Consider the following 72,089-nt stretch of genomic DNA (forward strand, 5'->3'; position numbering starts at 1 on the left):
CTTTTCGCCCATAGGTTTTCTGGCTCTATATAAACCCATAATCGAGCTTCTTTTTGTTCAATGAATTTTCCTCCTCCTCTCTCTCCCTATTGTCTTTCTGTTTAGCAGTAAATACAACCTAATTGCACATGAAGTAAATTTTTTGCACTGGTTGCTATCTTAAAGATTGGGACTAATTGATTTTGGGTGTGAAGATACATTTAAAACCCATGTTGCACAAATTGGGTGTTTAAATGCCTTAAATAAAGTACTATTAGTATGTTTTAGCTTCATCAAGTTTGTGATTAATTATAGCAGTCTTACAAGCATTCGTGCAAAGTCTTCCTCAACAAGTTCTTAACATAGCATCCTCATTAAGAGTTGTTAGTCATTGTCAATTGAACAATTCTTTGACGGTAAAAAAACATCAGTAGCATTCTACAATTGAACCACATATATGGAATCTATTGTGTTAACCTCTTAAAGAGAATTCCTTGTGTGTGGTTCTTAAAGTACCCTTATGTTCTTGTATAGCAAAGCTATCAGAAGTTCACATCTTCTGTTTCTTCATTTTGTATTTCTTATGAAAAGAAAGTGAGATGAGCCAACACATATCCTAGAGGATACGTTTACATGCTTATTCATATAGTCAAATTTTCAATTAATGCCCTCCAATTTCAACTGTAGAATAGATGCGACAACACATGAACTGATAGCTACTGCTCACCTTGAGCAATCTGTGAGTGTTTGTATCACATTCATGACTTATGAATCATGCTGAAAAGCATTTCTCTTTTCTTGCGTAGCAATTTCTATGATGAAAGAGAATCACATGATTATTTGACCCACGGAGTTGAATGACTTGGAGTACCATTTTGGGTCTTCAAGAAATAAGTATGGATGCTAATGATGAGATTTGTCTGTAGTTCACCCTAAATTGTTGAGAGCTTAGGTTTTTATTGTAGGGAATTGTAAGGTAGATGATTGTGCTTCTCTCATATTTTTTTTCCACACGTCACCCTCAGGGTTTGGTTGACACATAGCCTGCCTCCATGGTACACAGACTGCCCAACTCAGAGGGTGGAAGGATGAGGGGATGAGCTGCCCAGTTGGAAAGGATTTGGACTATCTAAATGTGGCTCCTGTACATTTTTGTACGCCAAAATAGGATCTTGTACATTCAAAAATACATTGGTGGAATTCGCAAAATTGGCCTACATAATAGATTGCATATATGCATCTTTGGGGCATATGAGAAATAGATCCCACCTTACAAGCGCGTCTATGTGTCTCATTTCTTTTCAATCCTCAATAGAAAAAAATATGTCATTTCGTAAGAGAAAAGAAAGAGATATGAAGGCGTTAATGATGTAAACACAAAACCCCGATAGAGAGGAGGATTGTTTTGATATGATAAATTGATAACCCAAATTAAAATAGAGAAGAATTAATTTCTTTTGCATTTTCTCTTCTTTTAATCATTAGAGAAAATGAGAGGAGAAAATGAAAGAAGTCAGATTGAAAAATGAAGAGGATTCTTTTATTATTATTATTCTTTTAAATTTTTTAAAATTTTTTTTTTTATCTTTACAGAAGACTGCAGGTTTGTATCTTTTTCTGGGAAAGGATTAGATTTCAATCAATTTAGGCTATGAACATGGAATTTTGAATTTATTGTTCAATGTTAGTTTTGATTATTTGCATGAGAAAAATAAATAAAATAAAGAAGAAATAAAACTGAAAACACTTGAATCAAAGCACCTAAATCTAGGAAACATGCAATCGAAGTGCCAAAACTCCTTGCACTGAAACACCCCTAGCATCTCCCAAATACATAAGAAATCTGAAATCTGCTTGCATTACCTAATTCTAAATGACTACAGATCCCTAATAAAAATGATTCTAAAACCAAATTAAAACAAAACCCACCATTAATTTCCTTAACCAAGAAGAGAAATCTGGTTAATTCCCATGCAGAGAAGAAGTGGCGATGGCAGCAAGCTTTTGCAGGTTCAACTTGACAACAGTGTCCGCAAACATCTTTGTATCCTCAGCTGTATTCCCTTGGGGAATTTCAACCACATAAGACTCCAACACAACGGTATAAACTTTTCCTCCCTTGAGATGAAACTCATTAACAGAAGTAACTGATCTATAATTCTGGAGCCTATGCTCACCACCCATCACACTAAAACTCAATATATGCTTCTCATCATCTAGAATCTCTAGTTTCTCAGTGCTGGTAGATGCTGGAAGTCCTGAAATCACAGTAACTTCTCTGATACTCCCAACACCTCCATCACCTTTCATCATGTTGCAGCTTTTGATGAAGTGTTTGTACCTTTGAGGGTTATCAAAACGACGAACCAGAGGCCAAACCACGCTTAATGGAGCATCAATACGTTGGATAATCAAAGAGGTACACATGTTGTTGGAGCTGTGGAAGGTGTGACAAGCTTGAATGAGGGGTTCTAGCTCTGAAAACTCATCTGGGTTCAGACCATATGGGTTGGTTTCCTTCTGGTTTGAGTAGTCCATGGCTTCTCCTTGTGGCAGTGGTGGGTCTTTGTCTGCGGAGATGAAGAACCATGAATGGACCAGGAGACTCTAGAGGGATTCTCTTCTTATATAATGGAGAAAGATAGGTTTTGGACCTTGGTGTTCGTGAGTTCCCTGTGTGTTCATGTGAGAGAGAGATAGAGATGAAGCAACTTGTCATTATTTATTCGTCCTTGAAGTCTCTGCTTTTCAAGTTTGCTAAAAGAAGAAAATGACATGGAAGTGAGTCTAACACCACTAAATGTGGAAGTGATTTACGCCAAATAGAATGGAAAAAGGGAAGACTATCAACTTATCCTTTACGAAAATGGAAATGGTATCTCATAATGGAAAATGGACTTCTATCATTTGTTATGTATTAAATTTAACGGTCGTGGTTTTACTTTTATCATTGTTTATGTATTTCTATAAATCTACTTTTCTTTTAGCTTTTATCAATAAAGTACGGAAAATTTATTATAGCCCACATGAGTAATGACTTAGGCTTGGAGAAAAGTACTCCTTGTGGACCTCACATTTCATTACTTAAAAATGCATATACTAGAATCTACACTTTGACATCTTCACTTTCTTTCTCTTCTCAAATTCAAATTCATATATATATATATATATATATATAATTTATAATAATGAATCGAAAATTTTTATTTTATAATATTAAATTTAATTATACATTTAGGAGGAAAATCTAGTTTGACAATGTGAATCCCTCCTTCTAAATAATTGATAGTAAGGTATCAAGGTAATATTATCCTTTAACTTTAGCTAGACATTTATATAAGTGTCTCTCTTTCTTTCTTATAATAAAATGATAGATGAAGAAGATAGAAATATATTTTCTACATAAGAATGATGGAGAAAGACTCATGAGAGCACTAATGCATGTCACACTCATATGGAAAAACTTTTTCATTTTTTTCTTTGCAATAAAAGATATAATTACAATAGGCATACATTGGGCAACATGATTTAATTGGGTATGAGATTGAGATTGACATGCTATGGTTTGGGGATGAAATCTCTCAAGATAACGTGTCAATGAGAAGCGACGATATACTGTTTGTATCAAAGAAACCCATTCGGCAACAACAAGAGAGAATGTTGAAAGGCACAACAATTATAAATTATCGTTGTTTATATTTTAAAAAATAAACATTTACTTCGTAAATATTTTATAACAAGTTGTAGGTTAAAATATTATCTAGTTAAATGGTCCACATACAGTGATAGTTATCTTTAAAATTTTCATGATACAATTAGTAGACGATATTGTTTAATCTTACATCCCTTACATTAGCATGTGGTCATTGAGGATATAGGCGTACGAATGCATCAATTAGAGACCTTTAAAAATATAAATATATAATCTAAATGATAGGCTGATAGCGTGTTTGACACTCATCTCTTAATCTCCCATCCGGCCTACCATTTTTTTCGCTTGAAATATTTGACACACTTCTGTGCATGACTTGATATCAACCATATTTTTTTCCTTTCCTACATGACTCCTTCTTTAAGTATACCAAGTTTAAACGAAATGCACACTTTTATATTGGCTCTATAATAATATACTATTTATCCTTTGTGGGACAACATCATTTCTTTTTATTTGTTTGAATTAATTAATATTAGCCAATGAGACAAGCTATTGCATGCGCATGTATATCTTATTCATTGCTTTGTTTTTTTTTTTTTTTTTTTTTTTAATTATATAAGAATAAATTTTTAAATATAATACAAGACATATACATCTTACTTTGTGTCTTCCCTAAAATATCTTGCAAACAGAGAAGGAGATGGTCAGAACAGCATCACTATAGTACAATAATCCTTCAATCAAAGAGGATATGTTTCTTATCCTGATAAACAAATACTGATATGCCTTGAAAGAAATAAACAATTTCATGATTCTTCAAAGATTTATAGAGATGGAATTAATTAAGTTGATGAAATAATGTCTGTTAAAACCAACTTCCATTGGCTGTTTTTGATCTCAAACCAATGTTTTCAGTATTTTATTTCTCTATACAACCATATTGGTCAAGACCACTTTGGAGAACCAACCAAATTTATCTTAGTTTTAAAACAAAAAATCCCCACAGGTTCCAAGGCTTAATTAGATCTTCATTTATTTTTTTAATTTATCTGGTGCAACTAGGCAAAAATTAAAGTATAAACCATATTGGATTCCCATTTGCTTCATGAAGGTTCAGTTGGTTTCCCAAGGATATATATTCAACTATTTATGCTGGAATAAAAAAAAAAAAATTATTTATGTTCGAAGATATTTTAAATAAAAAAATGATGTCTCTGTAAAAAAAATAGTTATGTAAATACTATTAGAATTTGATTAGATCTCTTGAAAATGGATAGGAATCTATCTAAGGCTCTTTTTTGTATTAATTCTTATTCTCTATTATGTTTATTTAAATAAAATACGGACAATAATTCATTATTGGTCAATAATGAAAAATAGTTTGGTGAATTTTTATCCAAAATAAATTATAGAATGAAAAATAAGTTTGGTGTCCAAAAAAATTGTTAGAAAATAATAGTAAGCAAGTGAAAAAAAAAGGGGAAAAATTATGATTTTTATAAAAGAATGTGTATTGAATATTTTTCCCTCATCTTAACTATAAAAATTTAAGTAAATTTGTGCATAAAAATGAAAGAAAATGAAATTCTCACCATAATCCATAGACAAAAAGTTTATTATGAATTTTGTATTTTTATTATTTTAAATAAAAATATAAATGATAATAAATGCCACACAATTTAAAATAATGAAAAATTCTCATAATTGAGAATGATAATTGATACAAAAAAGAGCTTTAGATCATTCATTAAAATCTAATCTGAATTTAATATGTTATAAATGAACTGTTTAAATGCCAAAAATAGTTTGCTCAATATATGATTAGCCTATAACACTTAGGGGGTTAGGGTGGCCGCCGATAAGAGTAGCGGAACAATGTCACAAGGTACCCTGGTAAAATTCTACGATTTTCTCTCAAATTTTATGTACAAAAATATTATTAATTATGGGATTGAAATCTACAGGGAAGCATGAGATTTATAGTTGGTCTCCTTATACTCTTGGGACTATTTACATAGAGTTTCAATGGTAATTGACTAATTTTCATTCAACCTAGCATGATTGGGTTTATGCAATTGTGAGATTAATATAGAATTTCAATGGAAATAAAATGATATTCATTCAACCTAGAATGATTGGGTTTATGCAATTATGAGATTAACATAGAGCCGCAAAAGTAATCAGATAAAATATGAACACCGATGTTAACCTGCAAAAAAGAAAGTGTCCCATTGTAGATCTACTTCTAACACAATGGTGCTAGTCTCCTTTGTGGAGGTAATAAGTTTAAGAAAGTCACGGGTTTGAACCTTTATTCTGACCACATCTTTCATTTTTCCTTTCCCCCTACACTTTGGGTTTGATGGCCAAAAGGAAAAAAAAAAAAAAAAAGTCCCACCATAGTTGTAACCACAAACATGAAAAACACATAGAAAATACTAAGAAGACAATATAATCAAATTTGAAAATTTTAGAAGATCTAAACCCTTAGGAAGCTATCGGCATTGAGTCAAGCCAAACAGACCCTCCGGGAGAAGCAATAATAAGATACTTTTGCTCTTTGTTCCAGGATTCCCTAACCCGGCATGGGGCTGGGGGGTGGGGCCGTGGGGGCATACGTGCTGGAATCTTCCTCCTCGCGCGTGAAAAGGTACACACGTACGAACTTGCTGTGGTGATTCACGTGGTAGATTCCACTTTATTTTTACCCTTTGGATTGGCAAGCGTGTCAGATTCCAAAAATGAACATGAGCGGTACATTGAATCAAGGTTGCTTGCTTGGATTCAAAAAATGAATGTAAGCGTGTAAGATTGGTATGATTCAACTTCAAGGTGAAGACCCTGTTATAGCTAGTTTTGGACAGTCCTTTTTTTGTTTTTTTGGTAATCTTGGACAGTCTATTCAAGGTACAGTATGTCGGTGATATATCGCCGACACACGACAATATGTCGCCGTGTCGTTGGGGGGGGGGGCGGGAACACGACACCCCTCAACGACTTGATAGAAAAAAAGTCAACGATATATCGCCGATTCTCGACGATATATTGTCAACAGTCGACATGTCGGACCTTGCTTTCAAGTTTCAACCATGTGCAGTGCAATTGACGGTAAAGATCGACGACATCCTCCCCGGCGCCGACGGACTATAACCTTTGGGTCCATCAACCAAGATTAAATCCCAAGACACCTCGTACAAGTGATTGGGAAGATCATTGATCCAAGTTTGCAGTCGGAGAATAGCAGATTCTGTACAGGTCGATACTCCTTCCTAATCTGCTCCCTTGCAGAGATGATCTGTTCCTTCATCTAGCTAACCTTGGTTGTGTAAGACATTAGACAAGTCATAAGCTTCCATGTTGGTGTGCTTTTGCTCAAACTTGGCGATTTTGTCCTCGTTCTCGTCAAAGAAAATAGTGCGACCATTTTGATAAAGGGCTTTCCAGAGGAGGGTTTTCGGGGGTGAGCCCAAATACCATGAAATTGCAGGGGTTGTAAGGGTAGTTGCGGAGGGCTTCAACGATGGATCTCAGCTCGGCGATGGACATTTTATCAGCGACACTGGAGATGGTGGTGTAGTGGAGGAGGGCATCGCCGATGTTGGTGGAGAACTGGTTTGTCCATTAATCATCAAACCCCTCAAAAAATTGCCCGACATATTGGCTGGTGTTGCCATGTCGCCAGCCACTGACACGGCGACACCAATCGACATGTCGGACCTTAAGTCTATTAAATGAAAATGTACTATTCTAATATGAGATCTCTTGTTTAATGGAATCTCTTTTCTCGTTCAAAAATGCTTTTCCTTTTGCCTTGTTATGTTTTTTTTTCTACCGAAACTTCTAATCACCTTTCACTCATGATTGGTGTATGATAAATCTTATGAACTAACATTTTTTTCAGTAAAATTAAATTGACCAATAAGCTGGCTGTTTGGAAGCATTCCCTGACTTAAAAGATTGTCTTCTTTCTCTTTAAAAATTTAATTAAATATTAACAAGCATATGCCCCCACTTATCAAGGCAGCTCCCTAGGTTAGATAAACCATTGAACAAAATGCATAGAAAATGGGAAGACAAAACCAAACAAATGTTCTTTTTAAAAATCTTTGGAGTTATTTTTTTTGTCATTTCTAATCTCTTTGGTCCCCTCTTTCCTCTTCTCTGCTCTATAGCTTTTTTTTTCTCTGCTCTATAGCTTTTACTAATTGGTTTTTGGGCTAAAGGGTAACCGGCCTATAATCTATTAGCCCATGTCAAGCAATTGTTTTTTGATAGAAACAGACATAGGAAACGTCAGTGCTTACAATTACAAAAATCCTGCTAGGTCAGAGTAACCCAGTCAGATGGTTTTTGAGAAAAATAAATGTTTTGAGTCAGGTTAAGGAGCCATGAATGAGTGGTGAGGCTCTTAAACCTTGTTATTTGGATATTGTCAATTTGTGTGGCAAGGTTGATTAATTCGTTAGCGGTTGAGACTGACTAAGCCTTCCTAGTTAATGGGATTCAATCTTCTAGCAGGGAGCAGTTACTCCAGATGGTTGTAACCTTCACGCCTTTATTTTGGACCGATCTTAGTCCCTAGATTAGTCTTGCTAGGATTTCTCTAATTACATCCTCTTCCAACATCTCGTTTGTCGTTGTTCGAGATTAAAAGATCCTGCACACATTAACAGAGTGTCATTACTAAATGGCAGCTCATTGGATACCCTGCAAATACATGGATGGTTAGAGCATGGGCGAGCTCAGAAGTTGGGCTTCCTCTACATTGTGGGGGGTAAATGTTCAAATCTTTTATCCAGTTATATATTAAGGTAATTAATGGCAGCAAGAGGGTTAGGCTGTGTGTTTTGAAATACTACCTCATTTCTGACCTTCTAAATATTGTAGCAAGTGATTATGAAAACAGACATAAACCAGTTTAACAAAGGTTTATCCAACTGTGATTGAAAATAAAGACAAAGATTAATAAACGTAATTTGGGGGATCTTTTCCATTGTAACCCTAAAGGTCCTGCAGCCCAAGCTCACCGAGACCAAGGGCAAACAACAAAACGATGCCAAGTTGATCCGCTGCCGTTGCCAAACAGTACACATATAGTACTAGCCCGGATCCACTTAGCCAATTGCTCCTTAACTAGTATCCCTGCATTAACAAGTCGTCAAAAGAACATTTTAAATTTTAGGTGTAATTTGAGCTTCCAAAAGAATTTTCACCAAGCATCTAACAAAATATTTGAAGGGGGTAGAGGTTCTTCTAGTTATCTCCTTGTAGGCTAGTTTAGTATTAAACTGATCAGATGTAGATAATCTAGAAACCCAAACATCCTGACTTTCGTGAAGTTGCAAAGTTTGAAGCCCATGTCAAGCATTTTAATAACACAACATGAGTTGTTGCTAGCAAAAAAAATTCAGAGGGAATTGGGGTAGAAGAGGATAGATAATCAAATGGTAAGAAAATGTGCATAGTTATTAAGGCGTCGCCTAAACGTCTAGGTGCTTTGTTGGTACTTAGACGCCAAGGTGCCATCTTGTCACCTTGGCACCTTGTTTGGTCTTTTCTTGATGTTCTTTTCTTTCTTGGATGTTTTGTCACCCACACAATGACAACGATGGTTTTGTATAAAAGTAGTACTGCTAAAAAAATTTGCAGATGAAATGCCAGAGAAACAAATAATCCTTCATGGAATCAGAGCCATATTTCATGAGAAGGTAGACAATAGATGAGTTCATACATATTACATTTTGCATGACTCAAACAGTGGATAAGTTGCCTGATTGGATTTGTCAATTTGATTGGCAAAATTCCAAATTTTGAGCCATTGCACTTGGCTCACCTTCAAGCAGAAAGATTTTGACTGAAGGTCTTAACTAGAAACATACCACCAGACCAGTGATCAGGGTCTTAGGGAAGATTAAAATGTATGCAGCCTTACACCTATTTTCACAAAGAGTTTGTTTCCACACTTGAACCCATGACCCCTTTCTCATGATGGAGCAAGTTATGATGTTTCCTTGACATAGGAGGGTGGCATTCCTTGATAAACCTGCTGCAACTCCAAAAGTCCAACCAATTTCCTTTCCTAAAATCATTGACATTTAAAATCAAATTTACAGAAAAACTCTCAACAGAAGCTGAAGATGAAACTTCATGGATCTTAAAAGAATGTAGAGAGCATCAGCAAGATGCAAAATCAGACACTTGATTGTATCTGTGCCCAATCAGTTGAACCATTTCTTTTCCCCCTCAAAAAAGAAAGATAAGTCTCCACATAGTCAATCAACCAAACCCAGAATCTCTTTGATAAGACTATAAAGACAGCAAGACGTATGCAGGTGCCCCTTCTTTGGGGCTGCAACCTGGGCTGAATTTCAGTTTTTCAATGCACCCATAGACAACAACATATGCACAGATTTAAATGAAAATTGCAAACTAGCAGTAGCTGGTAAACTATACTCATATTGCACCTCATAGTTGCAACTTTACTTATGGTTTGTATTAACTGAAGTTGTACAAATATCCTTTACTGATTCTCCCTTTCACTGCTAGTTGCCGAGGCTTTGAGCAGAGTTCCCCTGGCGGCTGGACCAGTATTCAGCCACAAGTTTAGAGAAGTAGGAGTTGACTTCCATTAGTTTCGAAGGTTCATCAAATTCCACTTGTTCCCCCTGATACAAAAAGATCCAGATTCCATAGTCAGATTCATGCAACTAAAATAACAAGAAGACCAAATCATCATGCTCAAACATCATCAAGTGATGATCAGTTTTTCATAAAATCCTGTGTTCCAGTTTCAGAATGTGTTATTAGGCAGAAATGGTCTCTGGCTGGTATTCTGGAGCACCTATGCAAAAATATACTTAATCTTACTCCTTACTGTATCCTTAGAAGAGGGACTCATACCATCAGAAAGGACCATGACTATGTCACTGTCAATGACAGTGGGAACTCTGTGGGCCACAGTGACCACAGTGCATTTCAAGAATTTCTGCCTGATGACTCTCTGTAGAACAGCATCTGTTGCAGAATCAATTGATGCAGTTGCTTCATCCAAAACTAGTATTCTGTTTCTTTTAATGAGGACTCAACAATGACGGAAAATCTGGCATTGCCCAGCACTCCAATTTTCGCCTTCATCACTCACTGTTGGATCAAGCAATATCAATAGTAAAATATTTACATTGCATTAGAACTGTGTATAACTGATTTCTTTCTAGTTGCTGAAATTCAAATCACCTGATGAATCTAAGAGATTTGGAAGATCAAGACTGTATTCTTCAATTGACACTTCTCTATAGCCTGCAAAAGGCAACATGATGAGCTCCTTTAGTAATTAAAACATGGGCATTAAATTATTCATTGGCAGTATGGCTTGGTGAACCTAGCCCAAAGGTCTCGAAAAAAATTGTAAAAATGATAGACAAGGCCGAGAGGAAAAAAAAGGGGGTAAAAAAAAAAAGAATAAAAAATTACCCCTCACTTATTTATAGAACTTAAGACTACACAAGAGTAATGAAATCTCATCATAACAAAGGCAAGCAAGGTTTGAGGTTTCTTATTTAAAAAAAAAAGATGGAAACAAAAAAGAAAATAGCAAGTATTGCAAAAGAAAAAGAAACCCCCACCCCCCTCAAAGTCGAATAGAGGCCTAGAGGTCCAAGACTTCACCCTATAAAAAGAGCTGGTTCTTGTGGAATGATGCTGAGTTTCAATCTCAGATCCTTCAGTCCAATAGAGCAAATGTCTAATCCTTAGTAAAACATTGACACTTCTCTACAGCCTGCAAAAGGCAACATGATGAGCTCCTTAGTAATTAAAACATGGACATCAAATTATTCATTAGGTTTACCTCCCAAATCTCATTGTCAGAATAGAGGCCTAGAGGATCCAAGTTAGTTCGAATACTACCCTTAAAAAGAGCTGGTTCTTGTGGAATGATGCTGAGCTTCAATCTCAGATCCTTCAGTCCGATAGAGCAAATGTCCAATCCATCTATGAGAATTGTTCCGCTCTCAGGTTCTACAAGGCAGAACAGAGCACATAACCATGTAGTCTTCCCACTGCCAGTTCTTCCAACAACTTCAACTCTAGTTGCTTCTCTGAAAGTACAAGTGATTCCCTTGAGAACAAGTGGAGCATTTGGGTAATATTTTAGATTTTTATCTGAAATCAACCGAGAAATTTCATGAAGAACAATTGGGGATGCAACTGAGAACTCTGTACTCAGATATCCAAGACCTCAGGGCACACATTCACTTTAACATGTTTGAGTTCTCCAAAAGTGAATTACTTACCATAGGAAAAATAATAAAGACATATATCCCATAGTCCAGTATGAATAAATGATTTGGTAGATCACCTTTAAATCACGGAGTTCTATTCTTCCCAGGGAAGGCCATGAGGAAGGTGGTCTTTGTCTTCCACAATTGTACATGAATTGTTTTATCCGTTCAACAGACACAATATAGTTGGCTAACTTGCAGTAATGTTTAGAAGCAAACACTTGGGTAATGGTCAAGTTGAGAGAATATGAAAGAGAGAGCCCAACTAATCCTGCGAAAGAGCTATGCAAATTAGAATTTGAGCATTCCTTGACAGTCAAATAATTCTCGTAATCAGAAGTACCAGGAGTAAGAGCACCCCGTGGAAGAAAAACTAGGAAAATGGCAACAGTGAGTAGGATCAAATTCTGAGTGCCTCTATTCTTATGACAAACCATTCCACGGCAGCATTAGAATGAAAGAAATGTTTTGCATCCATGTCAATAAGACTCAGGTAATCCTGGAAGAACCTGTCCATCATGTCAAAAGCTCTTATTGAAACCACTCCAAGTGATGTCTCTGCTGCATAGTTCACAACTGGTGCTCTAGTTGTTCCATTAATTCTTGTCAGCTCCCTTGCAGAGGCTAGATAGTACCTCTTTCTGTAAACATCAAAAACAAAGTAATTGTCTTTAGACTTCTCTGATCTAAATACAAGACACAGACCAAAAGGAGAGTTCATATGAGTGCTACCTGAACATAAGTTGTAGCTATCATACAAAGAATGGCTACAAAGATAATTTCCCATGTGACTGAGGCAGCTACTACTATGGTTGCTAATAATTCAAAGTAACCCGCAATCATGAAGGTCAGGGAGAAAGGGATTTCAAAATCCACAACACATAAATCTGATGATGCCTGCAAGAAAAGAATCCAACATCACCCAGCCTGAGTTTTCATTGTAGCTACCCAGGATCATAAGGAGCATAAGTAACTCTCATCTAACATCCACAAGACAATGGAGAAACCACTACTGTAATTCCAGAATGTTTAGTCAAACACACTCACTACATGATTGCCTATTCAAGTAAATTAGCCATGAATCAACAGTTGGAAATTATAGGCAAATGGTCAAATGATAAAAAGATTATCTTACCCGTGTTATGGTCCTACCAACAGGGGTTGAATCAAAGAAGAGCATGGGAAACTTGAATACTGAATCAGTGAAATCCGAAAAGAAGGTTTTTGAAGCCTTCAATCCTAGGCGGGCTGCAAGCAGGGACCTTAGAAGTGCAAACACTGTACTTATGGCTGAAATTCCTGCATAAGTTCCAATTAACACACCACTTCCGATTTGAGTAATGTGTAAAGCTACACCAAGCCAATAGGTTGCAGGCTTGCAGCAAGCTGGAGAGCACCAAATATAAACTGACAAAATGTAAGTAAACCAAAAGGAACTGATCCTTTTGAGATACATAGGTAATCTAAGTATGGCTTAAAGCCAGCATCACCAATCTCCCTTGCTTCCTCCTCTGTTAGCTGGATCCTAGCCTGAGGCTTTGCCAAATTCCCGATCTCGCTATTCTGTTTTGTGGGGTAGGATCCTGTACCCCCTTCAGATCCAATTACATCAGATTCATCCCCATGTCTATTAATTTCAGGATCCAATACTGTCATTGAATCTTTATGTGCATTAACAAGCTGTTCAAAGGCTGTGCCAGCAATGAAGAAGTCCTTGTAACTTCCCATTTGAATGATTTCTCCACATTTCATAACCTGGAAATCGAGAGGTAAATGGATCAAATATGTAGTTGAGAATGCAGAGACAAATGAGGAGGGATAATTAAAGTAAGGCATAATCACCAGAATCCTGTCTACTTCAGTGAGAAATTCGACTTGATGAGTTACGAGAATGACAGTTTTCGTTTCCAGAGCACCCATGACACAGTCCTGCAATTAAATCAGTGCAGTCAGAAACTAAGAAAAAGACTTGTGTATTCGTATGTATGAGAAATGTTTTAAAGCATCAATGTACCCAACCTTTTTAAAATACTCTAGCTTATTTTTTTACATTGAATAGAACAGAAGCTGTGTGAGCATCTACTGCACTAAAAGGGTCATCAAGAAGATAGATATCTGCATCATTGTAGACTGCTCTAGCTAGTTGAATCATTTGTTTCTGTCCTCCACTCATGTTGAGCCCTCTCTGCCCAATTTCTCTGAGGTCGCCATGGTCGAAACTCTCAATATCCTTATCAAGTGCGCATGCTTTAATAGCCTTACTATATCTCGTCTTGTCCATTGGCTTCCCGAAGAGAATATTGTCACGAACTGTACCACTCTGAATCCAAGAAGTTTGAGAAACATATGCAACAGACCCAAATACATCAACCTAGACAAGCAACACGTAACATAAGTGCAATTGAATTACATGTAGGCTTGAACAACATTTAAGAAATAAAGTGACATTCTAGCTCTTACAGTTCCTGAGATTCTGGGTATTTCCCCTAGTAGAGCACATAAGAGGGATGATTTCCCAGCACCAACAGTTCCACAAACTGCAATTTTTTCTCCACTTCTTACTTCAAAGTTTAACTGCCTCAGAGTAGTGACAGTTGTTTTGGGATCCCAACTGAAGTCACCAGCATGAATTCTAATTTTTGCATCCGAATATTGTGGTTGGCTCCTCTGCACACAGTCATCACTGAGCTCATCTTCCAGCAAAAACACATTAAGGCGGTTCAAAGATACCTTAACCTGAATCAATATTGTCAGGGCATCTGGAATTGTCCTCACAGGCTCTGCTACCATTCTTAGTGCTTCAAGAATTGTGAAAAACTTGCTGGCATTCAATGGGGAACCTCTCCAGAAAGTATCCAATGAAGGTCACAGAAGAAACTATTGTAGGAGACATCCATTATAATGCACTGCAATAGGCCTTCTTAACCTGCAACTGAGTTAGCCATTTGAGTTCCTCCGAACGGAGGGATTCAATTGAGTTCTTGAATTTCTCTTCCCATGACTGTAATTTGATTATTTTCATATTGTTTAGGGCCTCAGAAGTTGCTCTGAGTCTTTCACCTTGGGCTACCATGAATTGTGACTGACATTTCTGAAGAAACTTTGCAAATGGGATATTTAGAAGAGAACAGAAGAGTAGGGTAACCAAACCAGGAAGAACCCCGACACCCGCAGTTGTATAAAGTACATCAACGCCAAGGAACAGCTGCACTATAAGACTCCATCCTGTGTGAAACCACCATGGTAATTCACCCATGCGATAAGCATCAACTGCAATGTAGTTCACAATCTCCCCTGCTGTGTGTCTTTTCCTACCTGGAGTAGATGAGTTTAAGCTGCTTTTGGTAAACTCATCCGCATGCCACTCCTCCTGGAATTAAAATTCATATGTTCTTGTGACAAAGACTCTGTGACCTTGATGACCACCAAGTAACCAACTAGGACACCATCAATTGGATTTTTCTCCTTTTGTGTTCAATACTGCACAAAGGCATAGAGTAATAATGGAAGAACCACTACCGAGACTGTTCTAAGAAGGGCATAGAGTCCTTCAATTATCATCTCTTTCATGTAAACTCTAGCCAAGGCCCAAACTACTAAGTATTTAGTATTTTTTGAGCTGCTGTCTCTCCTAAGACAATCCCATGCATTATCAAATTCTTGGTATGCTACAGAGGTTTCATCTTTAGAAGTTAAATCTGGGACATCATCAAATTCCAATGGTTTTGAGTAACCCAAACATAGAAGAGGATTAAGCCAAGAAAATGTCAAACGACTGACGAAACCAGCTTGGCTTAACTTTGTTCTGTTTGTCTCAGATTTTCCAACTGAAAGTTCACTCAAACTCTGTTCTGGCTTGTTCCCAGAAACAGTCTGACTCAAGTGTTTCCAAGCACAAAGAAGAAGCATTGGCTGGGCTGGCCATGACACTATGTCAACTACATGAACTGCATGCATTTTTAACAGCACTTCCACATTCAATGCAGAAGACAGTAATGAGAAGGAGACCCACCAGAGTAAAACTATAATTCTAACCCATTTGATCCTGTGAACGATCAATGAAACTGAAAGGGATATCCAAACCAGTGCCCTTATAAAATCAACTAACCTTGTCGAACTCCTAGATTCGGCATTTCTGTACAATGCATCCCACACGCTTGAAATTATATATGTAAAACTAATGACAACACAGTAGATTGAAACAAAGATAAAAATCCAGTGTTTTCTTGTATCCCCATAACTAGAACTCTTTCTGAAAGAACCAAGAATCAAAAGCATACAGAAAAGAAAGAGAAACAGAGCATTTAGACCATCTAGAATAAATCTCTGAATGCAAAGCGATCCGGAATCAAACTATCCTTCACAAAGCCAAGACTTCCAAAATGCACGCAAATCAATTCATACATGAGATTACACCTTAAAAATAACCAATATCTTAATCAATTTGAATAGTTCATTTTCCCAAAGAATTTTGCAAGAGGCTAGAAAAACGAAGAACTATATTTGTAACAGAAACCCAGATTCTAATGGATGAAATGGGTACCTGACGATGCCTTGAAGGAAGCCATGCTTTGAGTTATTTTCTCAAATTTCCTGCGTCACCATCAAACTAGTCTCTCTCCTTGGAAAGCATTCAAGTAGTCACAAAACTGCGTCATCCATGGATCAGAGCAATGAGGAGACCTCTCCTCAAATGGTAATATATATTCTCCAATTCCTCTTGAGTTCAAGCGTATTAGGCTATTACCAACAAAAACATGACACCCGGCTACTCAAAATCTAACGGCTTATATTAATCCCTAATAATTTTCAAATCAAGTTTCCTAAATTTGATTTGTGCCTAAATTTTGTCCTGTCTCTCACGGTCTCACCATTTAACGACTGTACTATATTCCTCTCTCTCTCTCTCTCTCTCTCTCTCTCTCTCTCTCTCTCACCCTTACTTTACTCGGGTTTGTATTCAAACACAGTTTGCCACTAAGGGAAACCTCCATAGTTCTACCCGCAAAAGGTAAACCTCTATAGCAGAAACATGGGATGTGAACGGATTCTGAGTCATGGGTTTAGAGAAAGAGTATTATCTTTCTTAGTTTAACTCTGTATTTATCACACACACAGAGAAAGATAAAAATTCTGCGCATGAAGAGTTAGCAAATGAGGAAAGTTTGGAAACCGCTCAGCATATATCTTTCTCAGCAACGTGAAGCAAAATGGCAACTATGGCGGTTTTGAGCACCTGGAGCTAGCAGGGGCGATTCTAATTAATGAACTTTGGCTTCAGTTACATTCTAATTTTTTTTTTTCGTTTTTCAAACAGGAAATATTCAATAATATGGCTGACCTGCAAGGCTGCAAGTCTAGATCCTCTAACCCCAGTACGCGTACCCCCAAATTTCCCTCTCACAGTCCACGGTGACATAGGTGAGCCCATGTGGTTTAGGGACTTCGGAGTATGGGGATATTTTTTTTTGGGTCAAAAGTTCAAACATTTCATTTATAAACTTGAAAAAAAATACAGACAAAAACACCAAACAAAAGAAAAAAAAAAAAAAAACTAAGGGATGGGTTGAGCCCAATAAACCCTTAGAATATTGGTTGTGACAACCACAAAACCAGAAAAGCATAACGGGTGCGATATACACCACAACCATTGTCTTGCGGAAACACACCACAAAGGCGGACACCGACATAAACATAAACACGCCAACAAGGGAATACTTACTGTTAGGGGTAATCTGGGTATTTCCTTTGATTAGTTGGTTTGTTATTGAGCTGATCGGTTCACTTGATTGTATATCATGTTATTGGGCCGGTTCACTCTCATTCGATTGTATGCAAAACACGAGATTTGAGTTCTGCGTTTTTGGGGTTTCTGAGTTCTATCTCTCTGTTTGTTCATGGCTGCTTCGGTTTCTCTTCTTCCTACTTCGGTGCTTTGTTCTTGAAGGATCTTGAAGGAGATATCATAGGGCTTTTGATCGGCACGGTGAGAGGGAGACTCGATGGTGATTTGAGCCCATTTGGTTGCCATATACGGTGACTTTTGTACCTTTCTTATTTCCCCTAAATTCTGTAATTTCTACAATTATAGTGGATTGGACTCTATCCAGAGTCCCGGAGACATAGGTTTGCAAGAACCGAACTCCGTAATCAATCGTGTCTCATCTGTGTTTCAATTTTTTGAAAATCTCTAACAAACGAATAGATTAGGTTGCGTTTTCTTGTTTCAATTTGGTAAACCGTATATGTTAATCACCATTTGCGATCATGAATTAGAACTGAGAATATCAAATTGGTATCAGAGCCTTGTGGTTAGGTGATTCGATGAAATTGACTTAGGGATTGTGTAGGTCTGTACATCTAAGTGAATTGCTAGATCTCATATGGTAAATAGGTTAACTATTGTTTCAATTTTGGTCATATGCTTGCTTCTACTGTCTCTGTAATCTTGTATTAGTTTTTTTTTTGATGTTTCTGTAACCTAGTATTAGGTATTTGAAATGTTTGTAACTTGATATTAGGCATTCAGTTATTGTTATATGACTTGTTTTTTGATTCGGTAGTGGGTACAACCTATGTATGAGATTAATTTTGACTAATTAATTGTTTACTTGATCACTGGTTACAATTTTGCTATAATTTTATACAAGACTGCATTATTGGTTCTTCATTTGCTAACTTAGGCACTTTATTTGGTTTGTATTGGCTGATTGAGTTAACAAATGTCTAGTTTAATGCTGTTGACATATGTATATATGTAGCTAATAAATAATGATTGATTTAATTTCAATTTATTATATTTTTCAGAATTGTTTATATCAATATTGTAATTTAATTCTTGTATATACTGATTGGGTGTGATTTACCAGCTCCAAAGTAGAGTTAAGCAAGAGATATAGTCTACCAGGGGAGGGTTTACCTCCCAGTGTGGTCACCGCTGGCTCTAGTAGAGCTGTAGGTCTAGGGGAGAATCCTAGATACCTAAGTTTGGATACTCTTATGGGGGGTTTCAAGGTAGACATAGAGAAGTTTGATGGGACTGGGAACTTTGGGATATGGAAAAGAAAAGTCAGGGTTCTCATGGCACAGCATAAACTCCTTAGGTCTATAGATGATCTTGATGCTTTCTTTGAAAGCATTGACCCTGTGTTGAAGACCGAGGTGATGGAGGATGCAATTGGTTGCATGCTCTGGAACATCACTAATAGTGTCTTTAGGTGTCTAGATGAAGAGGATAACACCCCTATCAAAGTCTGGACTAAACTTGAAAAGATTTATCAGAAAAAGAATCTAGGTAATAGGATCTATCTAAAAGAAAGATTGTATGGGTTTAAAATGGACCTTACAATCAGTCTTGATAAGAACCTAGATGTGTTTAAGAAATTGGTTCAAGACTTAGCCAGTACTGGGGAGAAGAGAAAATTGGATGACCAAGACCTGTCTATTATCCTGTTAAATTCCCTTCATAATGACTATCTTGTTGTTAAGAATTCAATTAAGTATGCTTGTCAAAACATTACCCTGGAGCAATGTATTGATGCTCTAAAGAATAGGGAGTCAGAGTTGTTGGCTTCTGGAAAGACTTCAGGGAGTGGGGAAAATTTGTTTGTTAAGGGCAAGGGCTCTCACAAACAAGGAAAGCCCAAAGGAAAGGGTAAAGTGTATGACAATCATGAAAATAATAACAAGAACAATAATGAGAATAATAATAAGTCTGATTCTAGCACAAAGAGATGTTATCCTCGTAATAAAACGGGTCACATTAAAAAACATTATTTTGCATACAAAAGAAAATTAAAAGAAAATGAGATGTCTAATAATGATATACCTTATTCTAGTGATGGTCAAGCAAATGTGTTTGAGGTCCTTTGATGACCTATATGCTTTCTTTAATAGCATAGATCTTGTTTTGAAGATCTAGTTATTTGGGTTTCCATTGGGTGCACACTTTAGTTTATCCTATTTTGTTCCTTTGTTAAAGGGAGGTGGTTTATTTATCTTTAAGGTATTATGCTTCTGTAAGGAAGTAGTTTATTTAATAAATATGAGACAACATGTTTTGTGCCTTGGTTTTCTATTAATATTGGTTAAGATATGCCTTATTATGTGAGAATTCTTGACCAATTATGATAGTGTTGGCATGTTAAATATTTGTTGTTGTTTTGTACTCTCATGGATGCTCTTATTTGCATTGGTATACATGTTTGATTGAGTTTTGAAATGCTAGAGTGGTAATAGGTGGTGTTAACATGTGTGAGACTGTTTAGTACAGTTGGATTGCACATGAGGGTTCCTATTTCACTTGGTATAGCATTAGGTGTATCCCTGGTGTTTGGAGAGTTTGGTCTCCATGTTCAGCCTTGTTAGTGCTGGTTTTGACATAGGAGTTGTCAAGTCTTTGGAGAGTTTAATCTCCATGTTCAGCCTTGTTAGTGTTGGTTTTGATACAGGTGTTGTCAAGTGTTGGGAGAGGTTTGTTCTCCAGTTCAGCCTAGATAGTGCTGGTCTTGACACAGGAGTTGTCAAGAGGGTGTGTCCTCACATGTTGTTGGGGTTCACATGAGATTCAGGGGATATGATCTGTCAGCTTGTATGGTTTGAGTGGGAGTAGTTATTTTAAATTGTCAGATTTATGTAGTTGTCTGGTAAGATGACTTGCATCAATTTTGTTTGCTTGAATATGTCATGTTATCAGTTGGATTTTTATGGCTAGTGTGCTTTGTGATTAGACATCTTCACATTTAGTTGGAGTCTTATTCATTATTTTCTTTTGTGAGTTTGATCTTGTATGATCAGAGTTGTTGAGTCTTATTGAGTTTACTTATTTCTTATCTCTGGTTGATATCTACTCTAGGTGATCTGGATATGTTTAGTTGTTGACTTGTGCCCGTCCTTGTGGTGAGTGGGTGGAGAGGTCCTGGATGAATAGTGATAATAGACCAGTGATGGATTAGGAGTGGGATTGCCTTTTGGGTTTGTCTAGATTATTTTCATCTTGTTGTTAAATGAGATACTTGCTGTCTTTCTTTACATTAATATAGAAGAAAAAATGATTTGCAACTTTTTTAGGCATTTTAACAACTGAATTTGAAATTATGACTTGTTAATGAATCCTGTTGTGGTTTCATTTGTATTCCCTTGGCATTGATAAATTAAGACTTGATGTTTGAGTTTTTGCATTGTATTTTTGCATTTAGGTTAACAATTGCCTCTAGTTTCTCATTTCATTTTCTGTGTCCTATATCTGCCTTTATGTAGTTTACATATTGATTGCATGATTGTATTCCTTGGGGAAAGTTTTTAAAATCAGATTTTTTGAAATGGTAGTACTTGGATCTGTTAGGAATTTTTCCTAAGTTTTGGGATCTACCTGGTTGAGGGGGAGAGATTTATGTTTACTTGTCTCAGTTTTATTATTTGATAAGGATCATTAGAATTTTAACCTGTTGGAATTTATTCAGTTAAAATTTCTTTAGCTGTCATGTGTTAAACATTCTTTGATCATTGTCATGTTTTATATATTTGAATTGTTCAAATCTCTCTTCTCTAGTTGTTAAGTTCTCTTATGTATCATGTGATATGTTTTAGACTTGACTTGACTTATATTGTAAGCATTTGTGTAGATTCATGGGCTGTTTTGGCATTATCAATTTTATCTGGATCCATGTTGTTCATCTGTTGAGGTTTGTGAGGTTTTGTTAATCTAGGTTGGCTTTGAGTATCACCATGGATTTCTTCGAAGTTTATACTTGTCTCTTGTTTAAAATCTTACTTGTTTAAGTTATATATTTATTATGCTTTGGTTGGCATGAGTAAGTCTATGTGGTGGGTTATTACCTCTTGTGGAGATTGTATACTTTGTTTTTCATTTATCTATGGTGTGGTGATGTCTAGGTATGTTTGTGTATGTTTTATCAGGTTTCCATATGTTGCAGTTTTAGGGAGAGATGCTGCCCAATTTTTATGACTCTTGTTATGTTTATCTCTTTTGTGAGATATATGCCTGGTGTGTGTATATGTACTCTCCATGTTTATGTGGTTGAGTTGTGAACCATGAGTTGTTGTTTATGGGTTTCTCTACCTAGTGCATTTGTTGCATGGTGTACCTGCATTGAGTCCTTTAGTGTTGCATGGTTAGTGCATGTCTAGATATTTTGCATATTTTGTTTGCTTTGTAATGTGGTCTCTTTTCTTTTGTTTTTGCAGGTACACTTGGACGATGACGGTTGAAGCCCGGTCTACTATGATGTTGTTTAGATTTACAGATTAAGGGGGAGATTTGTTAGGGGTAATCTAGGTATTTCCTTTGTTTAGTTGGTTTGTTATTGAGCCGATCAGTTCACTTGATTGTATATCATGCTATTGGGTCGGTTCACTCTCATTCGATTGTATGCAAAACACGAGATTTGAGTTCTGCGTTTTTGGGGTTTCTGAGTTCTATCTCTCTGTTCGTTCATGGCTGCTTCGGTTTCTCTTCTTCTTGCTTCGGTGCTTTGTTCTTGAAGGATCTTGAAGGAGATATCATAGGGCTTTTGATCGGCACGGTGAGAGGGAGACTCGATGGTGATTTGAGCTCATTTGGTTGCCATATACGGTGACTTCTGTATCTCTCTTGTTTCCCCTAAATTTTGTAATTTCTACAATTATAGTGAATCGGACTCTATCCGAGTCCTGGAGTCGTAGGTTCGCAAGAACCAAACTCCGTAATCAATCGTGTCTCATCTGTGTTTCAATTTCTTGAAAATCTCTAACAACCGAATAGATTAGGTTGCGTTTTCTTGTTTCAATTTGGTGAACCGTATATGTTAATCACCATTTGCGATCATGAATTAGAACTGGGAATATCACTTACCACTCACCTCAAGGGTGAAAACAGAGCACGCCACACGGGCGGATACAGAACATGCCTCATGGGCGAGGACATAACACACCACAAGGGCATACAAACCACATGCCACAAGGGTGCCAACTCAGTATGGGGATACTAGGGGTAGAGGATCTGAATTACTGACCTGTGTGTCCTTTTCAACAAAGAGGGAAAGTTATGTTGATAAGTTAGCCGGTTCAAGGAAAAGCACACCAGGGCTGTGTTTGTACCCTACTGAGTAGTCTGTGCAATGCTTAGCCTTCCTGTAATGGTGGCAAAATAAAAAAGCCGAAAAGAAACCCACACACCCTTGATATCCTTGTGCAACCCATGAACTTGCCATGAGGTTTGCAAAGACCCAGTTAGGATCCAAATGGCAAGTTGAAAGTCTAACCAAACCACCAAGTTGACATCTTTGATACCTCACAACTGACATAAGAGTCCAAATCTTCTCCACACTCATGTGAGTGGGTGTATGGCTTATATGGGCAGGCTGGGTGGAGAGGATTCAAATTCCCCTTATGAATTGCTATTAATTCCATCTCCATATTCAATAAGTAGGGGCAGGCCAGGATTCAACAATCGGAAGGCACAATGATCTTTCCACTTGTTGTATTTATCTTTAAAATTTTTCTCCAATAAGGGGAGTGGACAAATGCAGATATTTCACATTGGAAAGAGGGCTAGATGACCAAAAAAAAAAAAAAAAGTGGGGGTCAAAAGGTCTTTTTATTTTGTGGAACATACACCCACACATGCATGCACCCACTCACCCACCCACACCTAGACGCAAATGCATGCACACATACATACATACACACCACACTCATAACCACACCAAAAAAAAAAAAATTACCCATAACTACACGCACATACACATACACACCTTTGTACAAGCTTTTTTTTTCGTAAGCAGTTGGAAATGGGACAAAAACATTACCATAAAACCCTTAAGTTAACTTTCAGTTTTTATTTTTCTATTTGTTCCAAGAATACCAATTCAATAGTGGATTCTTTATCTACATTGGTCCTATTGGTGGACCTATTGATGGATTCGCCATAAACAAACCCCTGATTTTTGCAGCTATGCAATGTAGATGCCTCCGCTTGTATTAGCTGATCTATTTCTTGAAAATTTTATTACGAAAGAAAGAGTTATGTAAAGGTATTTTTTCAATAGTTATTTTGGGCATGAAGATAAATTAGTGGGAAGTGGGAAAAGAGAGGTTGATCAGTAACCATATGTTATTTATTAGAATTTTTTACATGTAAACCTCTAACTTTATATCAAAACACGTATAAACTCCCCTTTTGCAAACCTTACAAAAAGGTCCAGCAAACTTAATACCATCCCTTGGTTGTTAATAGGTGAGAGGAAATTTCCATTTCATCTTCAATTAAAAAGTGAAATTTAAAAGGTAATGTGAAATTGCTATTTTACTCTCAACATCTTTTTCTTTTCACTAAAGGTCATTTGTATTAAGCAAAAAGAGAGAGAGAAAAAAAAAAAAACTTATTAACTTACAATGAACAAAAAAAATTGTGATTTCACTTCTTTACCTTCCACAATGCCATCAATAGAAAAGAGGTCACCCAACACATAGAGTATCACTCATAAAGGCTAACGAGCCTCCTAAACAGACATCTACCCATTACATCATTACTCATCCCTTGTAAAATAAGAGCAGACCACCTAATGACTTGTGGTGAAGAATGTGACTTTGTAGTCGATGAAGCAATATAACCTGCAATCAAATTAGTGTCTATAAACAATGGAGGAGACCAGGCAAAGATAATCTTGCAGATGCTACCATTTTTGTTTTACAAACCAAGGAATCTCCCCACATTGATTAAAAAAAATGAAAGCGGCGGATATTAATATGCCTTAGCAAGAGTCAAACCCACGACGGCAAGACCTCTTCTCTAAGAGGTGTTGGTTTCACCACTAGAATAGCTCTGTCTTGGCGGCCAAATCACTTTCTACCCATGTACACCTTTTGTAACTACATATTTCTTGCATTTCTAACCCCTTCATCAACGCCTAGAATTCCTCCTAAAAATTCATTCTACTTCCTAAGAATGAACTGAAATGCCCTAACATTTGAGCGTCATCATTCCTAAAGGTTCCACCTGCACTTGATGGATCTGGATACCACAAGGAGCTGCCATCAATGTTAAGTTTCACCCAGTTTTTATATGGTTTCACATGGGCACCTTGTTTGGTGTCATCTTGATTTTTTTCTTCCTCTAAGATGCTTTGTCAACTACACACCATGACAACTACGGTAATGCATTAAAATAATACTATTAAAAGAAGTTCCAGTTGAAATGCCAGAGAGACAAATAACTCACTTGCTTTCTAGGGTGATTTTGGGGGTTCCTTGCACTTCAACAACACTCAATAACGCATTCTTGATCATCAAATCACAAGTATATAACCAGTTCACCATAGCTCAACTTAGATTCATGTGTACTTTATTTCAAACCATGGAATAGGCTAGGGTTTGTGTTGAAATTATGTATAAGAATGCTTTTCTTCACTTCCCAACTAATTTGCACCACCAACGTTGTCCCTTTAACAATTTCATACATTCTTTGGTGGATTTTTCACTATTCATCTTAGATTGAACACTTTCTTGGTTTTTTTTTCCTTCTAGACAAAAATGCAATTGGATTTTCAGTTATAATTGTTTCTTTTTTCATCTAACTTACATCAAAACATGACCCAAATCATCCAGAATACACCTTACACCAAATTTGTTATTTTTTTCCTCCAAAAATTACTATTTTTTCTCTTTTCCAAAATACGGCATTTTGCTGAATTTTTCTTCTCTATTGATCTTCTTCTTCTTTCCTACTAGGTCCACTTCCATGGCACACAGAGAAGGACACCATGGACCTATGCATGGTAGGGGGTATGCACCGGTTCTAGGGCAAGGTGTCGTGTGTCCTGACCACTTCGATTCACCACATGCAGATGACTTATACCACACTTTCTTTGAGAATTCTTCTATTGAGTACAGGAGATTAGTCATTGTCGAGGACAAGAAAACCTTAAGGATAGAGGAGAGGTTCCAGGCTCTAGGTTGGGAGAGTCTGTCGTACATTGACGAGTCGGTCTATCCCAAGTTAGTTAAGTATTTCTTTAGCAACATGACCTACGAGATGGGGAGGATGGATAGGGCGGATGGCGTCTAGTGGTATCCACGAGAGTAAGAGAGACTCCCATCCACTTGACTACTAAAATTCTTGCACATATTCTCTGCATGCCACACATACTGGACCAACGTTGATGGGTCCCTTTTGCTACATAGGAGAGTGATTATCTCATGCCTTTTGAGTTCCGTACTATTTACTCAGTACTATGGGATGATGGGAGCTGTGGTCGCATTCAGAGTGCTACACGTATGACCCCATCCACATGTGTACTTGCTTGCATTGTGGGCAGGAACATAGTGCCCAAGGGAGCACATCACAATAGGATTACAACGATGCAAGCTCTTAAGGCTTTCTCCTTCTACGTGGGCCACCGCGTAGACTTGGCCTATAATTTTAGAGAGCCATAATCTACTGAGTAGTGGAGCCAGGGTTTATGAACCTTGCAATCGGGCAACTTCTCACTCGCATCCTCCGTCACTTCAATGTTAGCTTGGAGAACACTGAGGTACCACATTGTGGTTTGGGTGAGGTCATCAGGAGGCCTTTGATTTCCATGATGGGCCTTCATGGACACGTAATGTCACCGGAGTGCATAAATGCAGTGGATCAAGGTGAGGAGGATGATCAAGGTGCTCGTGCCAATGATGAGGTTCAGGCAGATGAGCAGGAGGATGAGGATGATCATGAGATTTTGGAGGAGGATGATGATGATGATGTCCCAATTGGACAGGTAGAGGTAAGTGGTCCATCACATTAGGCATTTCTAAATTAGCCCACATATTCCACATAGTGGTCTAGACTCTTCACTATATTGGAGATGATTTAGTCTCAACAGGTTGAAATGGGGACCCGCTTGACTCAAATGGATGCTCACCTAGCTTAAGTTGAGGAGGAGGTCCGAGCTACACACACACAAACAGATTAGTATAATGCATGATTCCAGGAGCATCTGCCATGATTGATTACTAGATAGAGAATTTTGACTTAGATTGACATCAGATGTAAATTTTTTTGTTTAGCTTATGGCAATATGTAAAGATTTTCTAGGATGATTAATGGAAGTCATTATTATACTTGTCACGCTTCATTTATTATGTGTTATGAATTCCTTTTCATGTAATGTGCACATTTGTTTCACCATAATTATTGTATATTAACAGGTTAAATGTTTTATGCCTTAGTTTGGTTTGATATATCTAATTCTTAGTTGTACCTATAATTCACTCTAGTGTAGTTGAGTCACTTCCGAATCTATGACTCAAGGATGCTCCACCATTGTGTTTTTCGGGTAGGATTTACATGAAATCTTGCTCTGATACCACTTTGTCACATCCACTCAGCCTATAAACATCTACCCAAATACCTGAGGGAGTGATCCACATCCCAATGATCAGGTTTCAGGCAAATTGATAAACCATTCCCCACAACAGTATGTTGTTCCATTGGCTAAAAATGAAGGTGTTGTCATTGTTGGCAACTTAAGTGAGAATATTGAGATATTTGAGTGGTTCATTAGTTGGGGTCAAATCAAGTTGGTTCAGCCAAGTATTGGAGCTGATTCAACCAATGATTATTTGATATGAGCTTTTGATATGTTACAACAACACACAATGGGCTTTGATATGGTACAGCAACACACAAAAAGGTAGGCTTCTTTAGCAATTATTTTTAGATTAAAAATAAATAGGGCTTTATTGTGAGAAACAGAGAGTGTGGGAGAAGAAGATTTGAGAGAAAAAAGAAGATGTTGCTGAAACTGTTTTGAATCTTTCTTCCTCTATATCTTCTATTGCTGAAATTTTGAAAGAAGAAGCTGCTGCTATTGGAAGGTTTGTATTTTGAACAAGAGGAAAAGCTGCTGTTGGAAGGTCTGCATTTTGAACAAGAAGAAGAAGTTGTACTGGGTATTTTGTTTAATCGGTTATTCTTTTACTGAACATGAGAGAAAATGTAAAGAGAAGGAAGATGAAGATGCAACCAGGTATTCGGAAATTTTTTTTCCCCAGAAAACAAGTGGTTTATGGTTGAGTTCTATTTCTGGAAAAAATTAAAAAAAAAAAAAAAAAAAAAAAAAAAAAGAAGAAAGAAGAAGAAGAAGATGTTCCTGCCTGACTTTTAAGAAAAAGAAAAGAGGGGAAAATGGTTGTTGTTACCAACATTCAAGAAAGATATTTTTTCTGAAATTGAAAAAGAGAAAGAAAAGAGAACTGCTGTTGTATACCTCAAGAAGAAAAATTAAGAGAAGATGTTGTTGCTGCTTGATTTTTAAGAAGAAGAAAAGAGGGGAAATGGTTGTTGTTATGTGCATTCAAGAAAGAAAAAGGGCTGTTGTTATCCTCTATGTATGAAAAAAAAAATATAGCAAGATTGTGTTTAAAATAGAGAACAGAGGTGCGTGCGCACAAGTTTGTTTTTTTAAAAAGAGGAAAACTGAGAAGATTGAAAAGAGAAAGAAGAATTGGAGACACTAAAGAAAACAAACAAAAAAAACAAAAAAACAAGTCTTGTTACCATGCATCTTACACAAGTTGAGGTAACCCGTATTCACAATTCTTGTCTATTATTTTCTAGGCTATGTTTACTGATGAAAAACCTAGATTATGAATGTAATTTGGGGAACTTGAATTATTGTTTTACATTGTAACCTAGCAAGTTGGAGCTTGTCTAAGGGGTTGGGGTTGGTGCCCTTGTCTGAATTGCATTTTAGACTAAAGCAGGGATTGGTGTTCCTGGACTGTTGTAGCAGTCAAAATATCTAGGAGTGTTTTGAGTAATATACAAAAACCTAGGTAGGGTATTACTCCGTGGACGTAGGCAGTTTGGCCGAACCATGTAAACTCTGGTGCATTGTGTCTTTGGTTTATTTTTTTGGTTGCACATATGGGAATGCCTTGATTGCAAAGTGATGGTATACTGTCCTGGTAGATCCACCACATTGTGGTGTGTGGTGGACGTATCCTTGTGTAGTTGATAGCTATGAGATTGTTCTAATCAATCTTGTTTTGAGATTAAAGAAGCTTTACATCAAAGCGAATTTTTTGAAAACACTTGATTCATCCCCCCTCTTAGTGTCAACCGGCGAATAACACAGTATAATCATGAGCAATAGTAAATCAAAGTCAAACATTCATTTAAGAAATACATCATATAATAACGGATTTCAGAAGTATCTTAAAACCAAAACCAATGCAGAAGTGAAGTTAAGTTGTAATAATCAAACTAGAAAAAAGGTCTTAAGGTTACATCAAATATCTTTCCTTAATCAAATGATAAATGAATATTTCAAAGGTCTCTGTGTCATGAAAGGTTTCAATCTTCTTATGTGTCGGACTAATTTTGGTAAGCATAGTTGTGACACGCGCACTCGTCACTGTGTAAGTTGTTATCCCTGTAATCCTGTGTATCGTACGGATCAGACATCTGCATGTTGTGACCTTGATACACGGCATCAGGGATTCAAGATCTGCAATAAGATCTAAAGAAAAACAACATCCATGAGGAATGAGTACAAAAGAACTCAACAAGTAGTTCCCATACATCTATCCGTCATTGAATTCACATATCCATATATAATTATCATGCTATGGTATGAAATGCAATGCAGAGATGCTCCTACACTCTAATTGATGCAAGTCTTGATAAGGTGGACATGCATTAAGATAAGACACCAGCCTCCTCTAGGTAGGTCTCGTCACTCTGATCTCTCATGGGTTGGGTAATGGTTTTGAGATCCCGAGTAAGGGGTAAAGTCATCCCTCTCGGATCATCTCCATGATCGGGGTTTAGGTCACCATTCTCTCACCACTCCATTGGTTTGAAGACTGCCACGTGTTAGGGTATTACCTAACCCAATGCATAGTCATCTACTTTAACATATTACTCAAGGTCTAGATATAATGGGAGAGCCACAACCTTGAGTAATATGTTAAAGTAGATGACTATGCATTGGGTTAGGTAATACCCTAAGATTGATTTTTTTCTTCTTCTCAGTTTTCCTTTTTTTAAAAAACAAACTTGCTGCACATTTGTTCTCTGTTTCAAACATAGCCTTTCTACATTTTTTTTTTTCCAGACACAGGATAATAGCAGCCCTTTTTCTTTCTTGAATGCAGGTAACAACAACCATTTCCCCTCTTTTCTTCTTCTTAAAAATTAGGTAGCAACAACATCTTCTATTAATTTTTCTTCTTGAGGTATACAACAACAATTTTCTTTTCTTTCTCTTTTTCAATTTTAGAAAAATATCTTTCTTGAATGCAGGTAACAACAACCATTTCCCCCTCTTTTCTTCTTAAAAATCAGGCGGCAACAACATCTTCTCTTAATGTTTCTTCTTTTTCTCTCATTCTTTGTTTTTCTTTCACTTCTTTCTTTCTCATGTTCTGTTTTTGTTTTTTTTTGGTCCTTCCAGAAATAGAACTCAACCATAAACCACTTGTTTTCTGAAGAAAAAAGAAGATATTTTGAATACCTGGCTGCATCTTCATCTTTCTTCTCTTTTGATTTTCTCTCCTGTTCAGTAAAAGAATAACCGATTAAACAAAATGCTTAGCACAACATCTTCTTCTTCTTGTTCAAAATGCAGACCTTCCAACAACAACTTTTCTTCTTGTTCAAAATGCAAACCTTCCAACAACAACAGCTTCTTCTTTCAAAATTTCAGCAATAGAAGATATAGAGGAAGAAAGATTCAAAATCGTTTCAACAATATCTTCTTTCTCCCACTCTCTAATTTTTGGCTCTGTAGAAGATGATTTTTTCTGTTTCTCACAAAAAGCCCTCTTTATTTTTAATCTAAAAACGATTGCAAAAGAAGCCTACCTTTTTGTGTGTTGCTGTACCATATCAAAGCCCATTGTGTGTTGTTGTACCATATCAAAAGCCCATATCAAAGAATCATTGGTTGAACCAACTCCAATACTTGGCTGACCCAACTTGATTTGACACCAACTAATGAACCACTCAAATATCTCAATATTCTCACTTAAGTTGCCAACAATGACAACACTTTCATTTTTAGCCAATGAAACAACATACTGTTGTGGGGGAATGGTTTATTAATTTTCTTGAAACTTGATCATTGGGATGTGGATCACTCCCTCAGGTGTTCGGGTAGATGGATATAGGCTGGGTGGATGTGACAAAGTGGTATCAGAGCAAGATTTCATGTAAATCCTACCCGAAAAACACAATAGTGGAGCATCCTTGAATCATAGATTCGGAAGTGACTCAACTACACTAGAGTGAATTATAGGTAATACTAAGAATTAGATATATCAAACCAAACTAAGGCATAAAACATTTAACCTGTTAATATACAATAATTATGGTGAAAAAAAATGTGTACATTACATGAAAAGGGAGGAAAATTTATTCAATTGTAGAGTCATTCAAGGCTTGGAAACACCAGGCTTCACAGTCTCCTTTACGGACTGCTTGGATTAATGGATGTTGTTTACTTTTATACTTTCTTTGGATGGTCCACAATCAAATCCGGTTTGAAAATTTATATTTTAGGATTGATGAGGTGGTGACTTTAATTTTTTCAGACTTAGTACAGTTTGGCTTTAAAATGGATGGGAAAAAAGTAACTCTTGCAATTTTTTCGGATGCAAGAAGATTGGGCCTTCACTTCTTTGTCTTTAGTGCTGCTCCTCCACAAGAAATTTTTTGGTGTCCTGCTGCAGGATGGGTAAAACTAAATATTGATGGGTCTTCTTTAGGCAATCTAGGAAGGTCTGGTTGTGGAGGAGTATTTCGAAATGAAGTTATTGTGGTGGTTTTCAATTTCAATATTATTTTAGATGTTAAAACCAACTTTGAGGCTGAATTGGAAACTTTCATTCACGGATTACGTTGGGCAAGGCATTTACAAATTACAAAGTTTTGGGTATAAATTGATTCAAAAGCTGGTGACTTTAATACAATAGAAGAAAATACCTTGGTATATCTTTCATATGTGGAGAGAGTTACAAGAAAATTTGTTGACTATAGATTGGAAGATTTCACATTGCTATCGTGAAACTAATACAATGGCAGATTTTTTGGCAAATTCGGCAGCTAGGTTAGGAACTTCTGATATTAACATTCCTTGGTCAGCTTCAATCCTTAATGAACTTGATGTGGATGCCTCTAGACATTCTAGATTTTTTTTTTATGAGTTAATGGTTTTCTAATCTGAGTAGGAGCCAGTGAGGAAGGGTGTATTAGGGGCAACAGTTGTTGCGGGTAAGGGAGGTTGGTTCCTTATAAGGTTTTTATTGATGTATTTTTAATATTTCTTCTTCGCTCAATATAATGATCCTTTTAGCGAAAAACATAATAAATGATGCGAGACAAGTATAATAATGACTTCCATTAATCAACCTAGAAAATCTTTACATGTTACCATAAGCTAAACAAAAATATTTACATCTGATGTCAGTCTAAGTCAAAATTCTCTATCTAGTAATCTATCGTGGTAGATGCTCCTGGAATCATGCACTATACTAATCTGTTTGTGTGTGTGTAGCTCGGATCTCCTCCTCGACTTGAGCTAGGTGAGCATCCATCTGAGTCAAGCGGGTCCCCATCTCAACCTGTTGAGACTCAATCCTCTCCAATATAGTGAAGAGTCTAGACCACTATGTGGAATATGTGGGCTAATTTAGAAATGCCTGATGTGATGGACCACTACCTCTACCTGTCCAGTTGGGACATCATCATCCTCCTCCTCCTGCTCATCTGCCTGAACCTCATCATCGGCACGAGCACCTTGATCATCCTCCTCATCGTGATCCACTGCATCTATGCACTCCGGTGACATTACGTGTCCCTGAAGGCCCATCATGGAAATCAAAGTCCTCCTGATGATCTCATCCAAACCGCAATGTAGTACCTCAGTGTCCTCCAAGCTAACAAATGGAGGATGCGAGTGAGAAGTTGTCCGAATGCAAGGTTCATAAACCCTAGCTCCACTACTCGGTAGATCATGGCTCTCTAAATGATATAGGTCAAGTCTACGCGGTGGCCCACATAGAAGGAGAAAGTCACAAGATTTTGCATCGGTGTAATCCAATTGTGATGTGCTCCCTTAGGCACTATGTTCCTACCCACAATGCGAGCAAGGACACATGCGGATGGGGTCATGCGTGTAGCACTTCGAATGCAACCACAGCTCCCGTCATCCCATAGTACTGAGTAAATAGTATGGAGCTCAAAAGGCATGAGATAATCACTCTCCTCTATAGCAAAAGGGACCCACCAACGTTGGTTCAGTATGTGTGGCATGCAGAGAATACGTGCAAGAATTTTATTAGTCAAGTGGATGGGAGTCTCTCTTACTCTCATGGGTACCACTAGATGCCATCCGTGTCCATCCTCCATATCGTAGGTCATGTTGCTAAAGAAATACTTAACTAACTTGGGATAGACAGACTCGTCAATGTACGACAAACTCTCCCAACCTAGAGTTTGGAACCTCTCCTTTATCCTGAAGGCTTTCATGTCCTTGACAATGACTAATCTCCTGTACTCAATAGAAGAATCCTCAAAGAAAGTGAGGTATAAGTCATTTGCATGTGGGGAATCGAAGAGGTCAGGACGCATGACACCTTGCCCTAGAACCGGTGCATACCCCCTACCATGCATAGGTCCATGGCGTCCTCCTCTGTGTGCCATGGAAGTGACCCTAGTAGGAAAGAAGAAGAATAAGATTAGTGAAGAAAAATTCAGCAAAATGCCTTATTTTGGAAAAGAGAAAAAATAGTGATTTTTGGAGAAAAAAAATAGCAAGTTTGGCGTAAGGTGTATTTTGGATGATTTGAGTCGTGTTTTGATGTAAGTTAGATGAAAAAAGAAATGATTGTAAGTGAAAATCCAATTGCATTTTTGTCTAGAAGGAAAAAAAAAAAAAAAAAAAAAAAACCAAGAAGGTGTTCAATCTGAGATGAATAGTGAAAAACCCACCAAAGAATGTATGAAATTGTTAAAGGGATGACCCCACTCTTCTACTCTTCTACTCTACCATAGTCATCTGTGTTAGGTCACCACTCTCTTCCCTCATGCCTCTCACCTTCTTGGTTCAGTATCCTCCAAAGTCTAGGGTAGTCGTATCCTATGGCACCAACCAACTTGGACCACGCTTCCGTAACCTTATTGGTCATCCACATATAATGGAATGGAATGGAAGCTCTTGTGTCCCCTCATGCCTCTTGCAATTTTGGGCATGCACCAACCATATACCACTGCCATGGTCACACGGCTTCAATTCCCATGCCATTAGGGTCATAACATTTTAGGGGTAATCCAAACCATGCAACTAGCATCCTAACATGCAAATAAAGTTACATATTCAATTCTAAGGTTCTTGGGGTAATGGTAGAGCCACAACCCCAGTGCAAGTCCAAATTCACATAAGACTATCCAACTCACAAGTATCATAATCAAACAATAATATTCTGTAATTCCAGAGCATTATGATAAAGCTAAAATCCTTAAACAACAACATACAAATAAACATGCAAGTTCTACATTATTCAAGAATATAATAACTAATATATGCATGTGAACATCATTACCTTATAATTAAGTTCACACCTTACAAAGAGAGTCGCAGGACGATTTCACACTTCCCAAAATAACCCTATTTACATGTTGGCGAAAGGTTAGAAATAAAGTCCCATGTCTAACACTGTTAGAGACAGGTTGGTTGAATAGAAACTAGGATAGGTGGGTCGGTTGAACAATACTAAGCATGGGTTGCCCCGGTAGACTAGGTCAATCAACCCATGCTCGAGTACAGACAGATTGCTTTTGATCAACATACAACTATAGGATTGGGTTCTAAACCACTTCTAAAACATATAGAATATTCTGAAATCAACAAAGAACACGATCTAACATTAATGGGCATTCAAAAACTCAAGAAACTAGAAACCTAGTAAATCGATAATAGGTCTTTTTTTGAAATCGATCCGGAAAGAAAATGGATGAAACAAAGTGAATAGGGATTCAGTAAAAAATACAACGAACAAATGAGTAAGGTTTTCTAGTACTACGAAACCCTCTAAAAGGTCTAACAGTAGTGAATGAAACATGCACGGGAATGATTAGGTCTATGGAGAAGAGTACTAACCTTAGAATATCGTAAATGCTATATGAAAAGCCTTGCGGATGATCCCCACATTGTCCTTCACTTTCGCAAAGCACTCCCTGACTCGTATTGATGTCCTTTGATGGCTACAGGTCATAATGCCAAGTTTAGGATCGAAAAAAATATTTAAAGGAGTCCCAAAATCAATATTCCAAACCTGGGTTGGTTGATTGGGGCGACCAGGCCAATCGATCCACTCCTAAAAACTTCATTCCAGGAATAGTTTTGAGAGGGGGGGGGGGGGGTTTAGCCCCTTGGCTTTTTGCTCTAGCTCCTAATCCTCATTCTAGTAGGTCTTACCTGACCTTTGGGACCTTCTAAACATGTCGTCAACGAACTCTTGATCCAACTTCCAAATCCGTCAACTTCTGGAGCCGATTTCCTTCCAAATTCCAACAACACTCCAATTCCCACGTTATTACCATCCACTTCCATTGGTTCAGACTCCAACCCAATGGTCTCTATCTGATAGCCCACAGTTGCCTTCTACTAGCATTCCGGATTCTCGAAGCTACAACACATGTTTACTAGTTAGGATTTTAGGGGATCTCATGGAAACTGCTTAGCATATACTCTTTCTCAGCAACTTAAAGGAAAAAGGCAAATATGGCGTTTGGATCATGGGAGCTGGTAGGGGTGATTCTATTGGCTCTTTACCCATATCCATGCTCGCACACATGGAAACACACACACACACACACCCACAACCACACTGACGCACCTTTTACAAGTCTTTTGCAAGCAGACGGAAATGGAACATAAACATTACCATACAACCCCTAAGATCACTTTGAATTTTATATTTTCCTCTTTGTTCAAAGAATATCAATTCAATAGTAGATATATATATATATTTTTTTATCTATGTTTGGTCCTATCTTAGGAGTTATTGATGGATTCACCATAAACAAACCTTTGATTTTTGCAGCTATATAATGCATATGCCTCTGCTTGTATCATCTGATCTATTTATCAAAAAAATTATTACCCAAAAAAATAAAATATTGAGGTTATATAAAGGCATTTGTTTTTTATAGTTATTTATGCCATGAGGGTAATTAGTGGGAAAAGAGAGGTTGATCAGTAATCATATATTATTTCTTAGAATTTTTTACATATAAAACCCCAACTTTGTATCAAAGCATGTGGAAACTCCCCTTTCTGCAAAATTTACAAAATGGTCCCCCAAACTTAATAGCATCCCTTGATTGTTAACAGCAGAGGGGAAATTACCATTTCATCTTCAATTAAAAAAAGGAAATTTAAAAGTTTATGTGAAACTACTAATTTACCCTCAACCAATTTTATTTTATTTTATTTTTTTTCGTTAAAGGTCATTTGTATTGTAACAATTGAAAAAAATTATAATGTACTATGAGCAAGAAAATTGTGACTTCCCTTCCCTACCTTCGACAATGCCATCAATGGAAAGAGGTCACCCAACACATAACAGCATCACTGAGAAAGGCTAAAGAGCCCTCCTAAAATAAAAAAAATACCGAAGTGGTTGAATCATTTTCTACCCACACCTTCTGTAACTGCATCTCTACACTATGAATTCCGCCTAAAAGATAGTTCTTCCTCCCAAGAATGAACTGAAATGCTCTAACATTTGAGCATCATCATTCCTAAAGGTATCACCTGCACCTGATGGGCTTGGATTCCCCAAGGAGCTGCCGTCAATGTTAAGTTTCACCTAGGCACCTTGGTTGGTGTCATCTTGATTTTTTTTCCTCCCTCTCGGATGCTGCTTTGTCATCTACACACTGACGACTATGGTTATGTATAAAATATTAGTGCTAAAGGAATTTCCAGCTGAAATGCCAGAGAACCAAATAACTCCATGGAAAAAGAGCCATATTCAGGAGGCAATAGATGAGTTCATACACCTATTACATTTTGCATGGCTCAAACAGTGGATAAGTTGCCTGCTTGCATTTGTCATTTTGATTAGAGAAATTCCAAATTTTGAGCCATTGCACTTGGCTCGCCTTGAAGCAGAAGCATTTGACTGAAGGTCTTAACTAGAAACAAAACACCAGATTTGCGATAAGATTCTTGGGGAAGATTATAATGTACGCAGCCTTACACTTGTTGTTTTCGCAAAGAGATTGTTTCCATACTCTGAATCCATGACCCGTTGGTCATGATGGAGCAAGTTACTTGACACAGGAAAGAGGCATTCCTTGGGAAACCTGCTGCAACTCCAAAAGTCCAACCACAGGAGGTATTATTTCCTTTTCTAAATTCATTGACATTTACAATCAAATTTACAAGAAACACTCTCAACAGAAGCTGAAGATGAAAATTCATGTGAAAAATGATCTAAAAATATATACAGTGCATCAGCAAGATGCAAAACCATACACTTCATTGTATCTGTGCCCCTATCAGTTGAACCATTTTTTCCCCCCAAAAAAACATAAGTCTCCACAGATTCAATCAACCTAACCCAGAATCCCTTTGAAAAGATTATAAAATAAAGACAGTAAGATGTCATGAAAATATGCAGGTGCTCTTTTATTTGGTGCTGCAACCTGGTTGAACTTCTGATTTTTGGTGCACCCATAAACAACAATATATGTAGAGATTAAGTGAAAATTGCAAGCTAACCATAGATGATATATATACTCATAGTTGCAACTTCACTTTTGGTTTGTATTCACTGAAGTTGTCCAAATATCATTTACTCATTCTCCCAATCACTGCTAGTTGCTGAGGCTTTGCGTCGAGTTCCCCTGGCGGCTGGACCAGTATTCAGCCACAAGTTTAGAGAAGTAGGAGTTCACTTCCATTAGTTTTGAAGGTTCATCAAATTCCACCATTTCCCCTAATACATGAAGATCCAGATTCCTAGAGTCAGATTCATGCAACTAAAATAACAAAAAGATCAAATCATTATACTTCTACATCATCAAGTGAAGATCAGATTTTCATAAAATCCTGTGTGTTTCAGTTTCAAAATATGTTATTGGGCAGAAATGGTCTCTGGCTGGCGTTCTGGAGCACCTATGCATATATACTTATCTTACTGTATCTTTAGAAAAGGGACTTATACCATCAGAAAGGACCATGACCATGTCACTGTCAATGACAGTGGGAACTCTATGGGCCACAGTAACCACAGTGCATTTTGAGAATTCCTGCCTGATGACTCTTTGTAGAACAGCATCCGTCGCAGAATCAATTGATGCAGTTGCTTCATCCAAAACTAGAATTCTGTTTCTTTTAAGGAGGACTCGACAAAGACAGAAAAGTTGGCGTTGCCCGGCACTCCAATTTTCACCTTCATTACTCACTGTTGGACCAAACAATATCGTTAGTAGAATTTTCACATTGCATTAGAACTGTGTACAATTCGTTTCTTTCAAGTTGCTGAAATTCAACTCACCTGATGAATCCAAGAGATTTGGGAGGCCAAGAACTGTACTCTTCAATTGACATTTCTCTATGGCCTGCAAAAGGCAACATGATGAGGTCCATGGTAATTAAAACAGGTTCATTAAATTATTCATTAGGCTTACCTCCCAAATCTCATTGTCAGAATAGAGGCCTAGAGGATCCAAGTTAGTTCGAATACTACCCTTAAAAAGAGATGGTTCTTGTGGAATGATGCTGAGTTTTGATCTCAGATCCTTCAGTCCGATAGAGCAAATGTCCAATCCATCTATGAGAATTGTTCCGCTCTCGGGTTCTACAAGGCGGAACAGAGCACTTATCAATGTAGTCTTCCCACTGCCAGTTCTTCCAACAACTCCAACTCTAGTTGCTTCTCTGAAAGTACAAGTGATTCCCTTGAGAACAAGTGGAGCATTTGGGCGATATTTTATCTGAAACCAACCGAGAAATTTCATGAAGAACAATTGGGGATGCAACTGAGAACTCTGTACTCAGATATCCAAGACCTCAGGGCACACATTCACTTTAACATGTTTGAATTCTCCAATTGTGAAAAACTTGTCATAGGAAGTACGATAGAGACATAAATCCTATAACACTTAAATTGTCTCAAGTCCAATGTGAAGAAATGAATTTGGTAGATCACCTTCAAATCAAGGAGTTGAATTCTTCCCAGAGAAGGCCATGAGTAAGGTGGCCTTTTGTCTTCCACAATTGCAGGAGGCTCTGGTGGTATGTGCATGAATTGTTTTATCCGTTCAACAGACACAATATAGTTGGCCAACTTGCAGTAATATTTAGAGGCAAACACTTGGGTAATGGTCAGGTTGAGAGAATATGAAAGAGAGAGCCCAATAAATCCTGCAAAAGAGCAAATACTAATTAGGATTTGAACATTCCTTGACAATCAAATAATTCTCGTAATCACAAGTACCTGGAGTAAGAGCACCATGGGGAAGAAAAACAAGGAAAATGGCAACAGCGAGTAGGGTCAAATTCTGGAGTGCCTCTATTCTTATGACAAACCATTCCATGGCAGCGTTAGAATGAAAGAAATGTTTTGCATCCATGTCAATAAGATTTAGATAATCCTGGAAGAACCTATCCATCATGTCAAAAGATCTTATTGTGACCACTCCAAGTGATGTATCTGCTGCATAGTTCACAACTGGTGCTTTCGTTGTTCCATTAATTCTTGTCAGCTCCCTTGCAGAGGCTAGATAGTACCTCTTTAATAGAACATCAAAATAAGATAATTGTATTTAGACTTCTCAGATCAAAAGAAAGAACAAAGAACAAAAAGAGAGTTCACCTGAACATAACTTGTAGCTATCATAGCAAGAATAGCTACGAAGATAATTTCCCATGTCACTGAAGCAGCTACTACTATGGTTGCTAATAGTTCAAAGTAACCCGCAATCACAAATGTCAGGGAGAAAGGGATATCAAAATCCAACACACTTAAATCTGATGATGCCTGCAAGGAAAGAATCCAAAATCACCCAACCTAAGTTTTCACTGTAGCTATCCAGGATCACAAGGAGCATAAGCAACTCCCATCGAACATTCACATGACAATGAGAAAACTGCTACTGTAATTCCAGACTCTTTAGTCAAACACACTCCCTACATGATTGCCTACTCAAGTATTTTAGCCATAGATCAACAGTTGAAAATCATAGGCAAATGGTCAACTGATAAAAGATAATCTTACCCGTGTGATGATCCTACCAATAGGGGTTGAATCAAAGAAGAGCATGGGAGCCTTGAAAAGTGAATCAGTGAGATCCGAAAAGAAGGCTTTGGAAGCCTTCAATCCTAAGTGGGCTGCAAACAAGGACCTTAGAAATGCAAACACTGTACTAATGGCTGAAATTCCTGCGTAGGTTCCAATTAAGACACCAATTCCAATTTGGGGAATGTGAATAGCTATGGCTAGCCAATAGGTTGCAGCAAGGTTGAGAGCACCAAATGTTAACTGAGAAAGTGTAAGCAAACCAAAGTGAAGTGATCCTTTCGAGATACGCAGGTAATCTAAGTATGGCTTCCAACCAGCATCACCAGTCTCCCTTGCTTCATCTTCTGTTAGCTGTGTCCCAGCCTGAGGCTTTGCCAAAATCCCGATCTCGCAATTCAGTTTGGTGGGGTAGGATCCCGTACTCCCATCCGATCCAATTACATCAGATTCAACCCCATGTCCATTAATTTCAGGATCCGATACTGTCATTGAATCTTTATGTGCATTCACCAGATGTTCAAACTCTGAGCCAGCAATGAAGATGTCCTTGTAACTTCCCATTTGAATGATTTTTCCACATTTCATAACCTGAAAAGTGAGAAGCAAATGATCACCAATATTTAGTTGGGAATGCAGAGACAGGTACGGACAGATAATTAAAAGCAATGCATGATCACCAGAATTCTGTCTACTTCAGTGAGAAATTCAACTTGATGAGTTACGAGAATGACAGTTTTTGTTTCCAGAGCACCCATGACACAGTCCTGCAATTAAACAGGTGCAGTCATAAACTAAGAAAAAGAGTTGTGTATGGGCTATGTATGAGAAAATTTAAGGCATCACTGGACTTGATCTTTTGAAAATGCTTGAGCTTATTTTCTTACATTGAATAGAATGGAAGCTGTGTGAGCATCTACTGCACTAAAAGGGTCATCAAGAAGATAGATATCTGCATCATTGTAGACTGCTCTAGCAAGTTGTATCCTCTGTTTCTGTCCTCCACTCATGTTGAGCCCTCTCTGCCCAATTTCTGTGAGGTCACCATGGTCAAAATTCTCAATATCCTTGTCAAGTGCACATGCGTTAATAGCCTTACTATATCTTGTCTTGTCCATTGGCTTTCCGAAGAGAATATTGTCTCGAACTGTACCACTCTGAATCCAAGATGTTTGAGAAACATATGCAACAGACCCAAATACATCCACCTAGACAAGGAACAAGTAAAATAAGTGCAATTGACTTACATTTAGTCTTGAATAAAGATTTCAAGAAGTAAAAGGACATCTAACTCTTACAGTTCCTGAGATTTTGGGTATTTCCCCTAGTAGAGCATATAAGAGGGAAGACTTCCCAGCACCAACAGGCCCACAAACTGCAACTTTTTCACCATTTCTTACTTCAAAGTTTAACTGCCTCAGAGTAGTGGCAGTTGTTTTGGGTTCCCAACTGAAGTCACCAGCATGAATTCTAACTTTTGTATCCGAATCTTGTGGTTCGCTCCTCCGCACACAGTCATCACTGAGCTCATCTTCTAGCAAAAACACATTAAGGCGGTTCAGAGATACCTTAACCTGAATCAACATTGTCATGGCATCTGGAATTGTCCTCACGGGCTCTGCTACCATTCTAAGTGCTGCAAGGATTGTGAAAATCGTGCTGGCATTCAATGGGGCACCTCTCCAGAAGGCACATCCAATGAAGATCACAGAAGAAACTATCGTAGGAGACATCCAGTATAATGCACTGCAGTAGGCCTTCTTAACCTGCAACTGAGTTAGCCATTTGAGTTCCTCCGAACGGAGGGACTCAATTGTGTTCTTGAATTTCTCTTCCCATGACTGCAATTTGATTATTTTCATATTGTTTAGGACCTCAGAAGTTGCTCTGAGTCTTTCATCTTGGGCTACCATGAATTGTGACTGACATTTCTGAAGAAACTTTGCAAATGGGATATTTAGAAGAGAACAGATGAGGAGGGGAACCAAACCAGGAAGAATCCCGACACCCGCAGTCATATAAAGTACACCGACGCCGAGGAACAACTGCACTATAAGACTCCATCCTGTGTGAAACCACCACGGGAATTCACCCATGCGATAAGCATCAACTGCAATGTAGTTCACAATCTCCCCTGCTGTGTGTCTTTTCCTACCTAGAGTAGAGAGTTTAAGCTGCTTTTGGTAAACAGCAGCCATCAAAGCAGATCTCATCCGCATGCCACTCCTCCTGGAATTAAAATTCATATGTTTCTGTGACAAAGACTCTGTGACCTTGATGACCCCCAAGTAACCAACTAGGAGGACACCATCAATTGGATTTTTCTCCTTGTGTGTTGAATACTGCACAAAGGCATAGAGTAATAATGGAAGAACCGCGACTGAGACTGTCCTAAGAATGGCATAGAGTCCTTCAATTATCATCTCTTTCATGTAAACTCTAGCCAAGGCCCAAACTACTAAGTATTTAGTATTTTTTGAGCTGCTGTCTCTCCTAAGACAATCCCATGCATGATCAAATTCATGGTATGCTACAGAGGTTTCATCTTCAGAAGTTAAATCTGGGACATCATCAACGTCTAATGGTTTTGAGTAACCCAAACATAGCAGAGGATTAAGCCAAGAAAATGTCAAACGACTAAGGAAACCAGCTTGGCTTAACTTTGTTCTGTTTGTCTCAGATTTTCCAACTGAAGGTTCAGGCAAGCTCTGGGTTGGCTTGTTCCTAGAAGCAGTTTGACTCAAGTGTTTCCAAGCACAAAGAAGAAGCATTAGCTGGGCTGGCCATGACACTATGTCAATTATATGAATTCCATGCTTTTTTAGCAGCACTTCCACATTTAATGCAGAAGACAGTAATGAGAAGGAGACCCACCAAAGTGTAACTAGAACTCTCACCCATTTGATCCTTCGAACGATCAATGAAACTGACAGGGATATCCAAAACAGTGCTCTGATAAAATCAACTAACCTTGTCAAACTCCTAAATTCATCGTTTCTGTACAATGCATCCCACACGCCGAAAATGATATATGTGAAACTAATAACAACACAGTAGACTGAAACAAAGACAAAAATCCAGTGCTTTCTTGTATCCCCACAACTGGAACTCTTTCTAAAAGAACCAAGAAACAAAAGCATACAGAAAAGAAACAGAAACAGAGCATTTAAACCATCTAGAATAAATCCCTGAAAGCAAAGTGATCCGAAATCAAACTGTCCGTCACAAAGCCAAGACTCCCAACCTGCAAATCCATTCAAATATTAGGTAAAACCTTAAAAATCACCAATTTTTTAATCAGTTTGAAGTTCATAAGACTTTATGAACTTGATGAGAAAACGAAAAAAATGAAGAACTAAGATTGTAACAGAAACCCAGAATAATGGATGAAATAGGTACCCAATGATCTCTTGAAAGAAGCCATGCGTTGTGTGCCTTTCAGATTTCCAGCGTCACCATTTAAATTAGTCTCTCTCCTCGGAAAGATTGTAACAGAAACCCAGAATAATGGATGAACTCTTGAAAGAAGCCATGCGTTGATTTGATTGCCTTTCAGATTTCCAGCGTCACCATTTAAATTAGTTTCTCTCCTCGGAAAGCATCCAAGGAGTCACAAAGCTGCACGGATGAGAGAGATGAGCAATATATTTAATCCCTTTTACTTGTATAAACTTTGGCTTCGGTTTCTTCTCCGGGTAAGATCGCTAATTCGTATCTCACCAAAAACAAGAAAAGCTTAATTTGCATCCATGCACGTCCATGTGTTGGCACAGTGATTCATCCGTCAACTTTCAGTCCAGCCTGAGTTCGACTTTTAGTGCTGCGTATTACTGTGCAGCAAACCGTTCAACCGTCCGTTTTTAAAAATTGTGGAAACACACTTGGAAATGGACGGTCGATCTCGACCGTTCACTGCAGGTGCTGCACATTAATTGCGCTACACCCAAACAATTTCCGTCCCGCCTAATCTCCAATTTTGATTATGATGATCCAAACTTGTTTTGGAGTCCGGATCAGCTTCCTGTCATGGAGAACAATTTGGTTGAACCACATAATAGGGGTGATGCTCACATGAAATCCACTTAAATTTTTATCTTTAGTTTTTTTTTTCTTCTAATATCTGCAAGTGTGTCTCACCACTATTGTGTGGTGGAAAAGTGTCAGGGGGCATACATCGTTCACTCCAGACCGAGAAGTGATCCATACCCCTTGTTTTAGTCCACACTAAGCAAAATTTGTGCTTGAAATTGTAGTCTTAATTGCAAGTCAAGGTAGAGTCAAAGTGGTTTGGATTAAGTTTAAAGTCAAGTTAGGGTCTAGTGTTTGACCAGTCCAGCCATAACTAGCGAAATCCTAGAGGGTCAAGCTCAGGGTCAAGGTTTTAGATGCCTGACCTATCCTGACCTTGTTGCAGTCCTAGCGCTATCCAGTTTAATAATCGTAAAAAAAGAATGGAACTTTGATTTCTTAGGGATTCTTGTTCTAAAATGTCCATAGCAAATCTAGTATAATATGTCTAGCTGATCTAGATCTCACCCTGAATCATTTCAAGTTCCAGTTCGTTACTGATTCCAACAAAATTGGAACCAATAAGAAATCAATGATAGGTCTCGAGTTTTCCCCCCTTTGAGGGACACATTGACCATTGGTTTTGAACTTGTTAGTTTGTTAGATGAATCGACCCAAAATAAACCTAGTGATACGGGAGGTTTTGGCACTCGACCGGTTTTCATTGTACTCGACCACCTTTAGACCCGAATGGGGCTAAATCCAATACTCAATCGAGATCTCACCGACTACCTAAGAAAGAGTGTCAACTACGCTGGACCTATATGGTAACAACACCCTAGATAGAAGGTCAACTACAAGGATGATTGAGTGGGACGGACGACAAGGGAGAAATGACAACCCTTGTCGGGGAAACCTGCCCAATCCGGAAAAGGTAATACATACACTATTTAAACAAGGACTCACCCCTTTGCTAAGGATCCAATACACTATGTACATAACCCTGTGTAGCTCTTGCACGGGATCTTAACCTGTTCACTATCTAACTTAGCCATCGGAGGCGGCTGCCCGACATACAAGCTGGCCCACGTCTAACGTTTCTTGCAGGACTCATCATCTCGTGAACCAAAGGGGCTTAGTTAGAACCAGGATTATAACTGAGACACATCAGTTTGGCGCCATCTGTGGGAATGACAATATTTAGTCATGGCAAGGCAAGGAGCGAACAACAGGCATACTCGGTAGGAAACTGTCGGAGGTAACCCAAACTTAGAAGATCAAGCACACCAAAATGATGGGGCCGTACACTCAACCCGAGTGGAGCAAGAACCTCCTGAGGATAATTGGATACCTGAAGATCCTCATGGAGTAGGCACATCAAGGAGGCCCCAAGGACATGCCACTATGGCTGATGTAGATGAAATCCGAAGAGGAATGCTCGAGATGCAGGGGGTGTTGAGGGGATTGGTCCATCAAATTAGAGTCGAACAAGGACCAAGACACAACACTCGGATGGGAAGACTACTTAGAGCTTTCCAAAATGCAAGGAGAGCCCGACCATGTGGGGGAATCCCGAGAGGAGGGCAAGCCGAAGGCCAAAGATCAATACAGATAGGTCCTGAGCGCAATCCGAGACAACCAAACAATACAAGGATCAGTGCCCTCGATCGCATTTCGGTACCTTCCCGAATAGGAGCCCTTCCTCAAAGGAGCCGTCGAGTCGAGGACGAACAACAAGGGGAGAGTCAACCCCAAGGAACCCAATCAAGGGTATCGGTCCCCGAGTGCAGTCCAAAAGGGAAAGCTCCGTAGAGTCGGGTGGAAATGGAGCGAGACGGAATCGTCTTCGGAGAAGGATGGCCGAGGTAGAACGAAGATTGGTGGTCTTGGACCATGACGAAGATCTGGACGTCGTGGATCGGGAGCCATTCTCTGACGAGATCATGAATATGCCTCTCCCTCAAAACTTCATTATGCCGACCTTCACTCCATTTGAAGGAAAAACAAACCCGAAGGAGCACATCAACTACTTCAAATCGGTGATGACGGTACTTGATCAAGAAGACGAGCTGCTTTGCCGAACTTTCCCGGCCTCCCTGAAAGGCCCGGCCATGAAATGGTTCAGTAGCCTTCAACCGGGATCAATTCATAATTTCAGAGAGCTGGCCCGAAAGTTTAGAGCCTGATTTAGAAGTGCAATCGGGAGCAAGAAAACGTCTAATAGCCTATTTGCCATAAGGCAGGGACGAAATGAATCAATTCGGGACTTCTTAAAGCGTTTCGATGAAGTAGCTATTGAGATCGAGGATCTTGACGATCAAGTTGCATACAATGCACTCTGGAGCGGCATAACCCATCAAAGGCTTTTGGAGGTCTTATTAACAAACAAGCCCAAAACTTAGGGGACGTTATTGCGTAAGTGCCAGAAGCAAGCCAGTGTGTACGAAGTGATCAATGCCCGAGTGAAGGCTGATTGAGAACGAAGACCCGAGAATGAAAAGAACCTTTCCAATGATCGGGAATGAGGATCAAGGAGCGAGTGGAAACAGGACCAAGGACGGGAAAGTTTCACGCCGCTTAATACAAAACCATAAAAAATTCTAATGCAGATACGGGATAAGAAGTCATTAAAATGGCCTGGAAAGCTACATTCCCTACCGGAAGATCTGGATATGACCAAATACTGCCACTTTCACAAAAACTATGGCCACCACACTGACAACTGTCGGATCTTCAAATTGGAGATCGAGAAATTGATCCAAGATGGGAAGCTTGGTTAGTATGTTCGAGGGACAGGAAAGTCCATGGAGAAATCACTCGAGCCTAGGAAAAGAGCTCGATCTACCAGTCCGGGGGAAACCACCAAGAGAGCTGACAAAGGACAGGAGAAGGAAGGTTAGGAAGAATCACCTATATACATAATCATGGGTGGCCTAACCGTTGAGTAGATAAAAAAGGCAAAGCGGAAAGCCCGGTTTGTGGAAGCAGTTCATCTACAAAAAAAGATAAAAAAAATCCTGCATGTCTTGAACCTATAACATTCACTGATGACAATTTGAATGGGATAGTGACGCCTTATGATGATGCAATCATCATCAAAGTAAATTAATCGGGAAGTTCACAAGGTCTTAGTTGACACGGACTCCTCGGTTGACTTGCTATCATATAAAGCATTCAAAAGGCTAAAGCTGGCTGACAATTTGCTAACCCCTTGTGCAACACCACTTTATGGTTTTTCAGGGTCGTCAGCAATTGCAGAAGGAACTATCCATCTAGATTTAAGGATCAGGACAGCTCCCCAGGACACCCTTATATGGGTCAATTTTATGGTGGTAAGAGACCTATTCGCATACAATGTGATATTGGGACGTGTCACCCTGACCCATGAAACTCAAGTTTCCAACAGATGTTGGAGTGGACGAGTGCAGTTCCGACCAATCAACCTCTTGACAATGTTACATAAATTACTTAAAGCAAAATCAGAGGTTTGAGAGCTCGGGAAGTGCCTTGACAATTGAGGTTTGAGACAACCAGGATGAGGAGAGCATGCAGCAAGCGGAACCGGTAGAGAAACTAGAAAGAATCCAAATAAATCTAGACCATCTCGATCAAAGGACGTTTATAGGGTCTGAACAACTGCAGACTTCAAAAAAGAACTAGCCAAGTTCTTATGTGACAACTCTGACATCTTTGCATGGTCGGAAAATGACATGCCCGGGATAGATAGGTGGGTAGCAAAGCATAAACTCTAGATTCAGAAGGATGCTACCCCAATCATCCAAAGAAGAAGAAAATTTTCCATTGAAAAACATGAAGCTATCAGAGTAGAAACATAAAAAATGGTGAAGTCAAGATTCATAAGGCCGATCGAATGCCTAACTTGGCTTGCAAACGTCGTAATGGTAAAAAAGGCAAACAAGAAATGGAGGATGTGTACCGACTACACGGATCTAAACAAGGCTTGCTCGAAGGACTACTACCCTCTCCCCAGAATTGACTTACTGATCGATGCAAGGATCGAGCATGAAGTTCTCAGCTTCATGGACGCCTATTCGGGATACAACTATATCCTAATGAGTCGGGAAAAGATGAGAAACAAACTTCATTCACGACTGACCAGGAGAGCTACTTCTACCGAGTAATGCCATTCGACCTACAAAATGCAGGTGCAATGTACCAAAGAGTAGTCAACAAGATCTTTCAAGACCAAATTGGGAGGAACATGGAGGTATACGTTGATGATATGCTCGTGAAAAGTCTAGTACGGGCCCAACACTTGGCAGACTTAGAAGAAACATTTGATGTCTTAAGGACTTATCAGATGCGCTTGAACCTCGAGAAGTGTGCCTTTGGGGTTTCATCCGGGAAATCCCTTGGATTTGTGGTTTATCAAAGTGGAATTGAGGTAAATTCCAAGAAGATCCAGGCCTTGATTGACATGCAACCCCCAAGAACCATAAAAGAAATACAATGCTTGACCGGGAGAGTGGCAGCACTAAATTGGTTCATATCTTGAGTGGGGGAAAAATGTAATTTTGTCCTCAAAACACTAAAGGCCACACAAAGCTCGGGAGAAATCACATGGACAAACGAATGCTAGAGAGCATTTGAAGAGCTCAAAATGTCACTCGGGACAACCCCCGTCTTAGCACGACCTATGACCAGGGAGAATCTAACAGTCTACCTTGTTGTTTCACCGACCGCAGTAAGTGTTGCGTTGGTAAAAGGAGAAACTACACAAAATCTAGTCTATTATGTGAGTCATGTACTCATTGATGCAGATACAAGGTATCCAAATATTGATAAACAAGCTTTGGCTCTCCTGGTAGCCTCACGAAAGCTAAGGCCTTACTTTCAGGCTCACCCAATTTCCGTCTCAACCAACTTCCTACTCAAAAAGATCCTACAAAGGCCCGATGTAGCCGGGAGAATGGTTGGGTGGGCGATTGAACTGAGTGAGTACTACATCGAGTTCAAACCAAGAACGGCCATTAAAGACCAGGTCTTAGCCAACTTCATTGTGGAAAACAATTTACCACAAAGTGAAGACCCAAGTTCAACAACTAAGGCGATTGACCTATGGATATTGCACGTGGATGGCTCAAGTAGCAGTTTTGGTTCAAGAGCAGGTTTTACCCTTAGAAACCCCGGAGACTTCACAGTTAGCTCCATGCTAAGGTTCAATTTCTAGGCCTCAAACAATGAAGCCGAATACAAAGCTGTGCTTGCTGGCCTACGAGTAGCCCGAGCGCTTAGAGCCCGAGATTTGGAAGTAAGAAGTGACTCCCAACTAGTCATAAATCAAATCAAAGGGGAATATAATGCAAAAGATGAAAGAATGGCAAAATATTTGGTGAAGGTCGAACAACTTCAAACATTTTTCAATCTGGTGATTTTCCAACAAATACCTAGAAAAGAAAATGAGAAGGCCGGCGAACTCTCCCGACTATCTTTGGCCAATTACAAAAGCTTAGATGCAATGGTATACATAGAAGAACTAGACCGCTCGAGCACACAAGAAGCTGATATCCTTGAGATCAGGAATGATTCCGATTGGACAACCCCTTTGATATCCTACTTGAAGGATGACATACTTCCGACTGACTCGAAAGGGGCTCAGAAGATTAGAAACCTAGCAGCCCGATTCACCATTGTGGATAACCAGTTGTACAAAAGATCTTTCACCGAACCCCTCTAAAGTGCGTGGGACCATCCTGAGCCAGCTATGGCTTGGCAGAAATCCATGAGGTGATATGTGGCACCCACATGGACGGGAAAGCATTGGCGCGAAAGGTACTAAGGTTGGGAATATACTAGCCAACCATGCAGCAGGACGCCCTTGAGTACGTCCGCAAGTGCGAGCAATGCCAAAAACATGCAACTATCCCGAAGGTCCCAGCAGTACCACTCTCACCCATTTCATGCCCAACCCCTTTCGCAATGTGGGGTATGGACCTAATCGGAAAACTTCCAAAAGCTTCAAGAAATCGGGAATATCTTGTCATCACCATTGATTACTTTACGAAGTGAGTCAAGGCTAAACCCTTAGCTTCCATCACGGAGAAACAAATCGAGAAATTCTTCGAAGAAAAAATTATCTACAGGTTTGGAATACCTCGGATCCTGGTAACCGACAATGGGAAGCAATTTGAAGGATCAGGATTAAAAGCATTTTGTGAGAGGTACCACATTGAACATCCTTGTTCTTCGGTAGCTTACCCACAAAGCAACGGACAAGTAGAAGTCATAAATAGAACACTACTAGACGGGATTAAGAAAAGACTAGAGGATAGTCGGGCTCTTTGGGTCGTGGAACTCCCTAGCGTACTATGGTCATACCGAACTACAACCCGGACCCCTACAGAGGGGACACCATTCCGCCTGGCCTATGACACTGAAGCTTTGGCTCCCGTAGAGGTTCTAGCCGGGTCATTCCGCTATTGCACTTTTAATGAAAAGCAAAATAACCAGGGCCTAAGGGAAAACTTGGATTTCCTATAGGAAACCCGGGAGAAAGCTCAATAAGGAACCAGTTGTACCAAAAAAGGATAGCTCGCTACTACAATTCCCGGGTGAAAGGCCAAAGATACCGATCGGGAGATTTGTATTACAAAGGACAGGGGCATCCAACCCCAAGAATCAAGGAAAGTTAACTCCAACTTGGGAAGGACCATACATCATTGACAAAGAAACAAAATCGGGAGCATACCGGTAAAGGAATCAATAACAGGAAAGCCGATTGATCAATCATGAAATTTGACCAACCTGAGAAGATTCTATCGATAGTTTTGTTTCTTTTTCAAAACTACTAAAGTATTTCAGCATTCCTCAGAAGCTAACCCGGTCGGTAATAAAAGACTTTGGGCTAACCCGGTCTTGCATTTTGGCACCTTACTTAAGGACTTGGCACCTTTTTAAGGACTTAGCACTTTTTTAAGGCAATAAAAGGACTCGAGAACTAACCCGAGTGTACATTTTGGCACCTTACTTGAGGACTTGGTACTTTTTTAAGGCCATAAAAGGACTCGAGAACTAACCTGAGTGTACATTTTGGCACCTTACTTAAGGACTTAGCACCGTCTTTAAAGGACTTAGCATTAAAAAAAAAAGGACCTTAAAGGACTCGGTGATAAACATGATCGTATATCTTCGCATCTTTCCCTAAGGACTTGGCACCTTCTTTATGGACAAAAGTACTAGGCTTAAATCAACCATATTTTTAAACAATCGAATCATCAACATTTATTCCCCGAGTAAGTCCCAGTGATAAAGCAAAAATCACAACCCAAAAAGAATAGACAAAAGTTGTAAAACACTTAGTCAAATTTCATTCATAAAAAGTTACATTCAATGCTTGAGATACATGGCTCGGGATACAAGAAGTTACATTGCTTTGATACAAAGGTAACATGGCTCGGGATACAAGAAGTTATGTGCTCGGGAAAACTTCAACAAGATCACACTGGCGAAGTTCGATATCTTATAGTTGATATATTGAAGCATTTTCGAACTCTTCACAGCGGTCGGGAGAATGGATTATGTGCCGATTGAAAGCCATGAACTTACCAACTAGCTGACAACCATCTTGAATTGTCACTTGCATTCTCCCCCGAAGGCTTTAGTCAATCTTCGTGGATGGGCTCGGAGTTGATCTCCCCTTAGCAGACTGATCACCCGGGAGACCATCATTGACACATTAGTGTCAACAACGGTGTTGCTCGGGGACTCCCTGACCTCAGCCTCTACTTGGGACTTCTCGACCACCTCATCCTTAGCATCATCCTCTGAAGGAGGATCTATAAAATCAGCAGGATCAAGAATCACGAGATCAGGAAGCTCAGGGAGACCTTCGGGCCGGGGGAGATGGAGTTTGTGATACAACTTCGGATCTACGATTTTTGACAACTTTAAAGGATCCAGGAAGGATGTCTACTCGAGGGTGAATTTGAAGGCTTGTCTCATCCCCTTTCTAAAAGTAGAAGTGGAAAGAGCCAACGCCAAAGCCTTGGACTCAGGAGTAATGAAATAATCCTCTAGCACCTCCCTCTTAGAACTCCCGGACGAATTGGCTTTCAGCTCCTCGATCGTCCTCCTCAACTCAACATTTTTCTCCTCCTCCTCACCTTGGAGACTCTAGGCGCTCGCTAAATTTTCAGTAGCCTTCCCGAGCTTCTTCTTGAGAGACCCAACTTTCCCTTTGTATTTCCCTTTGCTCTTGGAAAGATCGATGTTCTCCTTCTTCAACAAAACAATTTTTTCCCTAGCGGCCTCAAGCTCCTTCCTAGCTTGGGCGGAGCTATAGTTAGCCTTCTGATGAAGCTGCTCAAAAGCTTCAGCTCTTCCGACTGTCAACGCCTTGACAAAGCAGTGAGCAGCCCGACTAGATACTTGAAGGAAAAGTATCAGTCAAAGTCATCAAAATAAAAAGAAGTCAACAGGGAAGAAAGATCACCTGTACCCATCTGAAAAGAATTGGTCATTCGGAACATCCTTCAGATACTCCCAAGTAGACTGAAGGGTGGCGCCCTCGACCCAACGTGGAGCAACGCTCGGGTCACCAAAAACCGAATCACGTTTGGTTAGCATGAAGGCAGAAGAAGGCCCAATGCGAGATTCAGGTTCATAAATCCGAACCTTTTTGGCTGGGGGAGCCCGAGGGACTTCCACAGTTGGCTCTCCTCCTCCTTCGGGAAGGAGTCTTTATTTTGGGACTTCTTACAGTCCCTACCACAATAGTGGAAGGTTGATTCACAGCCCCAAGAGACTTGGCCACCATGGCATCCGAAGCAAAAGAAGGCTTGGGTACGTTCATCATCCGAGGATTGCTCGTGCAAATCCTTCAGACGATCCCCAGCAAGATTGACCCCCTTTGTTTGACCACTATCACCCTCACTCACGCAACCCTCATCACAACGACGTTTTTTCTCACGGTGAATTGGGATGGGAACATTGGGTTGAAACCTAAAACCTCCCCTTGGCATCATGATCGGAGAAGAGAAACTTACTGGTGAAAGATTAGTTTGAACTTAGAAAGCTAGTCGGGAGCAAGTCTTGGTCGAGAGCGTTGAAAGCGATGGATCAAAACAAAGATAGAAATGAGGTATTTATACTGCCGGAAGAAGCGTTATTAATCTTGATTGAATGGTCGCAACGTAATGAAATCAACGGCTCGCAAGAAGTGATGCTTGACCTTCCCGAGGCTGTCATAATGACCACTTAATCTGTCATTTGACGTGGCAATGTGAGATTGGGCACAATCTTTAAGGGAGCTCAAACATCGTAATGGCTAACCACCTCAGGTGGGAACAATTAATGAACTCCATGAAAGTCCCGAATACTATCTCGCACGAAGAGTTCATCGCATGGGATAGGGGGCTAGTGTACAGGAGGTTTTGGCACCCGACCGGTTTTCATTGTACCCAACCACCTTTAGACCCGAATGGGGCTAAATCCAATACTCAGTCGAGATCTTCACCGACTACCTAAGAAAGAACGTCAACTACGCTGGACCTATATGGTAACAACGCCCTAGATTGAAGGTCAACTACAAAGATGATTGAGCGGGACGGACGACAAGGGAGCGTAATCCAGGGAGAAATGACAGCCCTCGTCGGGGAAACCTGCCCAACCCGGAAAAGGTAATACATACACTATTTAAACAAGGACTCATCCCTCTGGTAAGCATCCAATACACTCTGTAGATAACCTTGTGTAGCTCTTGCACGGGATCTTAACCTGTTCATTGTCTGACTTAGCCATTAGAGGCGGCTGCCCGACATATGAGCCGACCCGCGTCTAACCTTTCTTGCAGGACTTATCGTCTCGTGAACCGAATGGGCTTAGTCGGAACCAGTATTATAACTAGAGACGCATCACCTAGACCAATAAGAAATCATTAGGTTTTAGTTTCTTGAGTCCAGTTAGGAGGGGTACCAAACTTTTGAGCATCTATGGTTCATTTCATCAATGTCTAAAGATAGGTCTCGCTCCGAAGTATGTGATAAAAAGGGATGAACAAAGCACAATGTAGAAGATCCCAACTCAATTTTAGTTAACCTCATAATATTAATGCTACTCCCTAAGTTATCTATTTTATCAATCAAATTTTTATTAGACGAAAATATACTACACAAACCTTGTCATTAGAAAATCACAAGGTTGGAGTGAAAATTCCCTTTTACGATGTCACCATGATCCGAATCCACAAGGCGAATGCGAGTTTTCCCAGATATTTTTTTCTTGGTAACAAAGTTTTCCAAGATTTAGGAGATTCTAGATGTTAAACAAACGAGGAATATATTTAATTTGGATTTGTATGAGGATTTGATATAATATTATTATATCAGTAGGGTGACGAACGTCCAATTCGAAATTTTATTTCACGCAATCCAATCAAATTGCAGATTTGGTTTGTTAACATGTGATCGAATTGGCAATTTGTTATTCAGAAAAGGCTCGAGAAAATCAAATAGAGAATAGAAGAGAAAGATTTACAATTAAGCACGTGGAGATAACCAGCTTTTGGAGAGCTGAAGCTTGGCTGTCCCAGATTTGGGTTTATTATAATCATCCATTTGTATATGTTATTCCATGCATGCAATAGTGGCGCAGTTGTTATTTTAATAGCTATTACAATTTACAATGGAGATATTTGCGGCTGTTGGAAGGTTTCATATGAATTTATTATGGCCCTTCTTTCTTTCTTTCTTCTTCTTCTTTTTTTTTTTCTTTCTTTCTTTCTTTCTTTCTTCTTTTTTTCTTCTTCTTCTTCTTCTTTTTTTTTTTTTTTTTTTTTAATTCTCATTCTTTATTATACCTATTTAAAAGAAATAAGTATAAGAATTCATTATTGGTCAAGATTGAAAAATAATTTGGTGATTTTTTTTTGAAAATAAATTATGGAATGAAAAATAAGATTGGTGTCAAAATAAAAAATTGTTTGGAAATGATAGTGAGCAAGTGAGAAAAGAAGGAAAAAGTATGATTTTTATAAAAAATATATGTATTGACTATTTTACCTTCGTCTTAACTATAAAATTTTAAGTAAACCTATGCATAAATGAAGAGAATGAAATTCTCACCATAATCCATAATAGACTTTTTTTATTATTTTAAATAAAAATAAAACTGATAATAGATGCTAAACAATTTAAAATAATGAAAAATCTCATAATTGAAAATGATAATTGAAACCAAAAGAGCCTAAGACTTAATGCTTATTGTTATAAAATCTTCCTGCTCCAGTTCAACCAAGAAGCATATCAAATTAAGGATCTATGAACAAAGAAAACAAGTAAGAGGGGGCTGCCTTTGTGGATGGGAACCGCCTCGATAGAGAAGCCAGATTTTGGAGAATTCTTTTTAGAGAGGAGTAAATGCCAGAAGAGATGGAACTCTTGGGTAGGTGCATGAGTTAATTTTGGCTTAATTTGACTTACCAAATAAGGTTCTAAGTGACTTCTTCTTCTTTCTTTCTTTCTTTCTTTCTTTCTTTCTTCCTTTCTTTCTTCTTTTTTTTTTTTTTTGGGGGGGATAATCTGACTTGTTTTATAGTCAGCATTAAGGATAATATATAGTTATATTTGTATTGCCACTTCGCACTATTGTATTGGTTTCTATATTCATGTAAATCTCAAATGTTTATAAATAAGACATTAACTTCAAAAGTTAATTAATTATGAAGATTCATCACATGGTATCATCGTGTCAGTTCAGTCTATGTGGGGTATCAGAGGTATTTTGGTCTTTGTGTTTTTCTATCTCTTAGTTAGTTCTTGAATCGAGAGTTTTTCCTCTGTTTTTGTTCAGTTTCTTGAGCGAGTTCTTGAGCGTCTGGTGTTTCCATGTCTTCTTCTATTTCACTTACGAATATTCATCACTTTTTTGTCGATTAAGCTTTTGCCAACGAACTACCTAGTCTGGCGTTCTCAATTTTGACCTCTTTTGAAGAGTTCAGGTCTGCGGCTTTTGGTTGATGGTTCAACTGTTGTTCCATCGCGAGATCTCTCCGATTCTCTTCCATTAATCCAAACTTTCTGGTTTGGCAATATCAAGATCAAACATTGTTAAGTTGGATCTTCTCGTCTCTTACTGAAGATGTTCATGCTCAAGTGGTTGGTCTCGCCTCTACCTCGAGGTTTGGAATTTTCTTGGCGCCCCCGGGGGGGGGGGGGGGGGGGCGGCCCCCCCCCCCCCCAAATAAAAAAAGGGGCGCGCCCGGGGGCCCCCCCCCCCTCCATTGAAAAAAGGTCCGGGGGGCGGGCTCGTGGTGGGAGATTGTTTTTTAAAAAAGGAAAAATTTGTTTGGTTTTGGGGGGGGGGTTGTTTTTTTTTTCATATGTAAAAGGTACAATTAGGATGTATTTATAAGATACAGATATAGGATATGATACTGATCGGAGTATATAACTAATCATGTATCCCAACAGCCCCTCAAGCGGAGAATCCATGATCGTGAGCTTGTCGTAAAGAGAAGAAACGAGAACGAGGTAGTCCTTTGGTGAGAATGTCGAATCGATCAATAGTAGAGACATATCTAACCAGAAATTGACGTGAAGCAACCAAATCTCGAACAAAGTGAAAATCAATCTCAACATGCTTAGTGCGAGCATGGAAAATAGGATTAGCAGTCATATAGGTTGCGCCAATGTTATCACACCAAATAGTTGGAGCAGTTGGAAGATAAGCACCAATCTCGCGTAGTAAAGAGCGAACCCACACCATCTCGGGCACGAGGCAATAGCACGATACCGGCCGGGGATGAGCGGGAAACAGTCTTTTGCTTGGAGAACTCCAAGCAATAAGATGATGACCGAGGAACACAAAGCGGTGGTAGAGCGACGGTCATCGGGACATCCAGCAATCAGCATCAGAATAACCAGTAAGAGAAACAGGAGATCCAGAACGAAAGAACAACCCAAAAGTAGATGTACCACGAAGAAAACGAAGAATACGCTTGACGGCACTCCAATGTAAATCGGTGGGTGAATGCATAAACTGTGCAACATGACTAACCGCAAAGGCAATATCAGGGCGTGTATTGGCTAAGTATTGTAAGGCACCTACTGTGTGTCGATATTCAGTTCCATCCACCAAAGGAGTTCCATCGAGAAGAGATAATAAATCACCGAAGCAATTGGTGTAGCAAAGACTTAGCTTCATGCATCTTTGTATGAGAAAGAAGATCGGTGATATATTTTTGTTGAGACAAAAATAAACCATGAGAAGTACGAAAGACTTCCAAACCAAGAAAGTAATGTAAATCACCAAGATCTTTAATTGCAAAAGCGTTGCCAAGACTTTGATGAGAGAAGAAATGGCAGAGATATTGTTACCAGAACCAAAATATCATCCACATAAATGAGAAAATAGATGGTCACATCAGCGGTTTTGTAGAAGTAGAGAGATGTATCGGTCCGGAGCCAACAAATCCTTGAGATAGCAGAAAATTAGTCGACGGCAACCATGCTCGTGGGGCTTGTTTTAAGCCATAGAGAGATTTCTTAAGCAAACAAACATGAGAAGGTTTGGCGTATCTACAAAACCAGCGGTTGTGTCATGAAGACTTTTTCTTGAAGATCCCCATGAAGAAAAGCATTGGAGACATCCAATTGACGAAGCGGCCATTTGTTGGAAATGGCAATGGAGAGAATAATGCGGATGGTAACATGTTTAACGACGGGACTATAGGTATCACCAAAATCGAGACCAGGACGTTGATGAAAACCCTTAGCCACAAGCGAGCTTTGTAGCGATCAAGTACCATCGGGTTTCGTTTAATACGAAATACCCACTACATCCAATAATATTTTGAGAAGAGGAAGAAGGAGTTAAACTCCATGTACCATTTTGAATGAGAGCATTATATTCTTCATACATAGCTTGTCTCCAATGTTCATTTTTTGCAGCTTGAACATATGTAGTAGGTACAATAACATCTTCACTAACAGACAAAAGACTAAGAGGCAAACGAGGTTTTAATGAGCCCGTTTTTGACCTAGTAATCATAGGATGTTTAGGACCATCAGCAGTAGTGGGAAGTGTAATCTCCGTATTATCATGAGAAAGCCCAGCAACTAATGGAGAAATAGCGGGAAAATTGTTAGAAGGCCCATCAGCGGTAGTAGCGGTGATATGTTGACTTCTGTGGAAGGCCCATAAGAGCTGAGGAATCAACAAATCCAGCACTTGGGGTAGGGAGAGTTGCACTATTAGGAGCCCGTGGGCCAGGATTACATAATACATCATTATGAGCCCCACCCTCAGAGTGGACTCTACCTTCAACATGGGCTCTTTCATGAGAATTAGTGCTTACATAAGTAGGTGTTCTTACATTAGTTGGAATATGTACAGGAGATTCAACTATGGGCTGAATTACACCATTATGGGCTATAGTATGTGTGCCAACAGAACTAGGACAAATTACATCAGAAGTAATATGTAGCCATTGATCAACAGAATAACATGATGAAGCTGACTTTATCAAATGCTGAAATGGAAATTGATCTTCAACAAAAACCACATGCCGAGAGATGTATGTCTTCCCTGTAGACGGATCAAAGCATACATAACCCTTGTATGCTGTAGGAAAACCCAAAAAGACGCAAGGTTTCGACCGAGGATGAAGCTTTGATTGAGCATAAGGCCTTAGCCATGGGTAGCAAAGACATCCAAACACTTTTAAATTCTCATATTCTGGTTTAAGTCCAAATAAGACCTCAAGAGGAGATTTAGAACCCAACACTTGAAGAGGAATACGATTCATAAGGTATACAGCAGTTTGAACAGCATAAGACCAATATGACTGAGGCAAATTAGCTTGAAATAAGAGAGCTAAACCCGATTCCAAGATATGCCTGTGTTTCCTTTCGGCAATTCCGTTTTGAGAAGGAGTGTAAGGACACGAAATTCTAAAAGCAATTCCAAGCTCAGCAAACACTTTAGTCAAACCCAAAAATTCAGTACCACCATCTGCTTGAAATGAACATATCCTTGTTTTAAAGTGATTCTCAACCAAAACTCTGAATCTATTGAAAACAGCAAACAAATCTGATTTTTGTTTTAAAGGATATAACCAAGTGTACTTAGTGAACTGATCTACAAAAACAACATAATACCGGAAACCGTCAAGACTAACAACTGGAGCAGGTCCCCACAAATCACTATGTATAACATCAAGAGGACCCCGACAAGAAGTAACTGGTGTATGAAATGGAAGACGATGACTCATAGAACATTTACATGCATTACAAGTTGCAGATTTTGAAGATCTGGAAAAACCTAAGTGCTGTAAAACTGAATAGGTCCTAGTAGATGATGGATGACCAAGCCTCCTGTGCCAAACTTCAGCAGAGAGACAGCAAAGTAGATACATGCCCCATCATTGAAGAATAAGATGAAGCAACATCTGGTGATCTAACATCAGTCTGAACACAACTTGAACAACTCCCAGCAGCAGAATTATTTTGGAACTTGATAGCATAAAGCCCATTAAAAGTCAATCCTCGATTCAAGATCTGATGACTCTGCTGATCCTTAATTTCAAAGAATGTTGAATGAAAAACAAAATACACATCATTCTCTTCACAGAATTTAGACACAGACAGAAGATTATATGTAATATGTGGAACACACATAACTCCTGACAATTTGAACATATGATCACCACACTTAACAGACATCATACCAATATGAGTAATATGCAGAGAATGGCCATTACCTACAACAATATTCTGTGAACCAGTATACGGTTCTTGAACTGTTAAGTGAGCAAGATCTGCAATTACATGACAATTAGAACCAGAATCCAAAATCCAAACCGAATCATCCAAATTCTTCAAAGGAGATAACACAGATGAGCAGACAACCTTACCCACATATGCATGATTAAATCTTTGAGGGCACTGAGCACATAGATGACCCTCACCCTTACAGAGTTGACAAATTATACGAGGTTCATTCATAAACGAAGGTAAAGCCCCAAAATTACCAGAACCGAGACCAGGTGAAGAGGCAGAATACCCATTCGGAACAGAGACAGAACCACTTTGGACAAAATTTCTAAAACGAGAATTATTATCAAAGCTAGGAGACTGAGAATTATGAGATGAATACCCTGACCTGCCACCAGAAGAATTTCCAAAATACCGACGATTCCATGGACGACGGCCATTATATCGATTTCTCTGAGAAGAATCTTGATAACTTCGAGCATTACCAGAATTTCGAACAGAGACATTAGCAGACAAAATAGGACTCACAGATTCAATAACTGAAGCTTTCATGTGCATTTCTTGAGTAATAAGCAGACCTTGAAGATCATCGAAACTGATTGGATCCGACGAAGAAGAACTGAAGTACTAAAATCACGAAATTGAACCAAACCCCTAACGTGTTAACACCAAGTCTTCATCGAAACGGGGCATAGCCACGCCAAAGTGTCGCAATAGAAAGAACTTCAAGAAGATAGCTGAATCGATGAAGACCCTCGTTGAAGTCGAAAAAGTTGATTCTTGAGTTCCAAGATTCTAGATCTTGAACCGAAGCAAAGACATGATTCATTTGGTCCATGCTTCAATCGCAGTCGCAGAACTATGTGAGGAAGAACTCTCTCAGAGACAGAGGCAACCAACCAACTCAAAATCAACTGATCTTGACGATCCCAAAGTTCAGCCGGTGAGGGAGAAGACACACAGAAGAACTGAGAGCTTCGGCAGGGCGCGGCAGTGAACCATCCAAGAACCCTAACAGACCATAACCTCGTAATAGTGGTAAAAATTGAGCACGCCATAAGAGAAAATTGGACGAATTTAGCTTCAGAGGAAGAGTAGCAGCAACATTGATGCTCACAAGTGACGATGACATCGCAGAGGAAGAAGAGAAAACATGAGCAGAAGTCATACTAGCCGAGACTTGATCAAATCCCCGTTTGATGCAAATCCCTTGTTTCGGATGCAAATCCCTCGTTCGATGAAAATCCCTCGTTTCGATTCAAGAAGTCGAAACAAAACAAAAAAACGCAAAAAAACGAGACACAAAACGCAAACAAACGGATCACAAAACGCAAGATAGAGATCACAACTTGAACGCAGACAAACGAAGAACAAAACGAAGCAAAAAAACGCGATCAAAAACGCAAGATCAAACGCAACGAACGCACGAAGCAGAGAGAGCACAGAAAAGACCAGGATGAACTGACTCAAGACAGAGAAACGGAAGCAAGAAAGATACAGTAGATCACACGCACAAAGAGAAACGGAAGCAAGAAAGATAAGATCACACGCAAGAAACTAAAAAACACAAAAACGCCCAAAATGGACCGAACTGACTCAATGATACCATGTAGAGTCTTTAGTATTCATATGTAAAAGGTACAATTACAGTATGTATTTATAAGATACAGTATATAGGATATGATACTCTGTATCAGGAGTATATAACTAATCATGTATCCTCAACAGGGGTTTGGCCACAAAAAAAAAAAAAGGGGGGAGGGGGGGGGGGGGGGGAAAAAGGGGGGGGGTGTTTGGGAGAAAAAAGGGGGGGGGGGGGGGCATTCAAGATTCCTCTTCTTCATGGCCAACTATTGTTTCTTCCAGGACTTTTCATGGCTCTTGTGGTAGTTCATCATCTCGTGGTTCTAGTTTTTCTGGAGACGATACTCGTGGCTCTTACCCTGGTGGTGGCTATTTTGCAAATAGAACTGGTCAAGGCAATTTTGATCAGAATTTTGAAACTCTCTGTCAGATTTGTGGGAGAGCAGGCCATTTTGCTAGAAATTGCTTTCAACTTTCTTCTGCAACTGCGATTCCGCAAGCACATTTTCATTCAGCTCCTCTATCTTCTCCCCCAGCTGCTTCTTGGTTTCTTGATAGTGGAGCCACGCACCATATGACTTCCAATCTTGGTTCTCTTCAAAATCCTGTTGCTTATGATGGCCGTTCTACTGTGTGAATTGGCAATGGTACGGGGTCTACAAACTTATTATGGTTCTTTTATAATTTCTAGTTCTATTGGTTCTTTTTCTCTTCAAAATATGCTTCATGTTCTATCCTTAACAATACAATATTTTATCTGTTCGCCAATTTGCTGAGTATAACTGTTGTTTCTTTGAATTTCATGTTGATCAGTTTTTCGTCAAGGATCAAACCACGGGGAATATCTTGCTTACCGGCCCAGTTGATGGTGGTCTCTATCGGTTGGATTTCCAAGATGTTGCTGCTCCTTTTGCCTTATATGCTATTTGGGCTTCTCCTTCTCTCTGGTATGCTCATCTTGGTCATGCTTCTACCACTGTTGTTCAACATGTGCTTCATCAAGCAAATCTTCCTCCCTCTTCTTTCTTCTATTTCTGGTACTGATGTTTGTAGTTCCTTCAATTAGGTAAAACACATCGCTGGCCTTTTCATTTTGTTGTTTCTCATACTTCTGTACCTTTGGAACTTGTACATTCGAACTTATGGGGACCTTCTCCTATTTTGTCTAAAACTGGACATCAGTATTATGTTTTGTTCATTGATAATTTTACACGCTGTGTGGTTTTATAGCTTAGCAAAGAAATCTGATGTTCTCACTGCTTTTCATTTGTTTATATTATTAGTTGAAAATCAATTTTGTTTTACCATTAAAAATTTTAAATCTGATTGGGGTGGTGAATATTGTCTTGTGGTATTCATCATCGCCTTTCTTGTCCACACACTTTCGCTCAAAATGGTATTGCTGAGAGAAAACATCGCCATATTGTTGACATGGGGCTTAGTTTACTTGCTCATAGTCGATTACCTTTTGAGTTTTGGGTAGATGCTTTCATTACTACAGTTTATGTTATCAATCGTTTACCTACTGATGTTTTACAATCTAAGTCTCCCTTTGAATGTGTTCATGGTCATTTACCTAACTATTCTTTGCTGGAAGTGTTTTGGGTGCATTTGTTATCCTCTACTCCGTCCTTATAACACTCGTAAATTTAGCTTTTGCACTTCTCCTTGTCTGTTTATTGGTTATAGTCCTAATCATAAGGGTTATCATTGTTATAATCCAACTACTTGTAAAATCATTGTTTCTCGTCATGTCACTTTTGATGCGACTAACTGTCCTGGTTTGTCCTTTTATTCTTCTTCCTCTCCTATTTCTACTACTGATTTTTGGCCTTTTTTCCTCCTCCTATTCCTATTTTTCCTTCTCCTTCAAGTGTTTCCTCTCCTCTTGTTGAGTCTATTTCTTTTAGTCATGAGCATTTGCACGAGCTTACTAGACTTGCTGGAGTTTCAATGATCAATGCACTGTGTACTAAGTCAGCAGCCTCTACTGCTAATGGTGTTTCTCACAGTGGTTCTTCTCCTGTTTTCGGTTCTACTTTTCAAGATGGCTGTTCTTCTTCTTGGTTGCCACATGAGTTCAGAATTTCTAATGATAATAGGCCAGCTTTAGGAAATTCTAACAATGATGGGCCTCCCTTGGTCCCTTCTAAAAATGCTCGACCAGTCTTAGTTACTTCTGATATTAATGGGCCAGCTTTGGATGCTTTTGATGATAATGGGCCAGCCTTGGTTGCTTCTGAAAATAATGGGCCAGCCTTGTTACTTCTGAAGATAATGGGCCAGCCTTAGTTGATTCTGTCACTAATGAGCCTCTTCTTGATGCTAATTTACATAATACGTATTCTTTAGATCAAAATGTTGCATTAATTTCATGTCGTACTCATTCAATGATCAGTCACACTATGGATGGGTCTAGGACTCCAAAGGTTCCTTTTAACATGTTGTCTACAAAGTATCCTATGGCACTTGTGTCTTCTGTTGACACCAAACCAAGCTGTTTTTCACAAGCAATCAAATGTTCTAAGTGGAGAGGTGCCATGGATTTGGAATTTAATGCTCTTCTTAAAAATGAAACTTGGGCTCTTGTGCCTCTTCCATTAGGACGATAATCAATTGGATGTAAATGGGTATACCGTATTAAACAACATTCTTATGGTAGTATTGAACACTATAAGGTCCAGTTAATGGTGAAGGGATATGCCCAAGAATATGGTGTTGGTTATACTAAGACTTTTAATCTAGTTTTAAAAACTACCACCATTCGTCTCTTACTTTCCTTAGCTGTTTCTCGTCAATGGTTTATTCATCAACTTGATTTGACGAATGCTTTTCTTCATGGTACAATCACAAAAGATATTTACATGACTCAGCCTATTGGTTATGTGAATCGTCAATTTCTCGATTATGTTTGCAAGTTGTGTAAATCGTTTTAAGGGCTTAAACAGGCTCCACGAGCCTGGTTTACTCGTCTTAGTTCCTTTTTGGCAACATTGGACTTTTGTGGGTCTCAAACTGATTCTTTCCTCTTTTGTAGAGTTGGGTCTATGGATCCCATTTACATCCTCATCTATGCTGATGAGATTTTGGTTATTGGGCCATTTGCTTCTGTTATTAAGAATCTTCTAAACTCACTTGCCCATATGTTTGCCATCAAAGATTTGGGCCCAGCTTGTTATTTTTTGGGCGTTGATCTCACTCCTATTGATAGTGGTCTACTTTTGTCTAAACGAAAGTATCTTTATAATCTGTTGGACCGTACTCACATGCTAGATTGTAAGCCCATTGGTGCTCCGATGGCTGCCTCTTCTCATTTCTCTCATTGTGATGGTACTCCCCTTTGTGATCCAGCTGAATATTGAAGTGTTGTTGGAGCCCTTCAATTTGCAACCATTACACGTCCCAATCTTGCTTTTTCGGCTTTACCAATTTTTAGCATCTCCAACTGATGTTCATTGGTCCACTATAAAGTGTGTTTTATGTTATATCAAAGGCACCTTATCTTATGAGCTGCACCTCTCTCAGACTTCTACAATGGATCTTCATGCCTATTCGAATTCCAATTGGGCTAGTTGTATTGATGATCGGAAGTTCATTGGAGCTTATCTCATTTACTTGGGTTCCAATCTCATATCTTGGCAATCTCGCAAACAAAGTGTTGTTGCTCGCTCTAGCACGGAGAGTGAATTTTGTGCCTTGGCCTTAGCCACAACCGAAATTACATGGATTCAATCCTTGTTAAAGGAATTGTGTATACCCTTGGCATCTCCCCCGATATTATGGTGTGACAATGTTGGTGCAGGATATTTGTCTTCTAATCCCATGTTTCATGCTCGTACTAAACATGTGGAAGTTGACTTTCATTTTGTTCGTGACAAGGTCTCTCAAGGTGATCTTCATGTTCGCTTTCTCTCTACTAAAGACCAATTGGCAGATGGTCTAACCAAGGCTCTTCCAACGCCACATTTCCTCTTATTACATTCCAAACTCAATCTTATTGAGAGCTTGGGTTTCTGGGGGGGGGGGGGTGTTAAGGATAATATGTAGTTATATTTGTATTCCCACTTGGCTATTGTATTTGGTTTCTATATTCATGTAAATCTCAAATGTTTATAAATTAGACATTAACTTCATAAGTTAATTAATTCTGAAGATTCATCATAGTCAGAGACAATGGATGCTAACATAGGATGGCCAGATTTGATTCCCACAAAATCTCATCTGAGGGACCAAGGTGAAGGCTACTTGTAGGTGCGTCTACAGGATTTGTATAGGTCTCAATGTGATATGATTGACATCAGATGCGACATCTTATCTTGAATTCCCGAGAAGCATACTAGAAGTAATTCTCAGAGGAATTTTGGCAGACTAGCTTATCTTCTGATAAGCACCGATGCATAGGTATAGTGCATTTAATGCCCTAGCACACATAGCTGTAAAAAGATAATGCTTCGTATCTTTGGGGGATCTTGCTTCATGCAAATATGCTTGGAATACGAGATGTCATCTTATCATCATATCAATTTGGGTCAAATGTCCAACCTCACCAGACCTATCCCTGAAGGATTATGGTCAGGTTATTAAAAAAAGAGGGGGGGGGGGTGTAAAAGTAATGAATATAACAGTTGGGTTTTTGAAATAAATCCATGTCTCTGATGAAGTGCTAATTTTTAAGTACTATATTTTGTGATGTCAATTGGTTTTCCAAAGAGGAAACTGTTGCAAATGCTCCACTCTGAATCTAGGGGGTTTGAGAAACATAAAATATGAAATGTAAGTGACTTAAATAACATTCAGACCTGAATAGGCTTTCAAGAATAAATAGAATGACTTCTGACTGTTTAAAAATTTCCTGAGATTTTGGATATTCTCCCTCCTATAGCAGATAAGAAAGATGATTTCTCAGTATCAACAGACCGACAAACTGAAATCTATAACCACCTCAGAGTAGAGAGACCCAGCAACCCATGGTGTGCCCTTAATTCACTCTTGTAAAAGCACCTCAATCTGTCTTTGATAAACTACCTCCTGAGCTCAACAAGAAGCTCAGCTTTGTAGTCAATGAAGAAGACCCGAACAACTGGCCTCAACTAATGGCTCGGTTGGCTGGATTTCAAGATGAAGATGTACTTCCTAACAGGTACCTTTTCAATGGCTTACAACACTCACACATGATCCCACAGATCCCATACATCCCTGGTGCTAATGGTGGTTGATGGTTCTATTAATCATTTCTCATTCCTCATCTCCTACATTGGGTTTTCAACCCATTTCTTATCTTTTATATCTATCCATATTTCCCTATTACAGAACAGAGTCCACAATTTGTCATATCAATGGAAGTAGCTTTAGCCCTCTTTTCTCTTTTTTACCTTTTTTTCTTCTCATTGCTAGTCTCTGAGGTTTTGGATAGAGTTCCCCTGGCAGCTGGACCAGTATTCAGCTACCAGCTTAGAGAAGTAGGAGTTGACTTCCATTAGTTTTGAAGGCTCATCAAATTCCACCAATTTCCCTACAACATCAAGATCCAGAGTCAGATTCATGCAACAAAAATAAAAAAAAACAGAAAAGACTTTATCATCATCCTCCAGCATCACCAAGTCAAGATCAGTTTTTCAGAAAATTTTACTTGTGTATCAGTTTCAAAATGTGCTGATAGGTAGAAATGGGAACACATTTATTTCACTGTAAATTTAGAAGAGGGACTCATACCATAAGAAAGGACCATGACCATGTCACTGTCGATAACCGTAGGAACTCTGTGTGCCACAGTAACCACAGTGCATTGTGAGAATTCCTTCCTGATGACTCTCTGTAGAACAGCATCTGTGGCAGAATCAATTGATGCAGTTGCTTCATCTAAAACTAGAATTCTATTTCTTTTAAGAAGGACTCGACCCAGACAGAAAAGTTGGCGTTGACCAGCACTCCAATTTTCACCTTCATCACTCACTGTTGACAAAGCAATATTGATGGTAAAATACTTAGATTGCATTAGAACTGTTTATAATTGAGTTCTTTCTAGTGGCTAACCTGACGAGTCTAAGAGATTTGGAAGACTGAGAACTGTACTCTTCAATTGGCATTTTTCTATAGCCTGCAAAAGGCAACTTTTGATGAGGTAATTGGTAATTAAAACATGTATATTGACATATTTTAGCACTAGGATCAGTAGGTATACCTCCCAGATTTCATTGTCAGAATAGAGGCCTAAAGGATCCAAGTTAGTCCGAATGCTACCCTTAAAAAGAGCTGGTTCTTGTGGGATGATGCTGAGTTTCATTCTCAGATCCTTCAGTCCAATAGAGCAAATGTCCAATCCATCAATGAGAATTTTACCGCTGTCGGGTTCTACCAGACGGAACAAAGCACTTATCAATGTAGTCTTGCCACTACCAGTTCTTCCAACAACTCCTACTCTAGTTCCTTCTTTGAAAGTACAGCTGATTCCCTTGAGAACAAGTGGAGCATTCGGGCGATATTTTATCTGAAACCAACAGAGAAAAAGCACATGAAAAACAATGTTGATTTTACATCAGCTTGGGATGCAACTGAGAAAGGACAGTGATATTTGTTTCTCCGAGGATAAAAAAAATACTTGTATTTAGAAAAACACTATCAGACACTACTTCCTGAAGAGCTTAAACATCTAATGCTGTGCTACATGATAACAATAAAATATGAGGACTATTTGGGAGATCACCTTCAAATCAAGCAATTCTATTCTTCCCAAGGAAGGCCATGAGGATGGTGGCCTTCTGTCATATACAATTGCAGGAGGTTCTGATGGTATGTGCATGTACTGTTTTATCCGTTCAACAGATACGATGTAGTTTGCCAGGTTGCAGAACCATCTAGATGCAAACACTTGGGTACTGGTTAATGTGACAGCATATGAAAGAGAGAGCCCAGCAAATCCTGCAAATGAGTTAATACTAATTATGACTTGAACACTCCTTGAAAATCAAACAGAGAGCACTAGTAATAAAAAGGAAAAATACCTGGAGTAACAGCACCCTGTGGAAGCAAAACAAGGAAAAGAGCAATGGCGAATAGTGTCAAATTTTGGAGTACTTCTATTCTTATGACCAACCATTCCATGGCAGCATTAGAATGAAAGAGAAGCTTCGCGTCCATGTCAATGAGCTTCAGGTAATTCTGGAAGAACCTGTCCGTCATGTTAAAAGCTCTTATTGTGACCACTCCAAGTGATGTCTCTGCTGCATAGTTCATAACAGGTGCTTTCGTTGTTCCATTAATTCTTATCAGCTCCCTTGCAGATGCTAGATAGTATCTCTTTAAATAAACATCAAAACAAAATAATTGTTTTCAGACTTCTTTGCTCAGAAGAAACAACAAAGACCAAAAAGAGAGTTCACATGATACCACCTGAACATAAAATGTAGCTATCATGGCAAGAATGGCTACAAAGATAATTTGCCATGTGACTGAAGCTGCTACTCCTATGGTGGTTAATACTTCAAGTGAACCTGCTATCACAAAGCACATGGAGAAGGGGATGTCGAAGTCCACTACACTTAAGTCTGATGATGCCTGCAAGATATGAATCCAAAATCACCCAGGCTGAGTTACCAATGCCTTTGGAAGTTATACTTTAACAAAAATCAAGGATCACAAGGAGCATAAGGGAAATCCTATCTAACATTCAAGGGGTAGACATAAATCAACATTCAAAAATCACAGGTAAATGGTCCCCTGATAAAGCATACCCGTGTTAAGATCCTCCCAACAGGGGTTGAATCAAAGAAGAGCATGGGAGCCTTGAATACTGAATTGGTGAAACCTTCAAAGAAGGCTTTTGAAGCCTTCAATCCTAGATGGGCTGCAAAGAAGGACCTCAGAAAAGCAAACACTGTACTCAGGGCTGAAATTGCGGCATAGGTTCCAATTAAGACGCCACTGCCAATTTGAGGAATCTGAATAGCTACAGCAAGCCAATAGGTTGCAGCGAGCTGGAGGGCAACAAATGTAGCCTGAGAAAATGTACTTAAACCAAGAAAAAGTGATCCTTTTGAGATACTTATGTAATCTAAGTATGGCCTCAATCCAGCATCTCCAATCTCTTTCACTTCATCTTCAGTTAGCTGGATCCCAGTCTGAGGCATCGCTGAAATCTCCATCTCGCTGTTTTGTTTTATGAGGAAGGATCCCGTAGACATATCCTTTTTACTTACTTCAGATTCACCCACATGACCATTAGTTTCAGGATCCAATACTGTCATTGAATCTTTATGTGCATTCACAAGCTGTTCAAATGCTGTACCAGTTGACAAGAGATCTTTGTAATTCCCCATTTGAATGATTTCTCCACCTTCCATAACCTGGAAAGCAAGAAGCAGATGATCATCATCAGCATGTTGATGAGAATGCAGGGATAGATTACAATGGATACTAAAAGTTATGCTTGATCACCAGAATCCTATCAGCTGCAGTGAGAAATTCAACTTGATGAGTTACAAGAATGACAGTTTTTGTTGCCAGAGCACCCATGACACAGTCCTGCATGCAATTGCATTGTTTTAGTCAGCAACTAACAGATGCAATATTATACTGCAATGTAAATCCATTGCATTTATCTATAATTATATGCCTATGCATGGAAATATGTATAAGCATCAATGGACCGAAACTTCTAAAAATTCTTGACCTTAATTCTTACATTGAACAAAATAGAAGCTGTGTGAGCATCTACTGCACTAAAAGGGTCATCAAGAAGATAGATATCTGCATCATTGTAGACTGCTCTAGCAAGTTGTATCCTCTGTTTCTGCCCTCCACTCATGTTGAGCCCTCTCTGCCCAATTTCTGTGAGGTCGCCATGGTCAAAACTTTCGATATCTTTATCAAGTGCACATGCTTTAATAGCCCTATTATATCTTGTCTTGTCCATTGGCTTTCCAAAGAGAATATTGTCACGAACAGTACCACTCTGAATCCAAGATGTTTGAGAAACATACGCAACAGAACCGAATACGTCAACCTAGATAACCAACAAGTAATAAACATAAGTGTACTTGCATTACAATTAGACCTGAATAAGCTTTTAAGAAATAGAATGGTTCTAACTCTTACAGTTCCTGAGAGTTTGGGCATTTCCCCTAGTATGGCATACAAGAGGGATGATTTCCCAGCACCAACAGGCCCACAAACTGCAACTTTTTCCCCCCTTCTTACTTCAAAATTCAACTGCCTCAGAGTAGTGGAAGTTGCATACGGATCCCAACTGAAAGAACCAGCTTGGATTCTAATTCTTTTCTCTGGATCTTCTGGTTGACTCCTCTGCACACGCTCATCACTGAGCTCGTCTTCCAGAAAAAACACGTTAAGGCGATCAAAAGATACCTTAACCTGAATCAACATAGATAGGGCATCAGGAATTGTTCTCACAGGCTCTGCCACCATCCTAAGTGCTGCAAGGACTGTGAAAATTGTGCTGGCATTCAATGGGGCACTTTTCCAAAGGGCACATCCAATGAAGATCACAGAAGAAACAATTGTAGGTGACATCCAGTACAATGCAGTGCAATATGACTTTGTAACCTGTAACCGCGATAGCCATTCGAATTCCTTCAGACGGAAGGAGTCAATTAAGGTCTTGAATTTCTCTTCCCATGATTGTAATTTGATTATTTTCATATTGTTTAAGACTTCAGATGTCGCTCTCAGTCGTTCATCTTGCGAAACCATGAATCGAGATTGACAATCCTTAAGGAACTTTGCAAAGGGAAAATTTAGAAAAGCACAGATGAGGAGGGGAATCAAACCAGGAAGAACCCCCACACCCACAGTTATAAAAAGTACCCCAACACCGAGGAACAACTGCACTGTAAGACTCCATCCTATGTGAAACCACCATGGAAATTCACCCATCCTGTAAGCATCAACTGCAATGTAGTTCACTATCTCCCCTGTTGTGTGTCTTTTCCTACCTAGACTAGAGAGTTTGAGCTGCTTTTGGTAGACAGCAACCATCAAAGCAGATCTCATCTGCATTCCACTCCTCCTGGAATTAAAGAACATGTGTCTCTGTGACAAAGACTCCATGACCTTGATGATCACCAAGTAACCAACTAGGAAGAGACCATCAATGGTATTCTCCTCCTTATATGTTGAATACTGCACAAAGGAATAGAGTAACAATGGAAGAACCACGACAGCGACTGTCCTAAGAATGGCATAGACTCCTTCAATTATCATCTCTCTCATGTAAACTTTAGCCAGGGCTTTTATTACTAAGTTGTCAGTATTGGTTGAGCTCTTGTCTCCTCTAAGACAGCTCCATGCATCATAAAACTTTTTGTATGCTACAAATGCTTCATCTGTAGAATTCAGATCTGGGATATCATCAAGGTCTAATGGTTTTGAGTGTCCCAAACACAGCAGAGGATTAAGCCAAGAAAACGTCAAGCGGCTAAAGAAACTGGCTTCGCATATATCTGATCTGCGTGTCCCAGATTTTCCAATCAGAGGTTCGGACAAACTCTGATCTGCCCCTCTCTGAGCAGCAGTTTGACTTAAGTGTTTCCAAGCACAAAGGAG

At 39.0% G+C, this 72,089-nt stretch overlaps 2 protein-coding genes and 3 pseudogenes across 3 annotated transcripts in view; all 5 read right to left on the minus strand.

The window, feature by feature from the left end:
- Positions 1-1,612: 1,612 nt before the first annotated feature.
- LOC149011561 (abscisic acid receptor PYL2 pseudogene) lies at positions 1,613-2,652 on the minus strand (annotated as a pseudogene).
- A 4,065-nt stretch (positions 2,653-6,717) lies between these two features.
- On the minus strand, positions 6,718-7,344 carry LOC149011562 (protein IRX15-LIKE pseudogene; annotated as a pseudogene).
- A 2,832-nt stretch (positions 7,345-10,176) lies between these two features.
- On the minus strand, positions 10,177-17,344 carry LOC149011563 (ABC transporter C family member 8-like; annotated as a pseudogene).
- A 20,436-nt stretch (positions 17,345-37,780) lies between these two features.
- On the minus strand, positions 37,781-53,198 carry LOC149011564 (ABC transporter C family member 8-like). Its single transcript, XM_089162697.1, has 14 exons — positions 52,934-53,198; positions 52,400-52,601; positions 43,606-43,682; positions 41,505-43,450; positions 41,094-41,414; positions 40,887-40,973; positions 40,186-40,797; positions 39,784-39,948; positions 39,406-39,700; positions 39,118-39,332; positions 38,597-38,902; positions 38,464-38,527; positions 38,131-38,370; positions 37,781-37,902 (listed from the first exon to the last, which is right to left on the minus strand). Exons 1-14 carry the CDS (start codon positions 53,196-53,198, stop codon positions 37,781-37,783), a joined length of 4,917 nt encoding a protein of 1,638 aa, XP_089018823.1.
- Positions 53,199-66,147: 12,949 nt separating this feature from the next.
- ABCC8 (multidrug resistance-associated protein 6) overlaps positions 66,148-72,089 on the minus strand; it is a 20,730-nt gene continuing 14,788 nt past the window's right edge. The window contains exons 2-12 of one of the 2 annotated variants that reach the window (XM_089162032.1): positions 70,623-72,089; positions 70,210-70,530; positions 69,963-70,049; positions 69,260-69,871; positions 68,919-69,083; positions 68,531-68,825; positions 68,233-68,447; positions 67,711-68,016; positions 67,563-67,626; positions 67,242-67,481; positions 66,148-67,041 (exon numbers count right to left, since the gene is read on the minus strand). The exon at positions 70,623-72,089 is cut by the window's right edge and continues 479 nt beyond it. In XM_089162032.1, coding sequence (XP_089018158.1) covers positions 66,920-67,041; positions 67,242-67,481; positions 67,563-67,626; positions 67,711-68,016; positions 68,233-68,447; positions 68,531-68,825; positions 68,919-69,083; positions 69,260-69,871; positions 69,963-70,049; positions 70,210-70,530; positions 70,623-72,089 — 3,894 coding nt within the window. In that variant the 3' untranslated portion in view covers positions 66,148-66,919. The remainder of the gene's footprint in view (positions 67,042-67,241; positions 67,482-67,562; positions 67,627-67,710; positions 68,017-68,232; positions 68,448-68,530; positions 68,826-68,918; positions 69,084-69,259; positions 69,872-69,962; positions 70,050-70,209; positions 70,531-70,622) is intronic. The other variant, XM_089162031.1, reaches the window with a different exon arrangement.

Source organism: Hakea prostrata, chromosome 7 (assembly GCF_041222555.1).
Source record: "Hakea prostrata isolate BN-2017 chromosome 7, UWA_Hpros_2, whole genome shotgun sequence".
Classification (NCBI taxonomy): domain Eukaryota; kingdom Viridiplantae; phylum Streptophyta; class Magnoliopsida; order Proteales; family Proteaceae; genus Hakea; species Hakea prostrata.

What these genes read in the sequence shown, in the direction of transcription:
- LOC149011564 (XM_089162697.1), bottom strand. Translation starts at nt 53,198, where the DNA reads ATGATGCCAAGGGGAGGTTTTAGGTTTCAACCCAATGTTCCCATCCCA. An exon ending in CTGAAGTAGACAGAATTCTG is followed by an intron (nt 40,798 to 40,886) that starts GTGATCATGCAT and finishes CTCACTTTTCAG; the next exon opens with GTTATGAAATGTGGAAAAAT. An exon ending in TTCAACTCCTTGATTTGAAG is followed by an intron (nt 38,903 to 39,117) that starts GTGATCTACCAA and finishes GGTTGGTTTCAG; the next exon opens with ATAAAATATCGCCCAAATGC.